The sequence below is a fragment of the Lygodium microphyllum genome, unplaced genomic scaffold, assembly GCF_053477565.2.
Source record: "Lygodium microphyllum isolate KBCC unplaced genomic scaffold, Lygodium_microphyllum_v1.1.10 scaffold_310, whole genome shotgun sequence".
NCBI classification, from domain to species: domain Eukaryota; kingdom Viridiplantae; phylum Streptophyta; class Polypodiopsida; order Schizaeales; family Lygodiaceae; genus Lygodium; species Lygodium microphyllum.
The window spans coordinates 1254-73342 of record NW_028229788.1 but is presented as its reverse complement, the minus strand read 5'-3'; the positions used below and the strand labels follow the sequence as shown (position 1 = coordinate 73342).

General features: G+C 39.9%; 1 protein-coding gene and 1 pseudogene across 2 annotated transcripts; both read left to right on the top strand.

The window, feature by feature from the left end:
• Positions 1–50731: 50731 nt before the first annotated feature.
• On the top strand, positions 50732–67145 carry LOC148008146 (prolycopene isomerase 1, chloroplastic-like). Of its 2 annotated transcripts, none has more exons than XM_087674451.1 (5): positions 50732–51401; positions 64488–64817; positions 64944–65017; positions 65596–66217; positions 66597–67145. In XM_087674451.1, exons 1-5 carry the CDS (start codon positions 50913–50915, stop codon positions 66909–66911), a joined length of 1830 nt encoding a protein of 609 aa, XP_087530577.1. In that variant the 5' UTR covers positions 50732–50912; the 3' UTR covers positions 66912–67145. The 2 variants fall into 2 exon arrangements, with proteins under 2 accessions (XP_087530577.1, XP_087530578.1); XM_087674452.1 differs by having other exon boundaries at positions 51135–51363.
• On the top strand, positions 61227–64479 carry LOC148008147 (peroxisomal fatty acid beta-oxidation multifunctional protein AIM1 pseudogene; annotated as a pseudogene).
• Positions 67146–72089: the final 4944 nt, after the last annotated feature.

Genomic DNA, 72089 nt, shown 5'->3' with positions numbered 1-72089 from the left:
TTCTTCCTGATGTTCCCAATCAACAGCAAATGCAGGCATTTAAAGCATGGCATGAGAGAGCCAGGAAAGTTATGTACTGGCTGTCTATCAGCATTTTAGACTCTATGATTGTGCATATTCAGGATGCAAGTACGCCAAAGGAGGCATGGGATACTTTGTCAAAAATCTATAGCACAAATACGCAAGCCAGGAAAATGCAGCTCAAGCAAGAGTTGCATAATGTGCAAAGAGAAAATATGAGCATCAATGACTACCACATGAAGGTGAAGAAGATTGCAGATGCACTTGCTTCCATTGGGTCGCCAGTGGAAGATGATGATTTAGTTTCTGTGACCTTGAATGGTCTAGGAAAGGATTATGCACAGTTCCGAACATCCATTTCCGTCCATGAAAGATTTCCTGATTTTGAGGAGTTGATTGCTCTTCTAATTTCTGAGGAGCAGAGAAATGGTGGTGCATCTTCTTCAGGAGGAACTTCAAAAGAAGCTGTCTTCTACTCGAATGCTGGAAGAGGTAGAGGCAGAGGTAGAGGAGGCCGTGGTAGAAATCAGAATATGCAGCAAACTCAAGAAAACCAGTCCTATGGAGGAGAACGTGGTAACTCTAGAGGCAGGGGGAGCCAAAGAGGTCGTGGTGGATGGCAAAGAGGCCAAAATGCAAACAGTAATGTTGAATGCTACTACTGTGGTAAAATGGGTCATGTGGCTAAAAACTGCTATAAAAAGCACAATGACATCATGAATGGAAAACTGCAACAAGGGAATTATGCATCTTCTAGTAGACAGGGTGATGACAGAAATGAGCATTTGTTTATGGTGCAGCACATGAACAATTCTGTGACAAGTGCAGAAGAAAGCAATGATGTATGGTATGTTGACTCAGGTGTATCAAACCACATGACAGGTCATGCAGAATGGATGGAGGATGCAAGGAAAATGGAAAAACCAGGATTTTGGAGACTGGTGATGATACTGCACATCCTATTGTGCAGATTGGAAAAATTCCTTTGTCTATGCAGGATGGGAAAAAAAAATACATGTCCGATGTATTTCATGTCCCGAATATCACCAAGAATCTGGTTTCTGTTGGTCAAATGGTTGAGCAGGGCTTGCAGGTCAGATTTAATCCTCATGGATGCTTTGTTGAGGATATGAAAAATAAAGGTCGCTTGATAGTAAAAGGAAAGAAGAAGGGCAGAATGTTTACATTGGATGCAGACATGTCTGAATTAAGTGCAGCAATGTTTGCACATGGGACCGGTGTAGTTGCAGATATTGATATCTGGCATAAACGCATTGGTCATGTTAATGTACAGCGACTTAAATCAATGCAGGCCCAAAATATTGTTGCAAGATTGCCTAAATTCAAGGTTGCAGAAATGCATAAGGTATGTGAAGCCTGTCAATTTGGAAAACAGGCAAGGAAACCATTTCCTAGACATGTTCAAGAGGGTGAGAAGCCATTGGAATTAATCCACTCTGATGTGTGGACTACTAAAGCTGCATCTCTTGGAGGCTATCATTATTTTGTCAGTTTTATTGATGACTATAGCAGAAAAGTTTGGGTGTATTTTATGAAAAAGAAAAGTGAAGTTTTTGGGCATTTCAAAACTCTTAAAGCTATGGTTGAAAAAGAAACAGGCCTGCAAATAAAATGCCTAAGGTCAGATGGAGGGGGAGAGTACCTCTCAAATGATTTTGCAAGGTTCCTGCAGGAGCATGGCATAAAGCAGCAATATTCATGCAGTCATACCCCACAACAAAATGGAATTGCAGAAAGGAAAAACAAGTATATTGGAGAGGTATCTCGTGCCATGCTCAATGAAAAAGACCTGCCAGATTTTTATTGGGCTGAAGCAGTTGCTACAGTAGTCTATATAATGAACAGGACTCCCACTGCAGCAATACATGGGATGACTCCAGAGGAGAGGTATACTGGTAGGAAACCAGATATTTCTCATTTGAAAATTTTTGGTTGCATTGCCTATGTACATGTGCCAGATGAGTTGAGATCCAAGTTGGATCCAAAAGCTGAGAAGTGCATCTTTATTGGTTACTCTCTGCAGCAAAAAGGGTATAGATGCTATAACCCTTCTACTCGTAAGTTTACAGTGAGCAGAGATGTTGTTTTTGATGAGATGAGTAGCTGGTATAAACCAGTAAATGTGATAGATGATGTAGATGCACAAAATGGTAATGCTACACAGAATTCTCAACAACAGTCACAAGATATTAGTGGACCTGGAGCATCCTCTAGTAGTGGTTCACATTCTTCGCCATGGACAGGCAGATTGAGATCAGGAGAATCTTCTCAAGGCAGTGCAAATAGTGGTATGCAGGTGTCACGAAAAGGAAAAGAGAAGGTAGATCAGCCCATGGTTGATGTGAATGCAGGTCACTCTTATGTGGATGGTGAATCCAGTGGCTCAGAACAGAGCATTGATGATGAGTTGGGTATTCCTTCTATTGTTACACCTGGAGTAAGGAAGACCAGGGATGTTTTGAGAGCACCTGGGAGTGAACCTACTTTGCGTAGGTCAACCAGAGTTAGGTATCCTATGGATAGGCTGAAATATGATGGATTTACAGCCATTCACTATGCATATATGGTCAAAGTGATACAGGAACCAGAAACTCTTCTTTTGAGCAAGCCATGGGAAAAGAAAAATGGGAGAAAGCCATGGATGAAGAAATGGATGCCTTGGAAGCAAATGCTACATGGGAATTGGTACCTTTGCCTAAAGGTAAGAATGCAATTGGCTGTAAGTGGGTTTATAAGATAAAGCACAATGCAGATGGTTCTGTGAACAGATACAAGGCAAGATTAGTAGTCAAGGGGTATGCACAAACATATGGCATTGACTATGAAGAAACATTCAGTCCGGTTGCAAGGATGGCAACCGTAAGAGCAGTCATTGCTATGGTTGCATCAAAGGAATGGTCTTTACATCAGATGGATGTAAAGAATGCCTTCTTGCATGGTGATTTGCAAGAAGAGGTATATATGGAGGGTTATGTGCATGCTGTTCATCCTGAGTTTGTTTGCAGGTTGAAGAAAGCCTTGTATGGCTTGAAGCAAGCACCTAGAGCATGGTCTGACAAGATAAGACAGTATCTTGTCACTATTGGCTTTCAGATTTCCAAGGCAGATTTCTCACTTTATGTGAGAAAAATAGAGAAAGGTATTATGCTACTTGTCATTTATGTTGATGATTTGATTATGACAGGTGACAGTGATGAAGATATCCTTCATGTGAAAATGCTATTGAAGCAGAAGTTTGAGATGAAGGATTTGGGAGAGCTGCGTTATTTCTTGGGCATTGAGGTGATTAGATCACCAAGTGGGATACAGCTCTTGCAGAGGCAGTATGGATTGGACATGCTGTCCAAATATGGGATGACAGGCTGTAAGCCTATTTCAGTTCCTTTGGAGCAGAATGTGAAGCTGAGCGCAAATGCAGGTGAGCTTCTGGAAGACCCTACTATGTACAGACGCATAGTAGGAAGCTTGATTTATATGACTATTACCAGGCCAGATTTGAGCTATGTTGTTGGATTGGTAAGTCAATTTATGCAGGCTCCAAGCAAACTGCATTTGGATGCGACTAGACGCATACTCAGGTATGTGAAGTCCACATTGCAGTACGGACTATTTTATGACACTGGGGTTCAGATACAGTTGCATGGATACACTGATGCTGATTGGGCTGGTAACATTTCTGATAGACGATCTACCAGTGGATATGTGTTCTCTTTTGGGAGTGCTGCAGTCACTTGGAGCAGCAAGAAACAGCCTACAGTTGCCTTGTCCAGCACAAAGGCTGACTACAGGGGTGCAGCAATGGCTGCATGTGAGGTAGCTTGGTTGCATAAGCTACTTTATGATATGCATCAGCCTACAGATGGGCCAGTTGTCATTTATTGTGACAACATGAGTAGTATACACTTGGCAAATAACCCAGTCTATCATGCTAGAACAAAGCACATTGAAGTGCATTATCACTATGTGCGGGAGAGGGTTTTACTAGGTCTTATTGATCTAGTTTATGTCAGCACAGAGGATCAGGTAGCTGACATATTCACGAAGGCATTGGACGCAGAGAAGCTACGCAAGTTCAGAGACCTGCTTGGTGTGCAGGAATTGGGATTGAGCTCGAGGGGGAGTGTTGAGATATCGAGCTTCACTCGTGATACGCCAGGGTGACCGTTGTGTATTTATGTCACCGACTTGTCAGTTGCAGATGCGGTTGGTACACCGCCCATGAATAATAGCTAGATGATAGCTATCCTTATCTACTCTAGTTCATGGCTCAGTTAGTATGCCACCTTAGTTAGTGGAGTTTGGTTTGAGACCCATATATAGGGTTCTTCTATTTCTATGTATGTGAGTTCTTTTTGGCTTACACAACTAAGAAGAGGAAAATTGTTTTCAGCCTCCATCTCTGTGTGTATTCCCCCATTGTACAAGCAAGAAAGCTTCAAGTGAGACTCCTTCCTTCTCTCCCACAATCTTGACAATGTGAATACCTAGCAGTCTTCAGCTAAATAAATCAATTGGTTAGAAATTAATCCTAACCTTAATTTATCACGAGTGCGCACTCTAAACTCATAAAAATTTATTAATTTAAATATGTATTTTGTAGAATCACCTACTATGGAATCACCCATGTACACACTAAATTAACAAAATGCCCGAAAAGGATAGGCGTCCCCATCGACTTCTCGCACAAAGAATCCACTTTGTGTATGAGCCCCAGTAATAAAAGTTTACAAAATTCACCGTAAAACCTCACAGAATCCACCGTGGCACGGAATCCACCGTGTAATATGCCTCCTGGCATCATATCTCTGGGGTGGGATAGCAATTCTCCTCAATTTCTATTAGCTCAATGTGGAGCTAACAAAGTGGGGAAAGGATTTAAGTCTCTAGCGTACATCCATTGGGCCTCTTCAACAGGATGGTTTTTAAACTTGACCAAATATCTAGAATATCTACGGCCAGTTCTAGTGGTCATAAAGTCAGTATCTATAATAGCTTCAGGCTCAAGGATTTCAGTCTCTTCATCTAGTAAAGGAGGGTTTTCATAGACAGGGTGTACAGGTAATTGGCCTCTAAAGGGTCGTAATAAACTAATATGAAAGGTGTTGTGAATTTTCCAGTGTTGTCATAGTTCTAATTTAAATGCATTGTCATTGATTTTGTGTATGATTTTGAATGGTCCATAGAATCTAGGTGCTAATTTCACAACTGGGTGTTTATCTACACTTTGTAATCTACGTTTTTCTATACATAACCAAACATAATCATCAACTTTGAAATTCATGGCATGTCTTTTCTTATTTGCTTGCTTTGTATATGATTGTTGGGCTTTGGCAATCATATCTTTAACTTCATCAAAAATAGTAGCGTGCATGTTAGCAATATCATCAGCACTCTGAATTTTATTTGATAATGAGGCAATAGGTGTAGGTAATCTATAAGCATAAATCACTTCAAATGGTGCTTTCTTTGTAGCTGTGTGTGGTGTATTGTTATATGCAAACTGAAGTAAATGTAGATGTGTATCCCATGTGTGTGGTTTTGAAATAGTGTAAGCACGTAAAAGCTCTAAAATAGTACTGTTAGTAGCTTCTATTTGACCATTAGTTTCAAGATGAAATGCAGATGAAAAATCAGTCTTTGTTCCTAAGTTAGCAAACAGAGTAATCCAACAATTATTACAAAATCTAGAATCACGATCAGAAATAATAACTTTTGGTAAATCATGATTAGTAAAAACAGTTTTCAAAAACAATTGAGCTGCTTGAGATGCAGTTAAAGTTTTGCATGGAATGAAATATGCTTGTTTGCTAAACCTGTCTACAATAGTCCAAATCATATCATGGTTAGCTTTAGTTTTAGGTAAACCAGTGATAAAATCCATAGAAATCTGTTCCCGAAAGAATTCACTCTTTTTCGGGTTAGCATATAATTGATTATCTTTTAACAACTTGAAAACTAAAGATAGATGTTCATAATGCTCATTCTCATTTTTACTGAATACCAATATATCATCAAAGAATACTATAACACAATGCTGATATTTCAAAAATATGTGATTCATCATTCGACTAAATGTAGCAAGTGCATTAGTTAAACCAAAAGGCATCACTAGAAACTCATAATATCCAAATTGTGTTCTAAATGCAGTTTTGAATATATTAGATTTATCCAATCTCACTTGATGATAACCAGATTTAAGATCTATCTTACTGAATATGGCAGAACCTTGTAGTTTATCCATAAGATCATCTACCCTAGGAATTGGATATCTATTCTTAACAGTAATTTTATTCAGGGCACGATAATCAATGCACATGCGATAAGTATTATTCTTCTTCTTTACCAATAAAACAGGTGCACCAAATGGAGAACTACTAGGTCTAATTAATCCTCTGTTTAGCAATTCCTCTACTTGATTTTGAATTTCTTTCTGTTCAATTTGGTTATGCCTATATGGTGTTTTACATGGTGGTTGTGTACCAGGAATTAAATCTATTTTGTGATCTTCAGGTCGTGAAGGTGGTAGTCCAGGCGGTAAATCATCAGCAAAACAATCTTTAAATTAAGCAAGAAATTGTTTATGCCTAGGATGCATATGTTTTTCTTTAGCTTGAAGTTCATTCACCCAAATTAAATAAGATTTGGTACATGTTTTTCTTTAGCTTGAGTATGAGTAAGCAGTGAAAATTTATTAGAAGCGTGCATACCATGCAATGTGATTTGTTTTCCTTGAAAATAAATTTTAATTGAATGCGTGGAATAATCTATGTCAGGATTATACTGATGACGCCAAGGCATACCTAGGATAATATCACTAGACTGCAAAGGTACAACTAGGAAATTCCTTTGTTCAGTATATTCACCAATTTTAATTTCTAAGTTATGCACTTCTTGTGTTTCATTATATATTGTGCCTAGGAATGTTGCTTTAATGTGATAATGTGTAGAAACAGTTTGTAAATTCAATTCTTTCACTAACTTTGCAGAAATAAAATCATGTGTGCTACCATCATCATGCAAAATAATCTTTTCTTTACCATGCACTAAACATTTCATTGTCAACAAAGAATGTGGAGTTGGCATACCTGGCAAAGTATCTGAAGGAGTACCAATGTCATCATCATCTTCCGTAAAGTCAGGCATTTCCTCACGTTCTTCTTCTTCCATTGCTCCAAGATAATTGATATGGACAGGTGGCTTTTTTGATTGACAATTGGCTGCTAAATGTCCAGGTTGATGGCATTTGTAACAAGCTATGGGTTTGGCTTTAGATACATTGTTGGCAATGGCAGGAAGTCTAGGAATATTGGGATTTGGCTGTGAGGATGGCTTAGGGTTTGGATTGGTATTTGATGGCAAAGCAGGTGGTCGTGTCCAAGACTTACGGAATGTAGATGGAAGAAAACGACTTTGATTGAATCTTCTAAATTTTGAATTGAATTGCTTGGAACCATAGTTACCATTTGCTTGAAATTTTTGTGGACGCTTGTCTCTTCCGCGAATCTTGTCTTCAGTGTCATGAGCCAAAGAAATTGCATCTTCAAGGGTTGTTGGCTTGAACATTTGACTTCAGCATAGTAATGTCCAAGTAAGCCAGACATAAACTTGCGTTTGTGAGTCGCTTCAGGTACATCTTCGAGCATGCGGAGTTGCAGTAAGGCATTCCAAAAACGTTCAGTGTATTGGGAAATAGGTTCACGATCTCTTTGTTGTAGAAGATCCCATTGCTTAATGGCTTTTTCATGGAATTGAGGAGGAAGGAAATTCTACAAAAACTTTTTTTTGAAAGTCTCCCAGGTAGTGGGACAATCAATGCTCTTACAAACCACAGTCCACCATAGAGATGCTCGATCAATTAAATGATTAGTGACACATTTAATTTTGTCTTTCTCAGCATATGTCTCTTCATGAAAGTAATCATCAAACTGACTGACAAATGCAAGTACAGTCTTTTCATCTCGAGTTCCATTGAAAGTACGAAATTTGAAGTTTCTTTTACTTATCTTTGTTTCTTTGCGGATGGATTGAGCTTCGAGTGTCGCATCGATGGTACGTCGTATAAGATCTTTGGGTTGTGGTCCATCTTTGTCGATGGTAGATCGTTGCAAATTGGCCAATTGAGCTTGCAAAGCTTGTAGGGCTCTCGTTCTTCATCAAGCTGCATCATAATTAAATCCAATTTTTGTTCCATCGTAGGTTCGGGAAGATTACCTTCAGCCATTAAATCGTCCATGTTTTGTTCTGTCATCTGTTGACTGTGAAAAAAAAAAAGATCTTTAAGAAGGAGATGTAGAAGTGGTCCTCCGCCTCCTCAGGCCGGTTGTTCGCGTCAGAGGATGCAAATAGGGGTTCTTGACCGCCAGGAATTTACCCGTATTGACCGTTCGCGATGAAACTGACTGTAGAGCTCGATCGTTCCAAGAGCTCTGCCTTCACGCAAGATGGTAAGCGATTGGAAGCTCTCGATCTCAGCTTCGCTCTGATACCACTGGTGCACAGATCGGATGCCGTAAGTGTGCATAGTGAGCGTCAGAATGTCCCCAAGAACAAAAGAACTCTACTTTTTGCACACAAATCAATGTAAGAATCTTGCACAACATGAACAAGAGACCAATTGGGTGCAATCTCCCCCCATGCCTTGTGTGAGCACTCCACAAAGCATGTATTTTATGTATTAATCATCTTCAAGCTCAAATAATAGCCCAATTACAAAATAGCACGCTTTAGCTTTTGAGTTTGCTTTTGTGCCAAATAGAAATAAAGCTAATGGGCGGGCGCCCAAGAAGTCAGGTGTACCCAAATACAATGTCCAACTACAAATATCTAAATTGTGCACCCATGCACATACAAAAATAATAAATAAATATCAAACGCTTTGATAAATAGGCGCGACAAAATATAGGCGCCATGCCTAAGGTATGCGCCCATCAAAATATAGATGATAACTCGAATACACGCTATCCTCCAATGCTTTCCACCGCCACTGTTGCTATCTCTATACATCAACTAAAGCATTCACAATCGTTAGTAAAATAATACAATTAAACCGACAAAAGTGAATACCTAGCAGTCTTCAGCTAAATAAATCAATTGGTTAGAAATCAATCCTAACCTTAATTTATCACGAGTGCGCACTCTAAACTCATAAATGTTTATTAATTTAAATATGTATTTTGTGGAATCACTTGCTATGGAAACACCCATGTACACACTAAATTAACAAAATGCCCGAAAAGGATAGGCGTCCCCATCGACTTCTCGCACAAAGAATCCACTTTGTGTATGAGCCCCGGTAATAAAAGTTTACGGAATCCACCATAAAACCTCATGAAATCCACCATGGCACGGAATCCACAGTGTAATATGCCTCCTGGCATCATGTTGATCCCCATGTATATACTCATATACATTTGCATGATGCTACCCATCTACACAAGCTTCCCAAATGGCTAGTGCAGTCCAGCGATCCGGTTGTTTCGCGCGTGATGTGTTTGGAAACTGGTTCCTGTTGTTCATGATCAATATGCCCTCCATGATCTCCCGCACCAACTTCTGGAATGGAGCCTTCGGTATCAGGAGGTGAGTGGTCTTCTGGTAGTGGCGGATCTCGCGAAGAGCCACTGTGCCTGGCTTCCATTGACGCTTGCGATGCTGGCGTGGTGGTGGTGGTGGTGGAGCTGGAGGACGTGGCTGCCGTATGGAATTTCCAGGGGGGTATCTCCGGGCCGCTTGCTTGGTGCGTACCATGTCTTCTAGGAGAGAGAACTCAGAACTCAAAAGTGAAATGTGTAAAATGAGGTGAAACTTTAAACTTATAGCCAAACTTTTCAAAAACCCTAAAATTTCAATTAATGAATCCACGCTTAGGAAAAATATCACCAGTGCTCCGATTCACATATGCACAATCATCATATGTATGATGACCATAAGTATGCATATGCTACTCTTTGCTCATTAGACCCATACAAATGGTCATGGTATTCATAATTTCAATGAGAATGCCCATGCTATTGCTCACAATCATCCTAATTTTTCCTTTTAATCGTAGAGCCATTTGAGCAACTTGAGTTGTAAGGGCTACACATTTGTCATTGGTTGCCTTGGCTTGAGTGTTGGTGGTTGAGATTAGTTGTTAGTCCCTGTTTTGTTGAGATATTGGCAATCACACCCAACTTAGCCTCTTTGTATGGATCAATGTGGGCTCAAGATACAGAATCCCATATGCATAGTGGTGGAAAGTGTAGCCTAGTCTATTCCTATAAAGCATTGCACTTGCTCTTATTTTGAATACAATGTTATAGTACTTTTGTACTTCCAGCAAAGTGTTTATGTCATTGTCAACACACAAGATTATGTCTATGAGTCCAAGCTTCTATCTTGGAACCTAATTCACTTATGTGACATTTGGTCCTGATGTCTGTTACCTCATGAGCTCACTCTTCCTCTTTCAACCTCCATAGCCATGCTCTAGATCCAACACTCTTTACATGGTATCAGAGTCTAGTTGGGCATGGCCTAAGCTAAACTCAACTCCTCTCTTTACTCTCTCAATCTCTTTCAACCTCAGTTCAACTCAGTGGGCAACTCAAACCTTCATCTTCAACCTCATCTTCAACTTCCACCTTGTGGCAGCCATAGCTAGCCTCCTGTACCTACCCTACTTGGAGCTTTCATATCTCACTCTACAGGCAATATTTCTTAGTGCTTCCTACTGGAGAATTGTTCCCCTAATTTCAAAGCTTCTTTATGAAACTTCAGTTTTGCTGGCATTGGTGGAGCATATGCCCAGGATTGTTGAAAAATGTGATCGCTACCTTGTTTGCGCTTGTGCCTGGTCGTCACAACAAATCTCCTCATGCACAATGTGATGTTGGCCATGATCATAGAACAATGAAAGCCCATCACCTAAGGCACCCCCAACTCAAATCTTGTCCAAAATGGTTCTCTGTGTGAGCCATACAGAGAGAAAAATCAGGCCCTATCCTGCAAACCCTAAAACTCCGTAGCCAACTTACTTGAAACTTCATCCTTTCTTCATTTTCTCTCTCCTGGCACTCAACCAAACCTCTGCCACTTTGATCCACTGAAGATTGAAGTTTCCAGTAAGCATTTTCCATCAAATCAACAAGGAAGGGAGAAATCCAAGCATCAAAGCATCAAACTCAAGTGCGTGAAAGCATAGTATCTATTGATACTTATTAAGTGTTATTTGACAATACATTCCTTTCTCTTGACACAATTAAATCTTCTACTGCTCAAATCACAGAGTTTTGATGTTGATTTGCTACTCCAGCATGCGGAAAGACTCTCCAACTATTTGGTTCAAAGGGTTTGGGTTCCACACTTGGCAAACCCGCATCAAGCTCATCTTGATGAAGAAGGGTCTTTAGGCCATTACCAATGGCAATGAGAAGAATCCTCGGGATGAGGACCTTGCAGTTACTTGGCAAAAGAATGATGACAAAGCACATGCCATCTCATTAAGCTGGAATTGGATGATAGCTACATCCATCGTGTGGATACTTGTGAAACCTCTAATGATACATGGAAGAGATTAGATACTTTGTTTCGTGCACAACCAAAGTCATCTAAGTATGGATTGCTGATTTAATTTTTCAGGCTAGATATGAAATCAAGCACATCTCTTGCAACTCATTTAAACTACATGGAAATTCTCTTAACTCAGCTTACAGGAATTGATCTCAAGATGGACGAAGATATTTCTATTGGTGTGTTGTTAAAAAGCCTGCCTCCTGACTATAATAATGTGTCAACTACAATAATCAACATGCCTAGTCCTAAACTGGTTGACATTAAGGCCTCCCTGCTAGAAGAAGAAAAGAAGGTAAAATTCAAAGAAGAACCAAGCACCTCTAAAGATGAACAAATGTTATATGTAGGTACCATGTACAAGGGCAAGAAAGATCAACTGATATGTGACTTCTACAAAAGGATTAGGCACACGGAGAAATTTTGTCATGCCAAGAAGAGGTCTCAAAAGGCCTATCTAGTTGTTGTTACAGAAGAAAAAGGCCATGGAGCAAAGGAAGAAGAAGAAGAAGAAGAAGAAGAAGACCCCTAGGAGAAGGACAAACCTCATTAGTCCTTCTATTCTGATAGACTTTTTTAGCCTTGTATTGCCTAGCCCTAATATGTTCGTCTTCGGATGCCAAGAGTGAGCAAAGGAGATGGAATTGGAAGCCATGACTGAGTTTATCTAGTGGTTGCTCACTACTTCTACCACTCCTTGATGTTCTAGTTAGTCTCCATTTTCACAACCATTTAGACAAACGTACAAATCGGAATTTCAAGCTGTCCACACTTGCATGTTCACGTCTCATTCAAATCAAACACTCATTAGTAACAACTATTGTGAGTCAAGTAGCACCTCTACTACAACCAAGTTTCTCCCTTTTGAATACCAAGGATTCCTTAGTGACAATATGTGTCATGTCAAATTTAGCAACATCTAACACGTCTACTTGGGTTTGCATTACCCTCACAAACAATAGTACCAATGGGGCTAATATTGCACTAACACTTGCATCAAAGAAGAAAGTTGATGCAACACTACTCACATCTAAAATACCACGAGGTATGGCACTTCCTACAATTTCAACTTCTTAGTCACAAGCTAGCTAGGTGAGATGTGGTGTAGTGATTAGTTGGGCCATATGAGTTGCTTGTCTATATCTTGTATGGATTGTAGACCAGCAACATTAATTGCCATTCTCTATTTTGATTCTCCAAGCATGTGGAGATGATTGCAAAGTTTTTGTAAAGAGATAGGAGATACACACAATAATAGAGCTTGTGAATAGAATTGGGTTGTAACAATGTTATAAATTGACTATGGTGCTACAACATGGCTAGACATGTTTCCATCAAAAGATAACCATGATTCCACATTCTTGTTGGCATCTTCCACATTGGGATTTATGTGAATGTCTACTCCTCCAATGGACCCAACACCTTTCTATCTCTCTAAGTAGCCTCCTAATATAGCATCAATGTGAGTTATCAGGACCTTACCATCATCAAGAGCTTGATTAAGTGGACCAGTGCAAACTAGTTTAAGTGGACTATCCATGAAATTGCTAGTTTGCAAGTGAACTGTCCTTATACTATTGGACTATACATGGCTCCATTGTAAATTTTCCTTGCAAGTTTTGTTGTTTGCCAAAGGTGTATCTTTTCTATTTAGGCCATGTATCCTCTTGTGATGAGTAGCCAATTCAGGATACCCTCCTTTTGGAGAGAGATGGTCCCTCTTGTATTGATTGTTCAAATGTTGACTGCCCCTTAAGCTTTTGAGACCCGATATCATTAAAGAAATTCCAAGTTTTCCAAGTTTTGGTGCCCGAGACTCACTAATGATCATGTTTGTTGTGATAGCTACATGACTCTAAGTCACAAAATCTAACACATAAGAGATGATTCAATTACACAACCAAGTGGTAGGTTTTGGGATTATGGAACCTTGAATTTAGCCCCATTAAATGTTTGGTAAATATTTGAAGAAGGAGGGAGTCCCTGCTCTTATACTTTTATGCTCACCCTCAAGGTCATGGCTACCCTACCTCTCATCCATGTATGTTTGATGGAATGATTAGCAATGGATCACATTGAGTCCTTTATTCATGTGTTTTTAGACCCGCATGCATTGTTAGTCGCTTCAACTTCTTGGGCACCCACTGCATTGATGGTTGTTGTGATTTAGCACGAATCCAAGTAGCTAGTCATTCTTGCTATAGTAGTGCTAAGATTGGATGATTTGTGACAATGCTTCAAAATGGTTCTTTAGTTTTATGAACATGTGAAGGATTTTCCATTCTTAGTTGTAGAGTGGAATTCACAACTAGACCCCTTTGTTCCTTCTTTCACAACCCAAGCCCATGAAGAAGAGCGATGCTACTTCACCCAAATTGCAATCATCCAAATCACCAAATACCTTGAGATAATTGATATCAATAGCCTAACTAGATGATGTGCACCACTTTGGGCCATCCATAGCTTGTTATGCAAGCAAGCCCCATAAAGCTCACAATCATTTCTAAAAGGAGTCTCTTGGAACATTAGCTTTTAAAAGAATGAGTGTTGCATCTCATTAGGTTTGCAGGTGTAGCAAGAATGGAAGAAGCATGATCTAAAGCTCATACCTATTTTTTAAAAGTGCATGAGAGAGAAGCCCTCCTCCTTCCCTATTTTCATCTCTGAAAAAGTACAAGGCATGTCCCCCCACTCCTTTAGGCTAGTTACACATCTAGTGATGGACAACCAACCCTCCCTTAGAGTATGGGCATGCAATTTTTGAAATTGGGAGTGGACATAGGTGCAGTACCTTTACACACCAGATAGACACAGTTTACCGGAAAAAAAATATTTTGATAGGTTGCAAATGCAAAACGTGCACCCTTGTCCACCACTTTACAAAGTGGGCAGGGGAGACTCCCTATCCAAAAGTGGGCAAGGGGGAGACTCCTTGTCCAAAAGTGGGCAGGGAGTTCACCTATTTAGGAAGTAAACAATAGGTCATGTTCTCTCCAATGTGTAAAGGACTATGGATGTCCAACGCTTAAATAAGTGTTTTGATTGGTTAAAGCTTACAAAGTGGATGTCTACCATTTGTGTGTAATCAGTCTTAGCTACCACAAAAATATTCAACCTTGAACCTATAGAAGCAACTTGTGGTGCTAATCTAGCAAAGTCATTATTGACTACATTTGATCAGTGACATAATCAAACATTATTGCACTTAGCTTCGGCAATAGCATCACTTCTTTACACAATAGTCATGAAGCTCTATGCTACTTGTTTGGAAAGCAAGCACCAAGGTGACATCATATGCCTATAATTGTTTTGATTCTGCATTGAAGAAGGGTCACTCAAAATGCTAGTCCTAGAAAGTAGCATATCTTATTCCTTTCCATGAAACGTGAAGAGGAGCTTGTGGGACACTCCACAAAATGGTGCTTGATCTCCTATTTGGAATGTCTAGAAACCACTGATATCCTGTGTAGACGACCAACTGGGTCCTTGACTTTTAGCATGCAATTTATTTAAAGGGTCCTAAAATACTGCATTAGAATTGGAAATCCAATTATGTGCACAAGATCAATAACTATTTTCAAAAAGCTATCTTAAATTACAAGGGAATAGTGGTTGCCTTCAATGTCCAACAACAAACTCTACTACTCTCTTTGATAGGGTGCAAGTGTTTATGTTATGCGATGTTGCTCGTCTCCACCACCACAAATGTTGCCCTAGAGTTCTTTCAATTTCTTGCTCTCTATCTCTCACATCACTTGCTACTCCAGTGCCAAGGGTTCTCGCTGCTTCTGTTGTTGTTCATAGCTCCCCCCTTGCTATGTCTGTTGTAGCTCCTCCCTATGTCTTCCTAGCTACAAATTTCCATTCTCCACATCCATCTACCTCTTCCTTCTCTCCTCATTCTTGTTGCACAATCCCTCTCTCCTCTTTTTTTTTTGAGCTTCTCACTAGCTATTCAAATGGATCATGACTTGATGTCCTATAGATGCTCGAGTTCTTGCAAAACCTTGATGTTTAGGATGACTCCTAATTGGTAGCTCTTCTTCTTAGGATGTTTGTGTTCTTCTTCTTAATGTACCCAATATTGGTGCAAGCTTCAATTAGTTTATGGTCCTTACTAAAAAATCGGTGGGTGTTCCCAAGGTAGCACATGTTTTGGATGGGTGTCCAACAATTAGTATGGGTCTGTGAGCTTCATGTGCATGATGACCTCTTCTGTAAAAGATTTAGATTTGACCATGCAAGCTTCCATCTCCTTCTACAAGATTTGCAACCACATTGGCGTAGAGAAGGTGACAGTGATTACATTTGTGGTCCAATCGAGTTGAAAAGAGCTTTGAGTTGCACTTTGCTTTGACTTGCTCATAATGACTCCCCCCACCACATTGCTGACACGTTTGGTATTGGTGAATCTACAATGCACAAGTACTACCACATGGTTATGGTGGACATTCTGGCAACAAAGCTTACATCATCCCATATATTAGTCCCCACTAGAGAACACTTGAGGAACATCATCCCAAACTTCTAAACCATCACATTTTTCCCAAATATGTGCAGGAAATAGACAACACACACATAAAACTTGCTCAAAAGCCCGATATGGAGCACATTCTAATGCAGTACTAGTGCATGCACCACTTTCACTTCTTCATGCTACTTCAAGCAGTTTTTGTACACATTTGGGATGTTTATGTGTTGGCACCACCAATGATGCTACACGTTGCAAATCTTTTTCACTATATAGGTGCTTCAAGGGGAAGCACATTCTTCAAGACCCAGCCATCATCCTTTGAGGTGTGTGTGTGTGTATGTGTGCTCCCTTACCTTCTTGTTGATTTGGGCTATGGAGCTTGCAACCACTTGATAAACCCCTTTAAGAAGAGTCACTCGCTAGCTTCAAGAGATTGAAAATTTTTCAATCGACACCTTTCCAAGGGTAGAGTGTGCATTGAGCATGTCTTCGAGATGCTAAAAAATCGATCTTGCACCCTTCGGGATATTGATGTTGATCTTTTTTGAGTGCCAAAATACATTGTGTCATGTTGTGTTTTGCTCAATATGCTTCTACAAAATCCACATGAGGATCATCGAGATGAGGATTTCAATGTGCATCTTCATGATGTAAACATTGTGTGTATGTTACTAGGTCTAAATGTATTGAGGGCTACAATCTAAGACAAGCAGTCTTTGGTGAGTTGTCCCAATGCATTCAAATTTCTTGAAAGCATGTACTCTTTTCATTTGGGTTGTTTGCATGTGGACATGGCATACCCCCCTTCTGATGTGTGTTCCTTTTTCATAGCTCTAACCTTACAAAATAAAATAGTGGACTTCACTCACGTACAATAATGCGCAATTTTCATTGTATTCATGTTTATTGGTCATGCAAGTTTGCTCAAATGACATTTATTACTTGTTCTCTAGTTTGTTATAGTCATTTCTAGCCTATGTTTTAAAATCAAACTTGTACTTCTTTCAAATTAGTCTTGCATATATTGTAACTTTATGGTTGACTAACCTAAAGTTGTCGTTCCTTTTGAATGCAATTGTGAAACAATCATTTCAAACCCTATGATCAATAAACCATAGCAATAGGTGACAAGTGTAAAGAACTTGAGCATGAACATCTAACCATAACAATGGGTGGCAACAATTGCAAATAAGTTGAGGATGACAATAGTATCATAGGATAGTGCCACAAATGGTAAAGTGTAACAAAAAGTGGTGACAATTGCAAAAAACATGATCAAGTAGACATATGAGGATGACAATAATACTGAAGGCTAATGAAAACAAGGCACAACACTACCAAAACCAAAGCATACATGACTCCAACTACATGAGCTCTATTACCAATTGTAATGAAGGAGGTTTAATAAGAGAGAGACTAGGTAGAAGAGAGAAAAATAGAGAAAGAAGAGGAGAGGCAAAGACTAGTAGAAGACAGAGAAACATAAGAAGAAGAGAGACAATGCTAATAAGAGGAGAGAGAAGGTAGGGGAAGCCATGAAAATTGAAGGAGAAAAAGATGAAGATGAAAGGGTATTCACAGTAAATGATTGTGCAAAAATGAAACCCCTTACATCTTATATACATGGCTGTGTGATTGATATTTTTCCCTATTTTCCATGAGCATTCATATTTCCCATTCTTTACATTTCCATGCCTTATCTACTCTATTTTGTTGAGGACCCTTGCTCTTTCATAGAATAAGACCCATATATATGAAGATGTACTACATATTTAAAAATCATTTAGTGTGTATCATAATAGTATTTATGTTTTACAATCTCTTACTTGCTTGAGATATCCCTAAATTTTGTCAATGTATTGTATTTAATTTTTTGACCCATATCAAATCAAACAATTGAATCTATTAGTGATCTAGCAAATCTAGCTATTGAAACTATTAGGGATCTAGGTAAACCAAGTCCCCTTATTATCTTGCATCTATGGCTTTTGTACCATAATGAAGAGAGAGCACGGTAACCTTCAATTGTCAATATCCACATTGTCACATGTATCCACTATTTTATATTGTTTTGCTATGCTCCTTAAGTCCTTTATTGAATCTTCAAAGAGTTGGGCCCTTCAAATCTTTATTTGTCAATGAATTAGTAATCCTCACAAGGTTTTCTTTTTCTGTGATCTATTAGTAGTCCTTTATTGAATCTATTAGTGATCTAGCAAATCTAGCTATTGAAACTATTAGGGATCTAGGTAAACCAAGTCCCCTTATTATCTTGCATCTATGGCTTTTGTACCATAATGAAGAGAGAGCACGGTAACCTTCAATAGTCGATATCCACATTGTCACATGTATCCACTATTTTATCTTGTTTTGTTATGCTCCTTAAGACCTTTATTGAATCTTCAAGAGTTGGGCCCTTCAAATCTGCATTTCTCAATGAATTAGTAATCCTCACAAGGTTTTCTTTATTTGTGGTTCCATTCAAAAGCTTTATTCTCTCTTCATTTCAATGAATACTAATACTTGAAATTTACTACAGAGATCAAGAACATAGTGAATCAGCTTGCCACCATTGGATCTTCAGTGTGTCTGAGGATGACATGATTGCAGTGACTCATTGAATGGACTTGGCAAAGAGTATAAAGCATTTGATACGTCTATTTCTGTGAGAGCTGAATCCCCTAATTGGGATGAGCTAATTGCTTTGTTGATGCATGAGGAAGTTAAGCTTGGGCTGAATACAAGCTCTAGTACGTCTCAAAGCAGAGACATTGTTCTTTACCCTAGCCAATGTGGTAGAGGTAGCAGAGGCCGTGGCTCTTTTCGAGGTCGAGGAGACACTCGAAATGCTTATGGACAGTATCAACAAAATGCCTGGCATGGCACAAATACACAGGGCCAACGTGGATCTGGCGGCTTTAAAGGCAGGGATGAGATCACCCCATGGTAGAGGTGGTGGATCTGGTTCATGGCAGTCAAATGATCAATCAAACAGAGATAAGGACTGTCATTACTACGGCAAATATAGACATATTGCAAAGGATTGTTACAAGAAGCAGGGAGATATGAAGGCAAAGGGAAAACATCATGGGCACTATGCATCTTCTAGTAGTGCTCATGATGAGCGGGTTGATAGAGTGTTTGCCATGCAACATGTGCCTAAGAATGCATCTTGGCAAAACAGAGATGAGAGATGGTACATTGATTTAGGGGCTTCAAATCATATGATGGCCCATGGAGAATGGTTTGATGAGATGGTTGCAAGTTCACATGGTTAGGTGTGTACTAAGGATGACACCCAACATGACAATCAGCATACGGGAATTGTTCCGTTGTTGATGCCTAATGGCAAGAAAAAGAGCTTGCATGATGTACTACATGTACTTACAATAACCAAGAATCTTTTGTCAGTTGGACAAATGGCAGAAAAGAATTTGCAGGTGAGATTTAATAGAGATGGATGCTTTGTTGAAGAATATGGTAATGGCTGCAAATTGATTGCTAGAGGCCGAAGAGATGGCAAAATGTTTACTCTTGATGTGTCAATTCCAAAATTGAAAGCAGCCATGTTTGCACATGATGATGGTACTATACGGGATGTTGAGATATGGCATAAGCATATGGTAATGGCTACAAATTGATTGGCTATACAGGATGTTGAGATATGGCATAAGCATATGGTAATGGTGCTATATGGGATGTTGAGATATGGCATAAGCATATGGTAATGGCTACAAATTGATTGCTAGAGGCCGAAGAGATGGCAGAATGTTTACTCTTGATGCATCAATTCCAAAATTGAAAGCAGCCATGTTTACACATGATGATGGTGCTATACGGGATGATGTTTGCACATGATGATGGTGCTATACGGGATGTTGAGATATGGCATAAGTGGATTGGCCATGTGGTTGGACTACCTAAGTTCAAGTATCATGACTTTGGACATGTATGTGATGCATGTCAGTTTGGAAAGCAAACACGGTTTCCATTTATGAGACATGTACGGAATAGCTCACAACCCTTGCAATTGGTACATTCAGATGTATGGGGTCCATCTCATAATGCTTTGTTCGGTAGTGCTCGTTACTATGTATCCTTCATTGATGATTTTAGCAGGTATACTTGGCTTTACATATTGAAACATAAGGATGATGTATTTGATGCATTCAAGGACTTCAAGAAGCATGCTAAAAATGAGTTGAGCTATAAAATTTCATGTCTTAGATCAGATGGAGGTGGAGAATATGTCTCTAATTACTTTGACATGTACCTTGCTAAACATGGGATCAGAAGACAGTTAACTTGCAGCTATACACTACAACAAAATGGTGTAGCAGAAAGGAAAAATAGGGTATTGATGGAATCGGCAAGAGCTATGTTGAATGAGAAGAGTTTGCCAAATGGTTATTGGACTGAAGCAGTAGTGATTGCTGTCTATGTGTTGAATAGAACCCCTACAGCACGGATTCATGATGTAACTCCATATGAGAGGTTGTATAGTCATAAGCCTGATATTTCACACTTGAAGGTATTTGGCAACATTGCATGTATGCATGTTCTTGATGAAAAGAGGAAGAAATTGGATCCTAACAATGTCAAGAGTGTGTTCCTTGGTTATGCACAAGACCGGAAGGCTTACAAGTGTTAACTATCTACTAGAAGATGCATAATTCCCTTATTGCAATTTTCGATTCATGATGTCATTCTGCTTTTTATAGTAGTCTTTAGCCATATGACCCATTTTACCACAGTAGTAGCATTCAACATTGATGTTTGCATTTTGGCCTCTTTGTCATCCACCACGACCTCTTTGGCTCCCCCTGCCTCTAGAGTTACCACGTCCTCCTCCATAGGACAGGCTTTCTTGAGTTTGTTGCATATTCTGATTTCTACCACGGCCTTCAGATCGGCCTTCTCTACCTCTGCCTCTACCTCTTCTAGCATTTGAGTAGTAAAAGACGGTTTCTTTTGAAGTTCCTCTTAAAGAAGATGCACCACCATTTCTCTGCTCCTCAGAAATTAGAAGAGCAATCAACTCCTCAAAATCAGGAAATCTTTCACGGATGGAAATGGATATTCGAAACTGTGCATAATCCTTTCCTAGACCATTCAAGGTCACGGAAACTAAATCATCATCTTCCACTGGTGACCCAATGGAAGCAAGTGCATTTGCAATCTTCTTCACCTTCATGTGGTAGTCATTGATGCTCATACTTTCTCTTTGCACATTGTGCAACTCTTGCTTGAGCTGCATTTTCCTGGCTTGCGTATTTGTGCTATAGATTTTTGACAAAGTATCCCATGCCTCCTTTGGCGTACTTGCATCCTGAATATGCACAATCATAGAGTCTGAAATACTGATAGATAGCCAGTACATAACTTTTCTGGCTCTCTCATGCCATGCTTTAAATGCTTGCATTTGCTGTTGATTAGGAATATTAGGAAGAACTGGTTCTTCTTCATTTCCTGCAACAAATTTCTAATATCCTTTTCCCATAAGGAAATTCGTCATTCTAAACTTCCATGCTTGGAAGTTGTTCTTGTCAAGCTTTTCAGTGACAATCTGTGATAGAGAATCAGATGCCATTACAGAACACTACAAAAAATTATGTCACTGCAAAAAACACACCTTCAGCCTCACAAGGGCAAATCTGCAAAAGTGACGAAAGTAGTATTTGACCACACAGTCACTTCCTAGTGACGATTTTGCATCAACAGGCAACAAGGATGATTCTGTCTCTGCGCACAGGCATACAATGCAATTTCTACAGTAACTTTTCACCGACCTGTAGAACAGTGGTCGCACAGTAAAAACAAGGCATTTTCCTGAGTGCATGCGAAAAACTTCCACCTCCAAAACAGGCCTTGAAATGGCCTCAAATCAAAAAAACAGAGCAACCGAGGGCTAAAGCCCATGCCCGCAGCATATACTACCCTCTTGCTACACCGCGAAAGGCGTCTCAATCTAAGACAATGCACTCTTGCACTTTCTGGCTATGCTACCTGCAGAGACTTGCTCCCAAAACAAAAAAATGAAAGCAACACTGGTCCTCTTACCAGAACACCGCAAACTTGTTTTGCTTTCTTGAGCTCCTTACCACGAACAAGGCTCTGATACCATGTCAAGATTGTGGGAGAGAAGGAAGGAGTCTCACTTGTAGCTTTCTTGCTTGCACAATGGGGGAATACACACAAAGGTGGAGGCTGAAAACAGTTTTCCTCTTCTTAGTTGTGTAAGCCAAAAAGAACTCTCATACAAAGAAATAGAAGAACCCTATATATGGGTCTCAAAACAAACTCAACTAACTAAGGTGGCATACTAACTGAACCACGAACTAGAGTAGATAAGGATAGCTGTCATCTAGCTATTATTCATGAACAGTATACCAACCGCATCTGCACAACTAACAAGTCGGTGACATAAATGCACAACAGTCACCCTAGCATATCACGAGTGGAGCTCGATATCTCAACACATTGATTAGCAGAGATGTTGTTTTTAATAAGCTGGCATTGTGGTATGGTAATCCGATTGCAGTTGCTACTGATGGATCAGCCAGTACTAGTAATGCTAAAAATACACCTACAATGAGTACATCTATGAGTGGTCCTACAAGTGATGGGTCACCTACAGTTTGTCCTTGGTCAGAACGCTTGCGGAGTCGTACTCCTACATCCATTGACATGGATATGTCAGTGAGGGGAAGATTGGATAAGGGAAAAGAAAAGATGCTTGAGGATGTGATCGGTCCACTTACATCAGGTTATGAGTCATCCAACAGTGATAGTTTGGATAGTGAGTTGGGCATTTCGTCTATTATGATGCTTGGAATAAGAAGGCAGAGTCATTATGTACCTCCTAATGAGAGGCAAGCTAAGAGTCAGCCCCACAGGTATGGAGATCTAAGAGAGTTAGAAAACCAGTTAACAGGTTTACATACACTAGTTATTCAGCCTGCCATTATGTATATACGGCTAGTGTGACAGGTTACAAAGAACCTACAAAGTTTGATGATGCAGCTACTACAGATGATAACTAGTGTGCTGCCATGGATGAGGAATATGCAGCCCTGGCTGAAAATGAGACATGGAAATTGGTTGAGTTGCCTAAAGGAAAATTCCACATTGGTTGCAAATGGATGTACAAGATTAAGTGCAAATCAGATGGTTCGTTAGAATGCTATAAGGCCAGGCTAGTTGCAAAAGGGTATGCACAGCAATATGGCCTTGACTATGAGGAGACTTTCAATCCAGTGGCTAAAATGGCAATAGTCAGAACTGTCATTGCTTTGGCAGCATGCAAAGGCTGGAAATTATGGCAAATGGACATCAAGAATGCTTTCTTAAATGGTGATTTGGTTGAGGAAGTATATGGAGTAGCTTGAAGGCTATGTTCACTCGGACTTTCCTGCACATGTATGTAAGCTGAAAAAGGCTTTACATGGACTAAAACAGGCACCTAGAGCATGGAATGCTTCGATCAGCAGTTATTTACAACAACATGGATTTAGATTGGGTGATGCAGATCATAGTCTGTTCACGAAGAAGACAGATCATGGATATGTGTTTCTAGTGGTTTATGTAGAATATCTTATCATCACTGGAGATGATGAAGAGAGCATTGCTGAAATTAAATCATGTTTACAGGCTGAATTTAGAATCAAAGACCTTGGTGAACTAAAGTATTTTCTTAGGATTGAGGTAGTCTCTATGCCTCAAGGTATATAGCTACTACAAAAGCAATATGCTCATGATATGTTACAGAAGTATGGTATGGCTGAATGCAAACCTATGGAGACACCTCTTGATCAAAATGTCAAGCTGTAGATTGATGTTGGGAATGACATAGAGAATGTGACCATGTATCGACAAATGGTGGGCACCTTGATATACTTGACTATTACCTGTCCTGACTTATGTTATGTAGCCTCACAAACCACATTTAGATACACTCAGGAGGATCATGAGATATGTAAAGGGTACTACAGGTTATGGGATGTTTTATGCATATGGAAAATCCCTTGACTTAACAGGGTTTACTGATGCTGATTGGGCTAGTTGTGCCTATGAGACAGGAGGTCAACTAGTGGTTATACATTTGGATTGGGCAGCAGTATGATCAGTTGGTAGAGTAAGAAACATCCTACTGTTGCATTGTCTAATATAGAAGCTGAGTATAGAGGAGTTTCCTTAGCGGCTTGCGAAGCCGTTTGGTTGATGAAATTGCTAAAAGACTTGGGAATATACCTAGAAAGTAGAGTGAGACTACATTATGATAACCTCAATAGTGGTATGTTGGCCAGCAATCCTGTCTACCATGCTAGGTCCAAACATATTGAGGTTCACTATCATTTCATCATAGAAATGGTTCTTACAAGGCAGATTGACTTGATTCATGTGAAGATTGAAGACCATGTAGCAAACATATTTATCAAGTCTCTTGGTAAAGAAAAGCTCATATATTTCAGACAGCTACTTGGAGTTTATCAGATGGTTTGAGCTTGAGCTTGAGGGGGAGTGTTAGAATATCAAGCTCCCATTACTCTTCAATCAGTCTATCTTTATCTGTGTGACCAACATTAGCTGGATACAGCTATACATGTGTGTGACATTCAATAAGTCGGTGTAGTCAGTGACTTAACCATAGTTAGTCTTGGTTAGTCATAGCTATGTGTGTAAGTCTCTTTCAGTTAGTATGATGGATGAAGAATGGAAGAAGAACAACAATGAGCTGAGGCTCATCTTCTGCTCCACTCTGTCTCTCTCCCTCTCTTCCAATAAAGCATCATGGTTTCTTTGCCATGTTTCTCCCTTTTTCCAACTTAACACTGAGTGATATCCTAGAAAAGAGAAAGTGTGTTAAACACTGATTACACCATGTACTCTCAATGAGTTTGACACTTGCCCTATGTCCTCTCAATTGGGCCTCATGCAACTGAAATTATATGACTTCATACAATTTTAGTGTAAAAATAACTACAGTTGAGTCCAATTTCCCTTTTAACCCATCATTTACAAGTTTCTAATCAAATGTTAAAAATCCTTTCAAAGCATAGTCTACTAATGCCATAATGAAACTTTCCCAAATCATAATGTCTTGAAAAAAAACTTTAAATATATATCTAGCATCAACCAAGTTCCCATGGGCCAAGCTCTAATATTAGATAATACCACCACTTCATGAGGTTCCATAATGCTTGCAACAAGGCTGTTAATAATTCCAAAATACTCGACACCTCATAGAGCACCATGAAAGTTTGAGTAGCTTCCTTATGAGGACTAAAAACAATCTGAAAGATAATAACATCGACAAACATCTCACAATGACATGATGGTACTCCATTTAAGAAATAAATCCATGTCAACTTAAAAACAACCATAAGACTTAGAGAATCATAAATTGCCTTATGAGGCAAAACCCCACTGCCTAATACTGTATGAAGCAACACTACAAAAGGTTGAACCAAATTAACTACAATTGTGGGCTTCTTGTGAACTTCTTGACTTGAATCATCATTATCTAGTTGTACCAACCTCCTTAATCTAAACCCATTTATTGCTGGCTTAATTATCTCACCCTACAATGTAGCCAACACAAAAGTTCCTTGATCCACATTTTTGGCAACCTCATATAGACTAATATACCACAACTTCAACTTTCCAGATGCTTTCCAAGCTTTGAATTATATACCATGACAAGATCTCCCTCCTTAAATATCTTCTTCTTAATGTGTCAGTTTACCCATGCCTATCTTCTTGATGACACCACCGCTGAAAGATAATGAGCTATAATCTGATCCTCTTCAAGTTGCATTAATTACTGCAACCTATCATGCATTGAATCCTCATGACATACTCTATGGGTCACGGCCACTCTCTGGCTAGGAACTAAAAACTCCATTGAGACCACTACTTCAAGTCCATAAACTAACAGAGTCAAACAAGTCCATAAACTAACTTAAACAAAGTCAAACATGTTAAAAACTTATATACTATAAGAAAAGACCACAATGTTGAATCTAATTTAGTGTTCCAATCCTTATGATTATCAATGACTATCTTCTTAAGAATCCACATCAAGATCTTGTTAGAACTCTCAGCTTGCCCATTTGCTTGAGGGTGATAAGGTGTGGATTTATTATGCAAAATCATATGTTTAGAATTCAACTCCTTAATCACTTCATTCAAAAAATGCTTACCACAGTCACTTACCAACTCTATCGGGCAACCAAACCAAGTCATTATATTAGAATGGAGAAACTATGCCACACTTGCTGCCTTATTGTCCCTCAAAGCTTTAGATTTAACCCACTTAGTGCAATGATCCGTACATACCAAAATATACTTTTTTTGCTCTGACGGGAAGCTGGCTTGATAGGGCCCACAAAATCAATACCCCACTTTTGGAAAGGCTCTAGAGGCAAAACTAGATGATCTTGCATCCTATCTCTAGGCTAAGGTTGACCTTCTTGCATATAGATAATGCACTCCTTCGCATATTGATGAGCATATTTAAGCACCATTGGCCACCACAAACCAACTTGAAGAATCTTCTTGCCCGTAATCTCACTCAAGAAATGACCTCCTATCAATCCCTTATGTGCCTCATGCAGCACAGTGGGCTATTCTTCAATAGTTACACATCTTCTCAACACATTGTCAATACCCCTCCTATACAACACTCCCATAATAACTTGAAAGTGTCTACTCTGCAATGCCAACCTTCTGTGGTGATCTCTTGACAATTTTGCATGCATCACTCCATCAAGCAGAGAATTCAAAATTTGATCATTAAAAGAATTGAATCGATTCACTTGAACATTGAATAGCTCTCCATCAGGCAATTGATTATTTACCCCTAATGTAGGGTCTGCTGACTCTATTCTACTCAGAAAATCAGCTACTACTGCATGCTCTTTCCCTTGTGTATGCATTATTTTATAATCAAACTCTTGCAAAAGAAGCATCCACCTTGCCAATCTTCTTGTAAGCTATGGTTTATTGATGAGATACAATAAAGCTTGATGATCCACATGAAAATTTACTTGATTCCCCAACAAAAATGTCTAAACTTCTATAATGCAAATATCATTCCAAGAGCTTCCCTTTCAGTCATTGTATAATTCTTCTCAGCATATGGTAAGCCTTCTACTTACATAGTACACAGGTCTAAACCAGCCTACAACTCTTTCCTACATCAGAACTACATCAACCACAATGTTAGATGCATCAAAAAATACATGGAATGGAATATCCCACTGTGGAGGTTATAAAATTGGTGCTGCTAGCAACATCTTCTTCAATATACCAAAATTTTTATCTTGGTCATGCTTCCAGACAAACTAAAGTCCCTTCTTAGTAAGCAATGTAAGTGAAGCACAAATATGAGCTAAATACCGCAAATACCTACTTTGCCATTTCACTTGCCCCATGAAGCACATCACTTCTTGAACTATTATTGGTACAACATCCTTTTGAACATCCTAAATTTTCCTTAGATCAATAGCCATACCTTCCTTTGGAATAATATGACCTAATAGAATCCCTCTTTTAGCAACAAAAACATGTTCAAATGGGTTAAATGACATCCCGAATTGATGGCATCTTTCAATACACAATCTAAGATGCTGTAGGTGATCTGCTTTTTTGCCAAACACACAGAAATCATCTATGAAAACCCTCATAAAAGAAGTGAGATATGGATCAAAAGTTTTATGAGCTGCACCTTTTGAAATCATGGTGGTTTGTTCTTTAGACCAAAGTTCATAATAGTACTTACAAATGCTCCCCACTCTGTTATAAAAGCGGTCTTATCCATATCATCCGGATGCATTCAGATCTGATTATATCCAGAGAAACCATCCAGAAAACTATAAATCTCATGACTTGCTACATTATCCAATAAAGAATATGTAAATGGAAGAGGAAATGGATCTGTTATTGTTGCTACATTCAATTTTCTATAATCCACGTGAAACTGTGTCTTGCCATTCTTCTTGGGCACCACTACAATAGGTGACAACCAAGTCACTTCATTCACAAGCTTGGTAAATCCAACTCTAAGAAGTTTTTCAATCTCTTCTTTCACCTATTTTGCATAGTTCGGATTCATATGATACTCTCTTGAATGATAGGTTTAGCATCTACCTTCAAGTTAATTCTATGCTGACACACCCTTAGATCAAAACCCTTCATGTCAGTATACTCCCAAGCAAAAATATCCTAAAATTATTTGCATAGATTAATCAACTACTGCTTAAAATCTTCCTTAACAAAAATACTCATCTTTATTGGTTTAAGACGGCACTCGGCATCCAAATACACTTCTTGAACATCATCTTCAAACACTCTAGCTGACTTACTCATATTGTGTTCATATTTCAACTCTGCATCAATAATAGCTTGTTGACTTGCCCTATCAAAATCCTCCTCTATTTCTGATGAAGGCTTTTACTACTCCTTAAGTGTCTCCATATTAGTTCCCTTACTCCCCTTAGTGTTACCATTGCTTTCTGCAACCAATGTAATATCCCACTGTATCAAGTCATTGTATTTCTGTATGGGGTCCATGTCTTGCTGTATGGGGTCACTATTTACTAACAATAGTAAAGCTACTGCTTGCAGTAAGCTTCCGGCAAAGGTACTCTTGAAAACACATTATATTAAGATAGAATCTTTTCAACATCTACATCAAAGACTGGTACAATAGTAGTATTAGCCTATAAAAAGAGTTCCTCTTCATCATCTTCCTCAATCTTAGGTGCAATATTTATTGTATGAGCAACATGTTATATGAATCCCCTCAACCTTTCATGCGGAGAATGAAAAAGCTTACCTTGAACTTCAGCTTGCTACTCAAATAAGTTGATTCTTTAGTAACCCCAAGGGCTGAAGTCTCCACTAGTTTGCCTTTTTTAACTTGAAACGGTGCTACCACCAATCCCTATAGTTTGTGTGCCAAATACAACTCTTCAAGTAATATATTAACTCATGAACCTCTGTCTAATAATACATAATCAAATTTAGTACCCAAGTATTCCACTTGAACAGTTGGAACCTTATAATCCACCACGTCTAACTGTGTGGGGATAACTACTTGACATTCTGACATCTACCTACTATTAATAGCATAGTGTTTCCACACTTTTTCTTGATTTAGCATAATCTTTGCTATGAGCTTTTCCTTAAATCCTAGAATCAAATCAAGGATCTATTCCAAAGTTAACTCCAATGAGAAACTAGCTAATGCAACAAATAATTCATGAGAACCATGAAACTGATCTGGTGATGGTCTAAATTGCATTCTCGTTAGTGGCATATCTTGTTGTTTTTCCTCATACAACAATTGACTCTCATGGACCTCATGCGGTGATTCTATGGAATCAAACTATTTTAACTGCTTCTTCTTCTGCAACTTCAAAATTTTGGAGGCCACTTCCCTAGCCTTTTCCTAGTCCTCCTAGTTACCTGGCATTATCCCTAGTGATGGCTAAAACTATTGTCTCTTCTAAACAATCTTCCACAACTATACAGTTTGAGCAATCACAGCCTACATGTGGCTCTAACCCATGCTTAGTTACATTTAAAACACCTTTACTTGGCACCTCTTTCTGAAAAACTTATTTAACTTGCTACTCCAGCTATTGTTGGCCCTTCATGACTTCTACAAGTATCTCAACAAGAATGACTACTATGGGTGCTGGTGGTTGCTGTCCATGAGGTAGTCCTTCTCTGATTGCATTCCTTGCTACTCTATGGTTTGCATTCCCCTTTTAGCCATATGGCATACCCATAACTCATAATTAGGTATTGATGTATGTTCTTGCTTGCCACAATAATAGCAAGGCTCTCATTGCCTCTATTGGGCATTATTCCACAGCCTTGGTTGGTCATTGCCCCATTGCTTAGGTTGTTTACCCTTCCTACCAAAACCTCTAAATCCTCACTACTGTGCCATCTCAACTACAATTTGGTTTATTGATTCCATTGGCGGTGCTATTTATTGTCTTGCATTCCATACCACTAGGTTATATCAGCATTCTCTAGCCTCATGGCTCACCTTCTGACATCTGCTACATGACTTCACATTCTGAGAAGTATTCATAACTCCCATATCCAACAATTGTTTCTTTATTTCCTTATCCAACCTTTTTTCCAAGGTTGTCCTTTCCTCTTTTTCTTTCCCCTTCTTATTATCCTTAGAATAATTCTTATCATTCCTGGATTTCCTTTTATACCTCTTCTGATGCTGTCTACTCCAGTCATCATCTGAATTGCTTGATTTGGTATTTAACTCGGAACCTAATGAGGCATCCTCTTCATCACTACTATCCCCTTAATTAGAATCATCAAAATTAGAGTCTGAGGAGTCTTGCTTACTCTTCTTCTTAGATTTACTCATGTCAAGTTTTTTTTCAACTCATTGTGCAACTTCAGCCAATGCATCTATGGTGTTATTATTTCTAACTTCTACATTAGCAATTGCTCTTGCAATAGCTTTATCCAACCCCTTAACAAAGTATGAATATTGTAAATCCAAAGAAGGCCTATCTTGTTGATTCGACATGTTCACAAGGTTCTTAAATTTTTGTACATAGTCTTGGACCACCAACATGGTCTTTTGCTTGATTTGCTTCAGCTTCTTTAACACATCTGTAGCTGTCTTATATTTTCTAAATTTACTTAGAAAAGAGTTTTAAGGCCATCATATATAGTGAAGTGTCCAGCATCATAGGTACTATACCATTCCATGGCCTTACCTTTAAAGGTTGGTGCAAACTACTTTAATTATTTGACTTGATCCCCAAACATATTGTTAAAACCTCTGGCAACCCACCTTGTCTAAAAGTGCGCCACATGACAGTCTGGGTCCTCTTTCTTCTTACCTGAAAACTTAGATACCCTAACCGTAGGATTGAATGGTGGGTTGATATTCATGGCAATCAATTTTTTCTTCTTCAATGGAGACAATGGATCAAAACTAAGAGACTTCTTCGTAGTGATTACTTTACTCCTTAACAACACTATACTTCCCAAGCACCAGATGATGTAATATTTTTGCTACATAGTCTAGAGAAGTTGAGGTATCATCCAAATTAGGCACTTCATTTTCACCTTTAGGAGTACTTGGAGGAGATTCAGTAGATGTATCATGGGAATGAACACTGTAACAGTACCAGCTGAGGTACTGACATCCCGAAATTTCCCTTCAAAATGTGGAAACTCATCTTGATCCAGGATGCCAATTCCTCCTACTTCTGTAATATTTCCGCTACAAAATATTGAAGACCCATAATGCACGCAAAAAGCAGTTTAAAATAATCTCCCCGCGACAAAAGACCTTTGGCTAAGTGCTTACTCTGCGTGCACTAGCAAAAACCCCAACTCTGTGATGTGCATAAGAGGCCAAGGCTCAAAACCCGTAGCCCGCATGGGAACACCTCTTCAAGGGGGAAAAAGGGGGATAATGGTTAAAATTTGGCAAATTTTTTTAATAATAACCCCTCCCCTTCAGCCGATGCATGGAGGGGAGAGGGAGAGTGAGAAGAACTTGAGTGTGGTGTAGGAGAGCATTGGGGGGGAGGGGGGGGGGGGGGGGGGGAGGCATGCTATTGGCCACATGTGTGGCCATTCCCTCCCCCCTCTACCTATATGGCCTCCCCCTCTCAAGCTTGAGGGAGAGGGAGGACCTGACGTGCTGCTGTTGCCGTGGAAGACGCCGCCACGCCGCTTGGGAGCTACCGCCATCATCACCTACTGCGCCATGCCCCTGCCATCATCATCATCATCATCACTCCCACCATCAACACCATCCTCATCATCATCATCATTTTCATCATCCTCATCTTCTTCTCTCTCCACGTCATCTCTGGTTATTCCAGAGGCTTGGAAGCTTCTTTGGAAGCTTCTATAAAAGCTTCCCATAGGCCCTATTCACCCATGGCTCCCCCGAGGTTTTAAAACCAAGTCTGCAAAGGCCGTGCCCTACGCTGAGGAGAAGATCTCGGTCAGGGAGGATTCGTAACGTGTAAGAGGCCCAAGAGGAAGTTGCTGAACTGAGATTTAATGGCCCCCAAGCAAAAGATGCGAGATGCACACGCGGGAGCTTCCAACCCGAGTACACGTGTGGACAACACCCTGAGTCCTAATGGCTAAGTTATGTTAATAGTCTCGCATGAAAAGAATGCATTTAAGCATGCCTTTAATTCACGTAGTCAAGTTAAAATACATTGGAAAATTTATTTCCTTGCCCGATTTACAAGATTTAGCTGCATGTCGCGCATTTGAAATTATTTGCACTCCATGGACAAGTTGCAATCGTCTTGAACGTATAATGCATAACTTAGAAGATGATATTGTGCTAAGAAGGATAGAGCTTATGTCACATGATGCACTTATGAAGTAAATTCATGGTCGTGGTTCATATAGAGAATAATCTTAGACGCCCAATTGAATGATGTCCAAATCATCGCAATGCATGGAAAGGATTTATGAACTTGCAAATTGCATGCAAGGATGGTTACATTTTAGGACGGTTAAGTGCTAAAGGACGGGTTAAATCATTAATGGTCTCATGGCATTCGCTCATGCATGGAGTTCTTTTATCGAATTCTGTATTTAGGAAAGGATGCATTTTCATATTAAAGCTTGAATTCAATGCATTAAACGAAGGATTTATAGGCATAGTTCTTGATGTAAATCAATGTAGGGTTTATACGAGTTAGCTCTAAATTGTCAACCGCTATAGTTTAGGCAAGGAAAAGTAACGATCATTGTAGAACTTTTAGTTGCATAGAAGGAAAAAGTCTATGAATCGCATATTTGCATGGAATATTATATCTTGAAATTATTTACATCTTTTAGGAAAAGTATTTGCATCTCTAAGGAAAGGTCACCTCTTGTCGCAAGACAATTAGATCAATTAGGTAAATCGCTTGTAATGGTGTAACTCAAATGATGATCACCTCAATGCACTAAGTAGAGCTAAGCCACGATAAAATTTTGCCTAGTATCGCACTCGGGAAACTGACTTAATATTTTCGGCCTCAAAGGTCAGGTGGAAGCAATGGTGCATAGACCAAGGGATCTCGGAAGGGTCAGTTACGTGGGAAAACCTTAAAAGAGCTGTGCGAGGGAGATATTTACCACCTTCCTACTGCATGTAGAAGATGAACGAGTTCTATGAACTGAAGCAGCTTGGACTATCTCTTGATGCTTACTATTCAAAGTTCGTCTCTCTTTTGAAGTACGCGCCACAAATGGATATAACACAACAAGTGTCAAAGTTTTGTGCTAGATTAAACCCACCCATAAACACCTGCCTCGAATCAATGCGCCCAACAGACCTACGGGACGCACTCATTCGGGCTGCATCCATAATATAGGAGGTGCAGACCAAGCCAAGAAATAACAGGACTTGGTCATACAAGGTTCAGAACAAGGGAGTGTATAGGTCCTAGGCTAAGAGAACACATGGACAGAATCAAGCACAAAGGAAGAAAGCCATGGCCAACACTGTCAATAATTTCGTTCCTACCCAAGGTAATGACCGTAGTCTCCGTTGCTTCCATTGCAACGAGCCTGGTCACTTTAAAAGGCAGTATCCCAAGCTTAGTAGAGGACAACGTCAAGGGCCATCCCAAGGAACAGCCCGTGGACAAGGTGCCACCGTCAGGGCTAGAGGGAGAACCTCCAGTGTTGCCAACAAGGAGCTGTGTGATGAGAGAAGACCCATCCATGGAAGCAGACATTGAGAGGGCAACGATCCATGCCGCTCTTCACAAGAAAGGTCCGAATCGCCAATTCTCAATGATTCAAACACCATCGGATTATCAAGGTAAAAGCTTCAAAACCCTGATTGATTGTGGCAGTACACATTCCTTTATCTCACCAGTCTGTGCAAGAAGATTAGGAATAACCACAAAAGATGCACCTATCTTACTTGTGGAATTAGCAAATGATCGTGAGGTCACTTGTACCAGGCAAATTGCTAAGGTGGAATTCCTTCTAGGAGAAAAGTCGACTTTGGTCAGATTCAGGGTTATGAACCTAGGTGTCCACGAGTGTTTACTCGGAATGGATTGGCTAATACCCAATGACGCCGACATTCACTGTGGAAAGGGCCAAATCTCCTTCCGAAATTCTGGAGGGGAACTAGTTACAACTCAAGGAGAGGCTGGTATGCCAAAAATTCAACTGGTCAAAGCATCTCGAATAATAAAATGAGTTAGAAAGGGGCTACCTGTCTATTTGATTAAGCTAAATAAGCTTGATCAGAATCAGGAGTCTAGGGAAAAACCTTCATGGCTAAAGGAGTACGTAGATGTATTTTCTGAAGAGCTGACAGAGCTTCCTCCTCAAAGGGAAGTCGATCACGAAATCAAGCTAGTGCCAGGAGCTGCACCAATCGCAAAGAGGCCATATAGAATGTCCATCCCGGAAGCAATTGAGCTGAAGAAGAAAGACGGAACACTTCGGCTATGCATTGACTACAGAGGGTTGAATCAATCAACCATTAAGAACAAATATCCTATTCCAAGAATAGATGAACTTCTTGATCATCTTCAAGGTGCGAAGATCTTCTCCAAGATTGATCTCAGGTCTGGATATTATCAGATAAGGATCAAGGAAGAAGATATCCCAAAGACGGCATTCAACACAAGATATGGACACTTTGAATTCCTAGTCATGTCATTCGGGCTAACAAATGCTCCTGTTACCTTCAACAGGTTAATGCAGGATATCTTTAGGCCCTATCTTGATGACTTTGTGCTCATCTTGTTTGACGGTACCTTAGTCTACTCTAAACAGGAAGAAGATCATGAACCCCAGCTTCGCATTGTTCTTGAAACAATGAGGGCACACAAGCTTTATGCCAAGAAGAAGAAGTGCACATTTTTCAAGCGATAGATTGAATATCTGGGATTCATTGTATCAGTGGAAGGAATTTCAGTAGATCCGACCAAGGTCAGAGACGTTCTAGAATGGCCAACACCAACTATTGTCAAAGAAATACGTAGTTTTGTTGGATTGACAGGATGGTACATGGTCTTTATCAAAAACTATGCTTTGATTTTAGCTCCTCTGACCGATCTACTGAAGAAGCAAGTATCAATTGTATGGTCACCTGCTGAACAGTCCAGCTTTGACAAACTAAAGCAAAGCTTGGTATCAGCGCCCATCCTGAAACTCTCGGACCTTAGTAAGGAGTTTGAAGTAATAACTGATGCTAGCACACTTGCCTTAGGATGTGTGCTTATGCAAGAAGGTCATCCTGTAGCATACTCTTCAAGGAAATTGAAGAGTCATGAAAGGAACTATGCTACCCACGATCTGAAACTATTAGCTATCATCCATGCTCTCAAGCTTTGGAGACACTACTTGCTGGGTAACAAATTTACTCTAGTGACGGATCATAAAATTCTTAAATGGATTTTTACCCAGAATGACCTCAATATGAGGCAACGTCGATGGATTGAAGTGCTGGAGGAATATGATTTTGAAATCAAATACTGGCCTGGAAAGGAGAATGTAGTTGCCGATGCACTCAGTCGCAAGGCATTTCTGAATTCTCTAATCTTGCAAAATCCATCAACAGCTAGATCTCTAGCCACAAAGGTATCCATGCCAAACAACCCAATTCTTGAGCTAGCTAAAGAAGAGGCATGCCATGACCCAACCTATCAGAAATTACTAAGGGAGATCCCTATCAAGGATCAAGACCCGAAGCTACAAACAAAGTATCAAGAATTCTCTACCAATAATGGACTTGTCTACTATAGAATGAGATTATGTATATCGGCAAGTCAATCACTCAAGCAGAAGATACTTTGGGAAGCTCATGACTCCCCTTTCTCAGGACATCCTGGCTATGCCAAGACCCTTAATGTAGTCAGGAAGAGCTATTATTGGGAGAGGCTCAAAGGTGACGTTCTCAAATATGTCATGGAATGTTTGTCTTGTCAATGCATTAAGGCCAAACATGTCGAAATGCCAGGGAAATTGCAACCACTTGACCTTCCCCAAATGAAATGGGAATTCATTAGTATGGCTTTTGTTGTTGGCCTGCCCCAAGTTCAGGGAGGATACAACTCCATTATGGTCGTGGTGGATATGCTCACCAAGGTTGCACATCTTATCCCTGTTAAGACAAACTATAAAGCCTTAGACATTGCAAGGTTATTCATCAAGGAGATATTCAAACTGCATGGGTTACCTAGAAGAATCATCAATGATCATGACTCTCTCTTCACATCACACTTCTGGAGGGCCATCTTTGAGGCCATTGGGACTCAACTCTGTTTCAGTACAACTTACCATCCCAAAACCAATGGTCAAACGGAGCGAGTCAACCAAGTCATTGAGGATATGCTAAGGGCACACTACTATCGCAAACCCAAAAAGTGGATTCAATATTTGCCGCTGGTTGAGTTTGCCTACAATGCTTTCCACCAACAAAGCATCCAGATGATCCCTTTTCAAGCATTGTATGGGCACGACTGTCGCAGTCCTTTAAACTTTTCAGATCCAACCTTGAGGGTTGAAGCTTCAAAGCAGATGCTGGAAGACATGGATGACCAAATTAAGTCAATAAGACAAGACATCCAAGCTTCCAAGGACAGACAGAAGACTTACACGGACTTGAAACGGCAAGATAGATCCTTCGTTGAAGGTGATATGGTCTTCATTCGCGTACGTCCAAAGAAGAGTTCCCTATCCTTGGGTGAATGCAAAAAGCTAAGTCCAAGGTATTGTATGTGCTAACCCTAGTCATGTGCTTGATGATCAACAAGTTGTAATGCCTAGCCAAGGAGTCCTTGAGCTACGACAGGATCTTAGATGTTAGGGAGAGGCATTTGAGATCCAGAACCTTGAGAGAATACCTCGTCCAGTGGAAAGATTATCCCGAAGAGGATGCCACTTGGATGGATGAAAGTACTCTCAACCAACAATACCCCCAACTCTTCTCGAGATGAGAACATCTCGATTCCTCTAAGGGGGAGAGAATGTAATATTTCCGTTATGAAATATTGAAGACCCATAATCCGCACAAAAAGTAGTTTAAAATAATCTCCCCGTGACAAAAGACCTTTGGCTAAGTGCTTACTATGCGTGCACTAGTAAAAACCCCAGCTCCGTGACGTGCATAAGAGGCCGAGGCTCAAAACCCGTAGCTCGCACGGGAACACCTCTTCAAGGGGGAAAAAGGGAGATAATGGTTAAAATTTTGGAATTTTTTAAAAATAATAACCCCTCCCCTTCAGCCGATGCATGGCGGGGAGAGGGAGAGTGAGAAGAACTTGAATGTGGTGTAGGAGAGCATGGGGGGAGGAGGCATGCTACTGGCCACGTGTGTGGCCATTCCCTCTCCTCTCTACCTATTCCTCTCAAGCTTGAGGGAGAGGGAGGACCTGACGTGCTGTTGCTGCCCTAGAAGACGCCGCCACGCCACCTGGGAGCTGCCGCCATCATCGCCTACTGCGCCACACCCCTGCCATCGTCATCATCATCATCACTCCCACCATCAACACCATCCTCATCATCATCGTCATTTTCGTCATCCTCATCTTATTTTCTCTCCACGTCATCTCTAGTTATTCCAGAGGCTTGGAAGCTTCTTTGGAAGCTTCTATAAAAGCTTTCCATAGGCCCTATTCACCTGTGGCTTCCCCGGGGTTTTAAAACCAAGTTTGCAAAGGCTGTGCCCTGCGTGGAGGGGAATATCTCAGTCAGGGAGGATTCATAACGCGTAAGAGGCCCAAGAGGAAGTTGCTGAACCGAGATTTAATGGCCCCCAAGCAAAAGACGTGAGGCGCACACGCGGGAGCTTCCAACCCAAGTACACATGTGGACAATGCCCCGAGTCCTAATGCCCAGGTTCCGTTAATAGTCTCGCATGAAAAGAATGCATTTAAGCATGTCTTTAAATCACGTAGTCAAGTTAAAATACATCGGGAAATTTATTTCCTTGCCCGATTTACAAGATTTAGCTGCATGTCGTGCATTTGAAATTCTTTGCACTCCATGGACAAGCTGCAATCGTCTTGAACGTATAATGCAGAACTTAGAAGATGATATCGTGCTAAGAAGGATAGAGCTTATGTCGCATGATGCACTTATGAAGTAAATTCATGGTCGTGGTTCATATAGAGAATAATCTTAGACGCCCAATTGAATTATATCCAAATCATCGCAATGCATGGAAAGGAATTATGAACTTGCAAATTGCATGCGAGGATGGTTACATTTTAGGACGGTTAAGTGCTAAAGGATGGGTTAAATCATTAATGGTCTCATGGCATTCGCTCATGCATGGAGTTCTTTTATCGAAGTTTGTATTTAAAAAAGGATGCATTTTCATATTTAAGCTTGAATTCAATGCATTAAATGAAGGATTTATAGGCATAGTTCTTGATGTAAATCAACGTAGGGTTTAACGAGTTAGCTCTAAATTGTCAACCATTATAGTTTAGGCAAGGAAAAGTAACGATCATTGTAGAACTTTTAGTTGCATAGAAGGAAAAAGTCTATGAATCGCATATTTGCATGGAATGTTATATCTTGAAATTATTTACATCTTTTAGGAAAAGTATTTGCATCTCTAAGGAAAGGTCACCTCTTGTCACAAGACAATTAGATCAATTAAGTAAATCGCTTGTAATGGTGTAAATCAAATGATGATCACCTCAATGCGCTAAGTAGAGCTAAGCCGCGATAAAATTCTGCCTAGTATCGCACTCGGGAAACCAACTTAATATTTCCGACTTCGAAGGTCCTACCCACATTCACGGAATGATAGGGTTAGCTAAACGCCCATGCAAGAACGATCTAGGGTCCTCACCCTAAAGATCAATTGGCCAATTACTAGACTTCCAAAACCCTAGGGCCAAACGTTGTCGGCCTAGTAGGGTTAAGGGTTGGGTTGGGTCAAGGGGACTCCCAAACCCTACATCTTGTCCAAAAGTATTCTTGACCTAGGAATACCGTGTGACGGGAGAAATAATCCCACAAGTTAGGTGCGATGCTTATCTCGTGCAACAAGTTGCAACGTCGCATGATTTTGTGACTAAATCACAAAATAGTATTGACACTCCTTAGAACAAGGTTGGTAGGTTCTAAGTACAAGTTTAATTTGCAAGAGGATGAGTAGTAATCCTCCTTCATCACCCTTCTTTGAGGCTGATTTGCCAAGTTAGGGTAGTTATGAATTGCCTAGCAAGCAATTGATCAATCAAGTGAGGACAACGGGTTTGTCTAGGATTTATTGACCTTAATGTAAGGAAACCTAAGGTATTGATAAATTGCGTTAACAGGGTATAAACCCTAACCCAAGGAAAAAGGGTAAACTAGCAACACAGCTTACAAAACCCTTGGGATCTTGCCAAGTCACAATTGATCCGGAATCGAATACTAGATGCATTCAGAAGGAAGGATTCACACCTTAGCAGTTGGCCGAACAAACGACCACTGGATTGATTGTGTTTGTACAGTTAGCAGCACTGTTTGTACTTCTTTGCTCAAGGAACTAAAGCTGGAAAAATAATTAATGCTTCAGGTTGAAGGCCTGGAGGGAGAGGCAGCATCAGTTACACCCGACTATCTGCTTGGCCCTATCCAAGGGGGTTGTTAGCCGCACCGGGTATGTGGACCGAACCTATTGCGAAAGGTCTCTCCGTGGGTGCTACTTGGAGCAAGAGGATGCTTGGGTGCCAAAGGGGGTCTCTGGCTATAAATCCCTTGCCTCCGAGTCTTGCACAAGAGGCCGACATGACTCGAGATGGGATCTCGAGGCCCGCATACTAGTCTACGGGCGGAAACTTGGAATAGCAATCCCTGAGGATTGTTGGAATTGCCTTTGGGCGGATTATGGATTAGCCTTCGGGCTGGATTATATGATGTATTCCAAAGACAGATAAATAAGATCAAATGTTGTTGCTTGACATTGTTTTTCTATGTCAGTGCTTCAGCTACGTGAAGGAACCGATGATTAATTGGCTAATTAAGGAAGCTACTTTTTTTCTTGTCAAACTAAATGTGATAGGTAATTAGATAACTAAAGCAATTGAGGAAAGTGCGGTGGATGTGACCATGGGTCCATCCTACAGAAGGGAGGTCCGGTTGGCCGTGAACTTTTCTGAACGGAATTAACAGCAAGGTAATGATTACCTAGAATCTATAGAGCTAGAGTCCCGATTTATACTATTTTAGGGGAACGGAATGGGACTATGCCTTACGGGTAGAGAGGTCGAGCTTCGCATCCCTCTCGTTTCCCATTCTCCTTGAACCAAGTGCAGTATAAATCTGCTTCGACCCTAATGTTTCTGCATAAAGTAGTTTGTCTGGGGCTTGATGCTAGTTACCTCCGAGGAACTTGACCATTAGGGAAACCCTAATTCAGGTCGATCCTAAGTGGGAACAGCCGGAATGCTTCCACTTCGTGGCGGACTCGGGAAGACCTAGATCGCAAACCTCGTGACATTTCGTGGGAGTGCTGGGCGGCACTTTCTGGACCCTCTTCCCGATGGGCTGCTAAGACGTGGCCTACCAGCGGACAGGTGGACACGTTACAACTTCACTGCCATCATTTTGCAACAACCCCTGCTGTTGTCTTGTCAATAACTCTCTTAATTCTCTAGATCTGCTTTAGGTCAGGATAACATTCAATGGATGCGGGCAATTCTCTGACATAAATGCAGAAATACAAAATTAAACCTTTAAATTGCAACATCCTACTTCAGACAGTCTGCCACCACTGCTTAAGGTCTTCACAAATAGTTTAGATTTTCGACATCAAATAAGCATATTTTGCTTAATCTTTAAATCCAAAAATAAAGAATAGCATAAGGAGGGTTGTATCATCCTACTTCTAGCAATGTATTACTACTTCATACAATACATTATGCTTCATACATGAATTTTTCTTTAGATAGGAACTACTGCTTTATACATGAAATTTTCTTCATGTAGAAACATCAACTTCATGCAGAAAAATCGAATTGATGGCCTCAACCTTTTCCATTTTTAATGGTGTTTTAACGCAAAGATACAAGGATACAATGGTAGGGTATACAAATAGAAAACCCTTCAAACTCCATATAGCAAATTCATTTTTTGTCCATAAAACCAAGTCATTTTTCATAAATCTCGGTTACTGCACAAATTCTGCACCCACAAAACCTTTCAAACTACATACAAGAAATTAGGTTTTCTTCCCCAAAACAATGTCTTTTTTTACAAAGCATCAAATTTAGAGCATCAATTGAAGTCATTTTGCTATTAAACTTCCACACTAGAGATTCAAAAAAGCCTAGCAGGATCACCAAAGTGTTGTTGACCTAATCTATATAGAATGCATAGTAGGGCGGCAGATAGTGTCTCATTGGGAAAATACCTAACCTTATATCAAGCAACTCATAGAAACTCAAAGATAATCACATAGAGACATAATAACACATACATTAGCACTAATAATCAAAGAATGAGAGGTAGAACACAGAGAAGATGTTGGGAATAGAACAGGAACACAATGAATGATGGCACCAACTGTTAGATCTACTATATAATAATGAGAATCCATCATACACAAGTCATGAACATCAGAGATAATCCCAAAAACAAGAATAACACCAGTTTGCATCATCAAGCCATGCTGAAAATTGTTTATCATAACCATAACTTCATGATGCATCCACTTCATGAGGCATCTAAGGGTTGCCTCACATATAGAACTAACATGACTAAGGTAAAACCATGCTAAGGGCATAATACATGAAGTGTGAAACCATGGCTAACAGAGTTGATCAATATAAAGCAAGATCTTTGTGAGCTTTGGCATTATAGTACATTCTTAATAGTGAAGGTGGAGCTATTATGGAATCAAAATTGTACATCTCTTGCACTGACTGTATCACACACAGTCATTTCCCAAATGGACAGATCCACACTGACTACTATCATATGAATAGAACTAGTACCTATGAGGAGTTACATAAAAAGAAGCACCAGAATCAAATATCTAATCTTGGTTCAAGTGTCAATCTAATGCAACCACCACAGTTGCACGAAGACTAAAAGTAAACAATACTTCACCATCATCTTTATGTGCAATTATTGAATTCACTTCCTCAATCTTCACTTTGCCTTTGCCTTCTTTCTTGCTAGAATCCTTTTTGTCCTTCTTCTTGTCCTTCTACTCTCACTTCCATTTATAATATTCCTTCTTGATATGACTTGTTTTACCTCAATGGAAGCATTCAATATCTTTCTTGGACTTGGATTTGCTACATGACTTGCCATGGTCTTCGTTCTCTTCTTTATATTGTTTTTTGCCTCTTTCTTCTTGAATTGCCAATGCTTGACCATTTTTTCCTTGGTGAGCCACAACTCCCATTACAAATGCTATGTCAAGTCTAGTGGTGGCTATCATGGCATACATCAAGCTGCCCACCACGGATGCATATAGGGTCTTGGCCTGGACTAGGGACAATCTACCTTGACTAACCTTCACATGAGAAGGTAGTGGGAAGCTAATAGGCTTACCACCATGCATATGGAACCGCTCAAGGACTTTATGAATATACTCCTTCTGTGACAGGTAGAGAAGTCCTTTAGAGCAATTGCACATAGTGCACATACCAAATATGTGACATGCATACCCCATGTCCTTCATATTAAAGATCTTCTCTTGAGCTAAGTCTACAAAGTATCTAGTTCATCATGAGCACTCCCAGCAACCAATATGTCATCTATATATAGCACCAAAATGCTAGGGCTATCTTCATGGGCATTCTTCGTGGAAAGACATGGATCCATATCACTATAGGAGTAACCCTATGAATGCATAAAGTCATCACACTTATGATACCATTCCCTAGGTGCATGCTTAAGTCTATAAAGACTCTTCCTTAACTTGCACATTAGGTGTTACCTTCCCTTTCCCTCAAAGCCCTTAGACTATTGCATATAGATATCCTCATGCAAGTCCCCATGAAGAAAAGTCATTTTCACATCCATCTAATACAAGTCTAGATCCATCTACAGAACCAAGGCAAATACCAAGCATAGGGTAGTCATATTAACTATGGGAGAGAATATCTCATCAAAATCAACTTTCTTTTCCTACCTAAAACCCTTAGAAACTAATCTAGCCTTATATGCTAGCTTAGGGTGACTAGGGGTACTCTTCAACTTGTACATCCACTTGCATGGCAGGCAATGTTTCCCATTGGGTAAAGGTACCAAATCATTACTACCACCTCTGTACATAGCCTCTTGATAAGGGAGAGACTCACTAGCATCTGTCACCATGACACAATGCATAGATGGCTCAAAATGATTAGGAGGATAAGAGGCTCTAGGCTATCGAGCATGTATGGCATGTCCTCTTTGTCCAACATCAGGGCTTTGCTTATCATAGAGATCACAAATCTTTTTCCATAATGCATCACCACTACCCTCAGTCTCAATGGCATTGAAGTATACTTGCTTTGATAATGACAAAATGACAGTAGACTTACATAGCTCATCAAGCTCTTCCCATTCCTTTGCATGATAATGTTTTGGCTTTATGCCCTCTAATTTCAATGACTTGACTTGCTTCTTTTACACCAATACTTTCAAGATCTAAGTTTTTCAATAGAAGACGTTATTGCCATCCAAGTTCTCTATGTTGAAGATAGAACTACTAGTGGAAGCATTTGAAGCACCTGCCATTATGTCTGCCAAAAAAGAGAGTACAAGCTGCTATAATAATAGTAAATCAACCCCAAAACCAAGCCAAAAAGGGGTGTAGTAGGAGAAAATCTAAGCCAATATACTATTGTCCACAAGTTGGAAGTACTAGAGTACTTAATACAAGTGTTATAGGGAAACATGCAAAAGAGTAAGCTCCCATTACCAAGAAAATTCAGGTAGCACAACCGAGATATACAATGCAAGTAGCAGTGTAGCATAAACCACTAAGTATCAAAGACTATCAAAACATCCAAGGTGTTAGGTATATACATGCATTCCACAATGCATACCAAGCATGTATCCACCATTGAAAACCCACTAACAATAACATGTACGAGGTGTCCAAATAAAAGACAAATCAGCCCACAGTCATAAATCTCTGCAGTGATAGTGTATACATAAACCAATAAATCATAAAAGAGTCTCCATCTAACTCAAATGAACCAAGCTTTGCATAAAAAATATCAAATTACTCCCATTGGAAAGAAATCCATAGTATGAAAGTTGCAAAGGAAGTTTAATGCATAGAACTCATAGCATTCAAATGCCCAAAATACATCATGTGTATATCTAGGAGCATCAATAAGTTTTCAAGCTTACAAGTTAGAAATCATTGAAACAAATAGCCACTGCCCAAGTGCAACCAATCAAGCTCAAAGCCAAGATGTAGAGCTCAACATAAACATATACATGCATAAACAACAATGTCAAGCATCAACATAACCATGTAGCATACTCGAATAGTATGTAGGTATTCAATACATGGACATTAACTGTGGATGCTTATTATCCAAACCACATCTATTTTGTTTTGTGTAAAATAGAGAATTGAAAACTATGTAGAATTAACTCTATGATTACTCATAATTGTAGTTCTCGTCATGCTCTTTGTTTTGAGCTATAGGACACCTCAATCCTATACTGTGTGCAAAAGTTATGGGCAAAATATGAAAGTGATGTCAAACTACCATAACTGACCAAGACTTTTATAGCATGCTCTATATCCACTCAAAAATGGATAGAATATCTCCAAACTGAATTCTTGAAAGATAAATTTACTTTCTCCTCTAATGTGTATACATAAGAGAGAGAAAACGGAAGAGAATGCTGATTTCTCTTCTCTTGAAAGACTTCAACATTACTCAATCTCTTTGAGCATCTAAAACCTCTTTCTGAATATCCAAAGCCAAGTTGTCATTTCCATCCACTAATGACTACCCAAATCAATACCAAAATGGCCAAATTAAGTCTCAATGGCTTGAGCACTTTCTTGATTTAGATCTAGATCATGGCTATGAGAATGATACCTCTATCAATGTGTGGATAGCAAGCATCAATGTCAAAGAAGAAGCTCGAATCCTCAACCTTTGCAATAAAGCTTCACCCCTCATGCTCTTTGCTCCAAAAATAAGCTCTCACAAACACCAAATGCCACTCTAATAGTAGTTAAAAGGTGAAGCAACAATGGAAGCATGAAGCATGAGGAGAAGCAAGAGAGATGTAAAAGTTATGAAGGTTCAAGCAAGAGAGAGCAAGACAGTATGTGGAAACTCCAATAGTCACAATGTGTGAGATGTCTTTTCTTATTATATTTTTATGTAAATAATAAAAAATAAAGTGACAGTGATGGGTGGTTGCCACCTATAGTATACAAGTTGTGAAAAAAACTGTGGAATAGCTCCTAGGGTTTGTGCTAAAGGAAACATAGAGTGTATGACCATGACAGAAACACAATAATACAGACACATATGTGCAAAACTCAAAACACAAAAGCACAAACACGAATAAAGAGAGAGAGAGAGAGGGAGAACTATAAAGTAAATGAATCAATGCAATAAATGAATGTAAGAGTGTATACAATGCTCAAGGGCATAGTGGTGAGTGACATCCATCGAAGACAAATCTTGAATGTTATAACCATAACTCGAAGATGAGAGACTACTTAATAATGAAGGGTAGTATACTCTCACCAAAACATAGTAGTTAGAGGTTGAGATCTGATAAATGTAACAATCTACCACTAGACAAGGTTGAAAACTAATCATCCGAGGTAGAGAACTATTAGGCAACAAAAATAGGAGAGGTGTTACTAATGTAGGTAGCCTTCTAGATAGGAATAACACATGTATTGTAGCAATCACAAATTTTTGGACAATAGTTTTTCATCTTTCATTAAATAAGCATGTTTCAGGTTATTTAAGAGGCTAATCAATATGTAATGCATTTCTTACTCAACATCCCCTCTTTGACCCAAAATAGAGCTAAAAAGGAAGGCCAACCTATGTTTTTTGCCCAAGGTGTCCCACCCCAAAGCAGCCAGGGCATCGATCACAAGGGTGCACAATGATTTCCCTATGGCCTAGCAAGGCTATAGTATACAATGGTTATCTTACCAAGGGAGTCCAAGTAGTCACCCTAGAGAGGACATGGCAATGGACAAAGTGTACTCATCAACTTCTCAATGGACTACATCCTGCAAAGGAAAATGGAACCACAATGAATTTTGTTTGTGGATTTTTTAAAGGGGGGAGGGGGTGTTAAAAGGTCTTTAGAGAGATGGTTTGCAGTTTATTAAGTAGCTGTACCATATAAGAGAATAAGAAGGGCTAGTTAAATCAAGATGGTCAAGCTACCTATCCACTCACGGGTGTCAATGATAAGCAAAGGGTGATGAAGTAATGCTGGTGTGGTGTAGAAGCCGTCAATGTGGACACAACCTAGGATCTATCCAGTGGTGCTCTCAAAACAACGAGTATGCTACATGATGTGAAATGCTCATGTAACAAGTGCCACTTGGATAGTGTCCCTCGTGGGGAAATTGTTCACTTGCTCAAGTACCCTTTACAAAGATGATGAAATCATGCAATGCAAAAAGAGGAGGTACAACAAGGGGGGAAAGGCCAATATTGAAGACAAGTGCTTAGACCTGTAGAATACCAAAAGGGTAGTAAGCCCCTCTCAACCTTAGATGTCAATGCCGAAGGAGGAAGAGGAGCTAGATGTTGGTCTTCATGTGGTGTCGAGAACCATGATGTGAGGAAGCATCCCAACTAGAAGAACAATATAAAAGTTACCATCCTGATAGCATCAAGAGAGATGCTACACAATTTGGTCTCAAGAGTGAAAGCCTCCATGCTGGTAGAAGAGCAAAACTCCTAGGATGATGAAATCTTGAAGGGAATAATGCACACTCCAAGTATCTAGCCTAGGTGGGACTAGTACATATGAGCCCAATATTGAAAACAAAACCTTGCAAAAGAGATGAAGAGTTGCAAGCTCAGAGGTCAATAGTGAGATGCTCCAAAAAACAAAACTGAAATGAGAAGCTCACTAAATGAAAAATGTAGTGATGAAATTGTGTATGTGTGTGGGAGGAAATGCAGGGAAGACTTGAGAAGGAAAATCTAAGGACCAAATCCTATGGGCCTGATTCAATAGCCTAAAGACCTAAGAGTGCAAATATGGAGCTAAAATAAGGATGTAAGTGCAATGGGATCAGTACTTGAGACCAATCAGACAACCCCTCAAGAGTAGAGAAGGATGGTTGTTGAGGCTGGTTTGTGGGGCACATGTCTAGTGGGGTTATTGGGGTTGAAGGAGTAGATTGGACAGTAGTGGGAGTCATAGCCCTACTAGATTGGCCAATTGAAGTGGAGGCAATTGCATTAGCCTACTGAGGTTTCTTAGGTGGAAGACTCTAGGCCTTGGTATGTCACTCCTTGTCCACATGGTCCAATCTCTAGCAGTGTGTGTAAAACCAAATTTTCTTAGGGAGTCATTGCTAGATGGGTTTTAATTCTTTGGTTCCATTTGAAGAAGGGGAGTCACCCTTGGTTTGGCTTGCCTTTTCATCTTGCAAGTTCTTGCCACTATTGATTTTACTTTGTGAAGAAGAGGCAACCAACCACCTCTCTAAATAAGTATGTGTGGAGGCTTTCTTGTGGACTTGGTCATGCAACCTTGCATAATGCAAGAACTGGCACTCAAAATTGTAGAAGGTTGGCAATCTAGGTAGTGAGATAATTTGTTGGATAAAATGAGAGTATTTGTTGAACAACTTGTTCAAGAAGAATGTGACTTGATCATTGTTTGACATTGGGGAGCCAATAGTGGCAAACTCCTTGAGTAGTCACCAATATTCAACCAACTTGACCTTCAAATCATCCCCTTTCTTAATGGAAGACTCTTGAAGCTCAAAATCGAGATTGATATATCGAGTGCCATCCCTTACCACATAGTAGTCAATGAGATGACTCGAATGCTCAAAAGCCAAGGGAAAACACTGTAATTGAGAGTGGAACTTAGGAAGCAACCCTTTCATTAATGCAATATTGGATGTGGTTTGCAAGTTCTCTATTGCCAGAGATGATACTACCCACAAGAAGAATGATATGTAGCATTGTAAGCCACAACCATAATGAGAGAACAACATCAATATGTTAAACTTTACATTCCACTAGAAGATCAATATGTAGCATAGTGAAGCACACCCATAATGAGAGAAAAACACCATTATCTTAAACCTACTACCCATGATTATCATCATAAGCCATCATTGATAGATTAAATATTCCCCATCTTGATACAATCCACAAGAAGATTCATATGTAGCATTGCGAGCCACACCCATAATGAGAGAACAACATTAGTATTTTAAACTCACTACCCACCATAAGCATCATAACATACATTGACATCTTAAATAATCACAATCATCTTGATAGTACTGACAAGAAGGTTATGTATGGTAGACTAGTTTGAGTGCAAAGAAGACTCATATGTAGCATTGAGAGTCAAACTCGTAATGAGAGAATGACATCAATATTTTAAACTCACTATCCACAAGAAGATTCATATATATAATTGTGAGAGACACCTATAATGATAGAACAACATCAATATCTTAACCTTACTACTTGTCAAAAGCATCATAGCTTGCATTGACAACTTATATAGTTGCATATGACAAGAAGTAAAACATTGAGTTTCATTAATCTCCAAGGATCCAATTTAATGCTCATTGTATTCAACAAATTCAATGCACATTTTGGCTTAGCTATAGCTTAATTTTAATAGTAGAAACTCTGATGAGCATATCCACAAATTAATTGAAGAGCCATGTATATATATATAGATTGTCTAGTTGAAAGCACAAATCATTCTACAATAGAAGCTTCTTGTGTAGAAAAGAAATTATACAAATCAATCATGAAGATCAAGCATTTATATTATTATCCACATGCAAACATTCAAAGATATAGAGTTGCACATGATAAACTTCAAGTTTAGCCATTTAAAGTTGCTTGTGACAATAGAAGCCAAGTAGAGGTGCATGTGACAAGAAGTAAAACTTCAATTAAACTTCAAGCATCCAATTGAAAGCTCATTGCATGCAAGAAATTCCATGCACATCTCAGCCTAGCTACAACTTGGTTCTAAGTAGAATTAAGTCTCATTATTATTTGCACACAATAGAAGCCTTGTAGAGTTGCACGTGACAAAAAGGGAAGCTTGAAGGCTCAATAATCTCCTAGCAACCAATTGCAAACTCCTTGCAATCAAGAAATTCAATTCAAATTTCAACTTAGCTATGGACTAGTTCTAATAACAAAAACCATATAGAGTATAATTGTAGAGCTATATATGTGAATGCATAGTCTACTTCAAAATGCAACTCATTCTAGAATAGAGGTTGGTTGTATGGGAAAAAAAAAAGAAGAAGACAAATGAATGATGAAAATCAAGCATTTGTTTTATTATCCAAATGCTCCTATCAACCAATTGCAAGCCCATTGAAATCAAGAAAATCAATTCAAGTTTCAACATATCTAAGTGCAACTCATTCCATAATAGAAATTCATAGTATGAAAAAAGAAGAAGAAGACAAATCAATCATAAATATCAAGCATTTATTTTATTATCCACATGTAAACATTTGCAAATAATGGTCAAGCTTCAAACAATTTTGTAAGGTACTATCGATACCAAAACCAATGCACCAATCATGGGAAATACACACACCTCCATATATGGAAAAAAATAGAAGAGGTGAAGCTTATCTGCTACAACACAAGGAAGAGGAAAATTCAACCATCAAATTGCATTTTTTGATCCAATTACATGAAGAAACAACACATGGCAACCATGCTATAGTTGACTAAGAAGAAGAGCATGGAATAAAACTCTCCTACAATATGCAAATGAGGGTAAAGGAAGGCATGAGTAAGCATATTTACAAACTATTCTATGTTGCTTATAAACATGTCCATTAAGTGGCTACTAGTGGAAATAGAAGGGTTTCGTATACAAACAAAGCCAAATGATGACAAACAAGGTCTCTGCATACGTGTCTTCTTAAAGTTCATTTGCAAGGTTATTAGTCATCATCACCTACTGTTAATAGGAAATAATGAGGTTTTTATAATCGAAAAGTATAACAATTTGAAACCGATAACAAGTATAGGCTATCAAACAAGGGCCTTAATTATAAACTTTAAAGTTTAGTGGAGGGACTTCTTTTCTGCAGAAGATAGAGAGTATGCTCAAAAGATATGTGTGAATGTAAAAATTACTGCATAAACTCATTAACGAAGCTTGGTGCGAAATCCTTCATAGCCTCGTAAAAGGGTATGATTGTCGAGGAGCTTAATCTCTGATCTTTGAGTGGTTCGACAATCAAATGAACGTGTCAATGAGCCATATTCACAAAGCTACATATGAACATGTCAATGAGCCATATTCACAAAGCTACATATGAACAATCAAATGAATATGTCAATGAGCCATATTCACAAAGCTACATATGAACATGTCAATGAGCCATATTCACAATCAAGTGAACATGTCAATGAGCCATATTCACAAAGCTACATATAAACATGCCAATGAGCCATATTCACAAAGCTACATATGTGTGTTCCATAAGAGTGAAGTTTAAGTAAGGTGCCTGGAATATTCCAAGGCCATGTCAGCTATGGACGAACCATGCTCATCCGGCAGAGCATGGTCATGTCATTTCCACGAGACGTGAGTAATCTGTCAGCCACACACGAGCACGGGGCCATCGCTTCGCATGGATGCAGGGCGGTGAACCAAGTTAGCACACAGAAAAATGGCAGCCCTAATTGCACTGCCATCATCCGAGAGCATTCTCGCAACTGCCGCCTCGGCCAGTCGCTCTCTGCAGCACTCAGTCTCCCTCGATGGCCGGCTATCACTCGGGCGCCGATACCCCTCCCGGCGCCATAGCCACGCTCGCAGCGAGAAAGATGCCCGGACCTGCGCCGCGCAGGTCTCCTCTTTCTCCACGACTTCTAGAGATGTATCATCATCATCTTCCTCGGGCGAGGACGAGGCGCATCTGTGGAACGACAACGGCGGCCACGAGGAGGTCGACGTGGTGGTGATTGGGGCAGGCATCGGCGGGCTGTGCTGTGCGGCGATGCTGGCAATGTATGGAATGAAGGTTCTCGTGTGCGAGAGCCATGACACAGCAGGTGGTGCTGGACATGGCTTCGTCAGGCAGGGTTACCATTTTGATTCGGGCCCCTCTTTCCACGCAGGTCTTTCAACCAAGCCCTCGATTAATCCTCTAAAGCAGGTTTACATTTCGCTAATATCTTTTGTTTCGTTGTGGTTTATGCATAGCTCTGTTTAGGCCGATTCTTTTGTTTCCCTATAGTGGGTTTTGATCGCTTTCCCCTGGTGTTTGAGGTGCTTAAGCACCTTGTTCATCCCTCGAGACGTTTCTTGAAGAAGTTGCCATTGTGTTTTAACTCCTTTCCTCAAGCATGTGACATTTGATGGCTATATGCAACAACTATTACATCAGTCCACATTGGATCTCCCGTCTAAAGGGGCTGTCTCCCTCAATCTATTGGTCTCTAGTGTGCAAATGGTGGCTAGGAAATATGGTATGTATCATGCTACTCTTTATATTAGACAAAGATTGCAGGGCTGTGGAGTAGCTTCTAGCCTTGGCACATTCTCCTCTGAAGGACTTGTTGTAGGACTTCTTGCTTTCTGCCTCTATGAGTCTGGCACAACTAGCTGATACTTCTCAAATGTGTTCTTACAGGTAGGCTAAAATTGTTGCGTTATCAGAGGGATTGCAAGATAATAAGTCCCAGTCCCATAAATTCAATCGTGGTTTACATGCTTCCTTTGACAGGGAAAATGAGGTCAGGCTGAGCACTTTTATAGGTGAAATGGTTACAAACCCTCAAGCCATTGTGCATACTTGCCGGGATTATTTTATGAACTTGTTTGGGTTGCAATCATGTGTTTCAGAGACCATCTTGGCAGCCCGTTCCTTGTTTTATGATCTGGTCAAAGATCAAATTTTGCCAGATATAGCTGAACTCCCAGATGCGGACATAACACAAAATGAGGTGATGGATGTTTTTGTTGCATTTGCCCAAAGACAAGAGTCATGGGTGGGATGGTCTTACAAATGAGTTCTTTGAGACATATGCAACTCAATTGGCCGCGCCTTTGACTGCCCTCTGTTAGTAGGTTTGGATGACAGGGAAATTGCTGGCCTCTTTGAATGGGGGTGTCATTAAACAGATTCCCAAAGTGCCGTCCCCTTCTACTCTGAAGCATTGGAGATCAATTTCCTTGATGGGGGCGGAGTGTACAAGATTTGTACAAATGTTTTGGCTAAAAGACTACATGACCACCTCCTTGCCATTGTGCATCCTGTGCAATTATATGGATTTATCAGAGGAAGGAATATTTTTCATAATATCTTGAATGTCCAAACAGGGATAGATTATGCACATTGCACAAATTAGGAACTAGTGATGGTTCAATTGGATCTAGAAAAAGCTTTTGACCATCCAATCCTTCTTGGCTTAGCTAATGCAATGTATGGGATTTGGTTCGAGAATGTCCAGATTGATCTATACTCTCAGTTTGGACTCTTCTTTCACGGATTTTTCTTAGTGGTGGAATCACTAAACCTTTTCTTGTTCACTGTTCTATTAGGTAGGGCTGCCCTTTGAGCCCTTTGTTCTTAGCTCTAGCCACTCATCTCATTTTGACGATGTTGTCTAGCCTAGTGGCTAATGAGTTGGTTGGTTGGTTTCTCTCTTCCTTCAATAGAACAACTGGTTGGAGAAGCTTTGGCTGATGACACCTTTATGTTCCTAAAGGCTCACTGAGATAATGTTCATAAAGTGATGGAAACATGTGACTTGTTTGCCCTTGCTTTGGGGGTTTGAATTAATTCCTCCAAATCAGCCCTTACTAACTGCACAGAGTGTTTGGTGAGTTTATCATGTTCCTAGAGGCTATCAACTTTATGGGTCACCATTTCAATCTCCCTATGGACAGTTGAGTATATCTTACTGTTTTTGGTGTGGAGACATACTTATTTCAATATGGTTTCTTCATTGACTTTAGCTACCATGAGCAATTTCCAGAGGCACTAGAAGAGCTGAAGGTTGTTACATTGGCATACATGGTCTATGAAGACATCTGCTAAAAATTAGAGGTTTGGACTGCAATGCTTACACGATGAGTAAGCTTTCACTGTCTAGGTAAGCTTCAACAACAAGGAGAAGATCTGTGCTTTGATATTATGATGGAATTGAGATGTAGATACAACAATGAAGAAAAGGACAATGTAACACTTTGTAGGCCAAGTAAAATGCTTGGGGCCAAAATTGCAGCCAAGAAAAGAGGCCCTACAATGTCCCGAATTGGAGCTAGAACAAATACTCTCAATTGGCTGCATTATTAGTCTCCATTATAATGGGTTGTCTATGCCATTGGATGAAAATGTGAGAGTGCGCAATGGAAGAGAACCACGAACATGGAGAGAAAGAGAGAGAAAGACAGCAAGAGACGAAAGAAAGCAATCTGCACTGGCTGAAGAAGAATGCTGAATACAAAGGAGTGGATTGATCAGTCCTTGCACATAGCCCAAGGCATCAGTGAGGGCATCGGATCAGGCTGAAATGATGACAGCAACATTGACGGTGACGGTGATGGAGATGGAGGCTACGCAGCCACAAACAAAGAAGACCAAAGGAAAGAAGAAAGGCAAGCAGCCAGGCTACGAATTGCAGTCTGACATAGAATCTGCAACCGATCTCAAACGAGTCCCAGAAGAACGAATTCTGGGAAGCAAAATTGAATTCACCTTAGGCGAAATTCTTGGAATTGCCAAACGTGAATTCCATGATGTAATTATTAATGTAATCAAAAGGAAAAGACAATATGTTGGTGATGAAGCTGAAGAAACAGTGCATGCTTTTTTGCAAGTTTTTCAAGTTTTTGTGCAGAATGAAGAGAAGCTGACTGCACAAGGAATTCAGCTTGAAGCAGTTAAAGAGTTAATTGTAGCAATTGAAGCTGAAGATAAAGAAAGCATGAATGCAAAAATTAAAGAAGTGAAGCCTGAAAATGCAATGATCGGCTGGTCCAAACCAGTTGGGCAGCCCACCTCTCAAAAAGAAGGTCGTCTACAGCACATGCATGATGAGGAAGAAGCTCGATTCATTCCAAGTAGTCACTACTCCCGTACACATTGGACAAGAGCAACAACGGAGACAGTCGTCAAAATTGGAGAAAAAGAAACACCATGTATTGTACTCTTAGACCATGGTTCTGAGATAAACGTCATGGCAAGGAGTCTCTATGAAAGTGGCGGGTGGCCCATAGATGTTCTAGGTTAGCGAATGAGAGCTGCAAACAACTCTTCTGGAGAGTTATATGCTGCATGTCCTAATGTGTAAGTAACTATTGAAGACGTAAAATACAATTTCACTTTTTTGTTCAAGACTCTTGTAGTTACCCTATCATTCTTGAGCAACCTTACATTTCTGAAGCCCGCTTGGAAACAAAAGCTATTGATGATGGTTTTTCTTATGCTTGAATCCAAAGCAAGGATAATGAACGAGCTGTCCAATTTCTTACTGTGTGTGTTAACCATCATCGAAATAGAGATTGGCTGCATGATTATCTTGTGTCTCCTAATGCCTGAGAATTCAAGGGTTTTCGAGTTGCACTGCTATAAAAGGAGGCTATGGCAGTGTCTTATGTAAAAAGATTGAACCTTCTTATGCTACAGAAACTCTCTCTCTAGCTAATCTATATATATGTACAGCCAATAGTATGGGCTGTTATAAGTCTCTTCCAGCCATGACTAAAGCTGAAAGAAAATATTTATGTCATATAAAAAGGGAGCTGAAAACTTATGACATGATGAACTGAAAATAAAGATATTTTGAGCATTTTTTTTAAATTGATTACTACTGACACATTGGTTGAAATATATACAGCTGCTCATACAGAAAATCAAGCTGAAAATCAGTCCATAGAAGTATGTACATTGGATTTTTATCAAACAATTCACGAATTTGTTGAGCAGGAAGACATTGGTTTACTTAACAAGGTTGAAGTGCAAGTGGAGACAAAATACAAGACGGTGGATAAGAAAGTCAAGCCTGTGGTAGTCCCACTGCCTCTTGAAAGTGAAGGGCTGGCTAATAGGACAGCAAAAACCAAGTCTTCGTGATTCTTCCAACATTGACCACAAGTTCACATCTGAAAGTATAAAAGAGCTCAAAATAGGTAAAAATTCTTTCCTTTCGCCGATTAAAAAACACTCTTTTATGCAAATGCTAATGAAATATGAAAAAGCTTTTGCATTTCAACCAAGTGAAATAGGTCGTGTGGATCCAAATATTGTGGCTCCTATGGTCATTTTTACGGTCCCACATGTGCCTTGGAACCTCAAGCCTATTTCCGTTCCAAGGGCACATTTGCCCAAATTATTGAAACTTCTAAATGAGAAGACCGGAATGAAGATTTTAGAATCTTCTTTAGCATCTTACTCAAATCGATGGTTTACCGTGCCCAAGAAAAATGGATCTTTACGATTCATTCAAGATCTGCAACCTGTTAATCGTGTCACAATCCGAAATGTTGGTTCGGGTCCAATTGTTGACGAGTTTGCTGAAGCTTTTGCAGGTAGAGCAATTTATTCTATGGGCGACCTATATTCAGGATATGACCAATTTCAACTTTCATTAGAAAGCTGAGACATTACTACAATGAAGACACCTCTTGGATTGATCCGTATGTGCACTCTATCACAAGGTGCAACAAACTCTGTAGTCCATATGATGAATGCCATGCACAATGTCTTAAGGGACTTTATTCCACAACTTACTCTTCCATTTCTTGATGATATATCTATCAAGGGATGTGAAGTCAATGAAAAGAATGAGGAGCTTGACGAAGATGGCTGCAGGACATTTGTAGTTAACCATATTCATGATTGTGATAGGATTTTGACAAGGCTAGAAGAGGTACATCTTACCCTTTCTGGAGCTAAGTCGATTTTTGGAGTAGAAGAAGTCCTAGTGGTTGGACATTTGTGTGGCCTCTACGGATGTAAACCTTCACCAATCAAGATAGATGCCATCAATAGAATGCAAGAAAAATGCACAAATATTTCAGAGGTGAGAAGTTTTCTTGGCGCATGTGTATTCTATCTCATATGGATACCACATTTTGCTCATGTCGCCGAAAATCTTTATCAATTATTAAGAAAAGGCCAAAGATTCTCTTGGAGGGAAGAGCATACTCTCACTGTACGCAAACTAAAGAAGTTAATTTCGGCCTCCACTCTCAAAAGGGCTGATTATTCAAATGATCAACCCATCATCCTTATTGTGGATACAAGTCCCATTGGGATAGAATGGGCTGTTAAGGTAATAGGTATGCAATTCGTTTTGGAGCAAAGGTTCTCAATGAACGTCAAAGAAGGTATGCACAAGTAAAAAGGGAATTGTGGGGAGTTGTAACAGCATTAAAGTGTGATCGTGAATACTTTATAGGTGCTTCCGTAGTGGTAGAAACTGATTGTCTTCCACTCTTGGGCATGATTGTCAATTGCTCTACACCCGACATTGCTATGCTAAGATGGATTGCATATATTCAATCTCTCAATTCCGAATTAAAGCATATTGCAGGAAAGGCGAATCCAGTTGTTGACATGCTATCACCTGCAAGATATAACAATGAAGAAGAGTTGATGGAATAAGATGAAGCTGAAGAATCTATACTTCTTGAATTTCATTCCTTGGTTGTTGAAAGTACCTTTTCAGTTGCTACATATACAAACCCAAAGCTGAATTTTGCAAGTGAAGTTGATATTTTTAATGGTATAGCATTAAGTACAATAAGAACGGGAAAAGGTACTGCTATAAATCAGCCTACAGCAACAAAGATCAAAGATTTATCTATGGAAGAAGGATGGTCAACTAGTAGCCAGCATGCTCATTGCATTGCTCAAGTTCTAGTTCATTTCCTTGAAGAAGATTATGAAGAAGATTAGCTGAAGATCAGCCAATATTTGAGCACAATGAAGAAGGAGGAGTCTTGGACTGATAAAGAGTTCAAGCATATTAAGAGGAAAGATTATGGTTTTTTTCTTAAAGAATGGTATCTATGGAAGCACGCAAAGAAGAAGAAATGAGCGCCTGTTCGAGTTTTAGGTAACAAAAGATTGCAGCAACAGGTAATGAAGGAATTTCATGAAAGCATATGGGCTGGCCATAGAGGCATATGGGGAATCTTTAGTAAAGTCAAAGAAAAATATTGGTGGCAAAACATGTATCGAGACATAGCACATTTTGTTGAAACCTATTATGTGTGCCAGATGTATTCTATGGTCAAGCATCGAGATGGGTTACAACCAACTTATCCTTTGTCTATACATTATAGATGGGTTATTGATCTTATAACTATTTCTATAGGAATATGGAATATGTGATATTTAGTGCTTGCAAGAGAGGATCTAACCAATCAAGTTGAAGGCAAAGCCTTAACAACCAAGACCACTTAAGCTGTTTGTCGTTTTTTACTTGAAGAAGTGTTTTGTAGATATGGTTGCGTAGGTAAAGTAATTGCAAATAGAGGAGAGTTGGATGCTGATGAGGCACGTAACTTCTTTGCTTAATTGGGTATTAAGTTGACTTTAACATCAGCTTACAACCCTGAAGACAATGGGAAAAGTGAGAGAGGCCACTAGCCTATTCTCAAAGCTCTAGCAAAGTCTTGTAGAGGCTAGCAAAGTCTTGTAGAGGAAAGATCAAAGAATGGCTTAAAATGCTACCTTTTGCATTATGGGTTGACCAGACTACTCACAGTACAGTGACTGTCTATATGCCAGCTGAACTTATGCATGGACAACAACCAATTATGCCAATTGAAGAATCTATTCTCATATGGAGTCTTCTACCTTGGGAGGAAGGTATCACTAGAGAAGACTTGCTGACTTTGCGCATATGGCAGCTAGAAAGAAGGCCTGAAGATGTTCAAGCAGCTATTGAGAAGCTAAAGATAGCAAGACTAAAGAACAAAAGAAAATTTGATAAGCGACATCGACTTCGGCCAAGAGCAATTCAAGAAAATGACTAGGTGCTTGTCTATGACAGCAGTTTAGACAATCAATATAGTACTTCTAGGAAGATGGTAAAGTGTTGGTTTGGCCCGTATGTGGTAAAGGTCATTCATGACAATGTCACATATTCATTGGCTGAATTGGATGGAACAAGCATGAAGATACCCATAGCTGGAAAAAGAATCAAGCTCTTCAAACAAAGAGAAACTTTAACATATGAGTTAGAAGACTTGGATATAATTCAAGAGCATGAATACATAGAGGAAGAAGAAGAGGCAGAAGATGAAGACATTGATATGGCAGAAGATACTTCTTCTAACACTGCAAATCCGTAAAGACTTTGGCACATGCCAGAGGATGTGCAGGTTAGCAGGGGGTGGATGTCGTGTCACTACGCGCACACCGTGTAAAAAAAAAACTAAAGTGTGGCTTTCTTATTGATTTAGAGAGCCAATGTCATTTTAGACATTAGTGTTAGTGTCCATGGTTCAAAAATATTAGATTTATTGACAAGTTTTAGCCAATTTTTGATATTTTAGATATTATATCTTGTAAAAATCCATAAAACTATAGACAACTTCTAGATTAGGATGACATGTAAAAGAAAGCATGTAGGTTTCAGCCAATTTGAGAGGATTTTATGTAAAAAGAAAGAATAGAGAAATTGCGGGACGCGTAATTGTTGTTTTCAGGGAGTGAACAGCACTCCGAAGTGGGAGATGAAGAAGGAGTGATCAGGTAGAATTCTGGCCAGGTGTAATGGTATTTTACCTCCCCTTTCGGAGCCAATGGAAGCATCAGATTGGCGATCTGAGCAGCATAGAAGAAGGTATTATTTTATACACTTTTTTGTCTATTAGAGTTATATCTTCTCATAATGCTGAAAGAAACTGACATGCTTCATCTCTGTTAGTATTCTTCTACATTTTCTAATTCTTTTTGGGAGTATTCTTCTAGGTCTTCAATTTCTTCGAACCCCTTCTCTTCCGTCTACTCCGCTCCCTGAATTTACCTTCACCTTGCTGTCTCCTATCCTTGTGGTGGACTCTCGACACCAAACGCTCCGACACCGTGTTAGGGGAAGTTTATGCTATTATCAGAGGTGAATTCCGAAAGATATTTGGGTTGATTTGGGGCTGATATCTTCAGCCATATTCAGAGAATTAGCTATAGCATTGTTCTTTTAATTCATTTCTTACTCTACAGAAAACATCTTATCAAAATATGCAAGTATTATGTGTTCCTATGGCAGGGCAATGTTTGTAGATCATTTATAGATGATTTGAGTTGAATTAAGATGATCTTTTTCTCTTATTTCTTGGATGTGGTAACTTATCCTTATCAGGAACTCAATTTGAAGCTCTTTTGAAGCAAGTCTCTTCGCCCTACAAGCCTTGTAATTGACTCATAAGCTTTTGTTCCTAACAATCTACATTGAATGTAATCATGCAAAGTTGATTCATGCTATGGCATCATGTATGAATGATAGGATGCAGAGTTGTTTATGATACATGACAGTATATTGTACTAGATTTTATAATTTGTGATTGCTCTTACAGTCAAGAAAACAAGCTTGATTTAAGTTAGAACTTATGAGATAATACTCTTGTGATCTTTGCTAAGAACATTCAGTTGGAAGCTCTATCAACATCTTCAAGAACTTGGCTTGAAACCTTTAACCCTTCTCTTATCTCTACCATCTCCGGAGTCTAAGCTCTTGAACCCCCATACATTCTTCTCTCTCAAACCCCTATGATTGACCGTGAAGTACCTCTTGAACCTTTAAACATTCACTGTAATCTACTTATCTCTTGAAGACACATCTCCATCTATCTTGTCCAGTTTTCTTGCCAAACCCCTGTGGTGACCTTTAACCCTATGCGTTGCGACACCGCTGTCGTAGAGTTTCGTGTAAGAGCTGCTGAACACGGAGTTCAAGTTGCAGCAAGGAAAGAGACTAACAAGAAGAAATCGAATTTTTGATGCCAAAGTTCACTATATTCCTTGTCAAGTAAATTACATGAGGTCCATGTTCAGAAAAATCTGTAGTATCTCATAACCAGCTTTGCATTCAGGTGTTCAAAGACAGTTCTACCATTGGCACATAGGCTTGATGAGTTTTGTTGGGCAGCAATCCCTGTGAACAATTCTCAGAAATCCATACAATGCCAATACAATGAAGTTCTGTGGGCAGCAATTCTGAGCCTTTTCTCGATCTAATCGTTTGAGCAATCAACCCATAAGTCTACCCAACATTCAGCACCAGTTCAAGGCTGTTCTCAGCATTCAAATTTCAGCAAGAGATTGCCACAGGAGAAGACAATAGCAGTGGACAGCTGGCTTTTTGAGAGCAACCCTGTCTGTCTGTGGTTAGCAACACCTCCTGTTTGGATTTGTCTACCGCAGCAGCCATTCCCTGTTTGTATTTGTCTAAATCCTTCGGCTATGTGTTGGAGAGGAAATCCAGAACTCCTCTTCAGCCCAGGAAATCTGCCATCTTTGAGCTTTGGAGAGAGTTAGGGGATAGCCTCCTCATCAATGTATATTCCAATTACTGTGAACTTAATAAACTTCCCATTGATCTCAAGGCCTCTAGCTCCTGAAGAAAAGTTCCCGTCCTAATTACTCGCACTTAAAAAAATAAATAGCTGTACACTCATTGTATCATCACCCAAATTGTGAGGAACCACTTATCCATATCTCCAAGCAGACGTAATACAATGTCCATATGATGAATTCCTGCTCCTCCGAGTACCAAGGACTTGGAACATCCAGGTGGGACAATGGAAGTAGAGAAGGGAACACCTTCAACCTCCAGGGCATCAAATACAGCAACCATGTTGTTTTAGGCTGGAGGGGACTCTGAAGGCAGAAAAATGATACATTTGAACTGATGAATTCAGGGATCTGTGCAGGAGTACAGCTCGTTTGTAAAGGCTAACATACGGAATTGAAACTGAAGAGGGAACTGGGTTAAGGTTATATATCTCTGTGCAGACGATGATAATGGCGCTTGGTGGAGACTTAGAGTTAGCCATGTCCTGCCATGGGCGAATTGCAGCTCCCAAGTCACAGCTTGCCTTGCCTGAACTTCAACTTGGGGTCATTCCAGGTGCTGGAGGCACTCAACGTCTACCCCGATTAGTTGATTTGTCAAAAGCCATGGATATGATCCTGACATCAAAGTCTATCTCTGCTGAAGAGGCACTTGAATTGGGCCTTATCGATGCCATTGTGCCATCAGAAGAGCTCCTTGACGTAGTTGTCATCTTCATCTGGAGGTTGATTCCCCTCGACTTCGGCTCCTTGAACTTCTTCGCTACTAATCTTCAATCGCCTCCATGTCGGAGAGCTCGCCCTTCATCGTCAGCTTGCAGAGCTTCATCTGTCTCCTTCCGGAACGCAGGAATGTACAAAGGGGAGAATGGGTGAGGGAGCGAATAGAATTCGATGAATTAAACTTCTCAGAGAAACCAGAGATATGCCCTGGAATGGAAAATTCCCTGTAGTTTGCCAGAATTCCCATGATTCAGGATCAAGAGGTTCCCAGTAAAGGCGATGGCGAAGTTTCCCCCCAAATCACTCAGAACCTCTAGTCGTCTTTCTCCAGATTGCATGACATCAGCAGAATTGCGCTAGTCGATGGTGAACAGTAAGCTGGCTTGTAAGATAATTGATCATGCTTGCACTAACAACAGGATCCTTCAGAACCCTCTCGGAGACCTGCGCCTTCATGATCCTTCCCTTCGGTGTACCAGCAGAGTCGGCCCCTTTTCTCTTCAACTGTACAGTATTACCCTTTGAATTTTGAGCGCCCCAATCTCAACATAGCATCGGTAAGGCTATTTTGAGGATGCAAAGCTTTTGATCTTTCCCTCCAACTTTTGAAACAGCTTACACTTGTTCTAGACACTTGTCTCTTATCTTCCCCAAGATTGTTTTGACAGAGAGAACAGAACCAATCTCCCTCCGGTATGCAGGATAGACCAGCACATTCTATGTGATATGCTCCTGGGCATCCATCACAGAGAACAAGATCTCCCCCATCACCACATTCTGCACAAATGTCATCATTATCATTGGGCTTATACCAGCAGCTCTATCCTGTCTCTTCACTGAAAGAGCTACTGCAACCTCATGTAGTGACTGCCCATCTGATAGAAATATACTCAAATACGGATTTCGTCGAGAACCCCAACTAGCATGAGCTTCAAATGATGAACAGCTAATCACTTCATTGCAGCATCCACAGCGAATTCTCAAGCCTTCCTTCGATGCCACGGTATCCTGCACTTTTCTTGGAGTTCATCATTGAAATCAACAGCTTAATAATGTCCTTTGGCATCAGTTTCTCATATTTTTCTGACATACACATAACATGCACACAAACAGAAACACACACAAACACAAACACACAAGTGGAGTATGTACATTGGATGCGGGTACTGAAAAGGACGGAAAGATAATGCAGCAATCAAACACAATGAAACACACACGAAAAGATAACACAGATGCACAACAAAAATGGAGGTGTTTACGGCTCGGATGCGCAGCAGCACGACACCGCGAAGAGATCTGGCCTCCTCCTTGTTGGGCACGAAACACACTTTGTGATTTAGGGATGGAGGGAGTCCCTGAGGAGTAGTAGTCACAGGATGGTATGCGATGGTCTCAAAGGAACCAGGCACATGAAAGAGCCTCATCAATTGTAGTAGGCTCATGGTCTTGAAGAATCTGACATAAGGGCATAGTTCACACAAAGTGAACTATCCCATTGGGCTTGAATCTTGGCTGATTTGCATGGGCTAGAGAAAGAGAGAGAACAACAGCAGGAGATGAAGGAAAGTAATCTGCACTCACTGATGAAGAATGCTGAATACAAAGGAGTGGACCGATCAGACCCTGCATGCATCAGTGAGGGCATCGGATCAGGCTGAAACGATGATAGTAACAGCAACGGTAACGGTGATGGAGACGCAGGTCATGCAGCCTGCTGTCCATGCCAGAGACGGAGAAGACTGCAGCCACTTGACGGACCACCTGTGAAGCAAAGGAAGGAGTGATCTGCCCAGCCACTAACTCAGCTATAAATAGTTGAAAACAATCAAAACTGGCCAACCAGCTGTTTGGGGGCATAAAAAATCTGGCCGACCTGCATTAAATGCAGTCGGCAGCAGTTGAACAGTACGTGAATGCTGACATGGCAGCAATCAGGCTGATGTGACACTCCTAGGGCAGTCGGATGGTGGCAGAGGCTGGAAACTCACCGACAAAGCTAAGAAAAACACAGTGAAAGCTCCTATGGCAAATAGAAAATTGAGTCTCTTCTACATGATTGGTCTCTTCATCGTAATGGGTAATTCAGCATTGTATTTCAGCATCTTTAATATATGGATTGTTTAGATAGACCCATTGATTGTTACAACTGTCTCTTGGATTAGTGTTGGAAGTTGTGTCTTATTTCCAATTGAAAGTCTAGATTAACTTTAAAGAAGCAAGTTTTCCTATGAGGGCTTTGAGATGATTGGGGTGCTATGTGTTGGGATCACATAGGTGGCTAGAGTGATGTCTTCACCAACGTGGACAAATGAGACAGCTCCTCATTTGCTGTGGTGATGCGACCACTCTGCTTCCTTTTTGGAAATAAATTTGAAAGTCTACTTCTAAAGTAGAGATGTTTCCTGTGCCAGCGTCTAACTGGGCTGTTATGTCAACATGCTGGCATTACATTGGTGTCTGGTGTGATTTCTTCACCAACATGTGCACCAACGAGATAGTTTTTTTTGTGGGCACTGTCACTCTACTTTCTTTTCGAAAATTCTTTAAGGTCTGATCAGACATACTTTTGGGTGTTATCTCTGAAATTTTAGTTTGTTGGGTTTTGTGTTATGCCCTCATGGTTTGACTCTTTTGCAGCTGGTGTAAGTATTGAGATCTCCATAGTGTATAATATTCTGTGATGCAGTTTTTTCCAGGAGCCTCTAGTTGGGATGCTGCCCTTTTTGACCTTTTTTGTTCAAGAATATCTCTATAATTGTGTGTGAATTTTAATCATCTCTGAGACACAGCTGCTTTTGTACAGCTGTACTTTCATATGTGACGTGGAGGTTAGCTCACATTGGCACACTGTACTTTGTATATTGTTGTAATATATACTCAGGCTGTTACAAAGGATTGTGAGTTTTTGGAGTAATGTTCTTGTGCAGGGGTTGGCATTTTTGGTCAATGTCAGATATATTCATGCATAAAAGCATGCTGTTCTTGCAGGTCTTGGATGCAATTGGGGAGGAAGTGAGGTGTGTGCAATATGATAGCTGGGTGGGGTATTTACCAGAAGGAATATTCAGGTTCACAGCCAATGCAGTTGCTTATGCGGCAGAAATTCAGAAAGTTGGTGGGTTTAGGGCAGCTGAGGAATGGAGAGAGCTTGAGAAACGGATGGAGCCACTTGCTAAAGCAGCAATTTCTCTTCCAGCTGCAGCCTTAAGGCAAGATCTTGGTGTATTGTTAACAGTTGGACGGTTTCTACCTCGTTTGCTGCCAAGCATAGCTCATACAGGCAGTCTCCTTGCACCATTCTCTGTCATGGTTGACAAGGTCAGTTCTCAGATAGCTTGATGAATCGTGTGTTGCAAAATTGATGAATCAACAATGATAAGAAAGAGACCTAGTTGTAGGACCAAAAATCAGCAGGTTGTTATTTATATAAGTGGGCCATTGCAGGTTGTAAAGGATCCTTTTTTAAGAAGACTTATTGATCTAGAATGCTTTGTTCTTAGTGGACTTCTTGCTGATGGGTAAGTCCCCAGAGGCAAAGAAATACTTCTTTTTCTGTAAGTTCATTTTCTTTTTACTTTGAATTGGAAAGTTAAAGTGAGTGTATAACAAAGAAAAGGTGGTCATACAGAGCACAACGTTTTGTTGATGGTTGTATTCATCTGTTTTAGGTTACTGTGTATCATCTTGAAACTTGGTATGCTATGTAGAGGTGAGGATGAAATGTTGCAAATTGCCAGTGCAAGACCAAGGACCTTTACCCTTCCCTCCCTTCCCTTCTCTTTTCTGTTCTCCTTTTATCTCCCTGATGATTGCAAATTGACTATAAAGGAGGTCACTTACATAACAAAACTGTGGTTCCAATGATTATGATTTGATTGGTTACATTTATGCTTGTCTCCCAAGTGCTACCACTGTGCTGATGGAAGCATTCCCTTGGAAATGGAAAATGAGGGATGGTTACTGAACATTGATATAGGATGCTTTTGGAGCCATTAATGTCCTGAATGTCCATGAGATTCATATCAAATCATTAGACTTGTGTAAACATTTATGCCTGTTAAATAAGAAAAAAGTATGTGAGACCTCTCTGGTGCAGGACCATTACGGCTGAGATGGTTACGATGTTTACAGAGAGGCATCGTGTTGATGGGACAATTGACTATCCTCTAGGTGGTGGCCAGGCTATTATAGATGCTCTTGTTCGAGGGCTCAAGAAGTATGGTGGAGAGCTTCTTTTATCTTCACATGTTGATGGTGTGCTGATAGAAGGTGGATGTGCGGTGGGTATAAGATATCAGAAGTCAAGGGGCCCCAAAAAGGGTCTTAAAATGACCATTCGGAGTCGTAAAGCAGTAATATCCAATGCATCAATTTGGGATACTGCTCGTCTTATTCCCCAGGATGAAGCAATGTGTAGGCAAGCCAAGTCAACACCAAAGGCGAACAGTTTCATGCATTTACACCTTGGTATTGATGCATCAGGGCTACCTAGAGACCTGGAATGCCATCACCTTGTTCTGAATGATTGGGATGTGGGGATTGATGCACCACAAAATGTGTGCATTGTATCTATCCCGACAGTATTTGATCCATCATTGGCTCCACCTGGTCATCACGTGATACATGCATACACAGCAGGAAATGAACCCTATGATATTTGGAAGGGAATAGACCGTCAAAGTCCTCAATATGCTGCTCTTAAAGATGAACGTTCAGAGGTATGTAGACATGCTTCAGCTCCAAGCTAAAGTGTCTTTCTTCCATTCCAAACCATAACCATTTTTTCTTAAATCCACATGCTCATCAGAGTAGCTTCAACTTGGGCAAAACATAGATACTTATCATGTTTTGATGGCTAATTTATGTGGATTTCATGTGCACATGTTCATAAGCTGCTTTGCCAGCCTGAGCATTTTAAAGATTAGCTTATTGGGCAATGCTCTTAAAACTTGTTAAAGAATCAAGATAGGACAAATAGTCAGCTAGAGGATTGAACGTTCTTTTTGGAACCGAAGGATCGGCACTCTATGTTTTGCGTTAAAAGTATTTTGTGGATGTCTCAAACAAGAAACAATTGATGTTCTGTAAATGCCATAGGTCTTATGGAAAGCATTGGAGAAGGTCATTCCAGATATCCGAGCAAGGGTGAAGCTTAAGCTTGTAGGAAGTCCTCTCACTCATGAGCGTTACCTTTGTCGGACGGAAGGCACATATGGGCCAGCTATCAAAGCAGGTGAGGCAACTTTCCCAGGGCCCCAAACCAATATACCAGGACTGCTTTGCTGTGGTGACAGTACCATGCCAGGAATTGGAGTCCCTGCAGTTGCTGCTTCTGGGCTTATAACAGCTCATTCACTGGTCCCTCTTTGGGACCATTTGAACCTCCTTAATGTGCTTCAAGAATCCCTGTAGGCAAAAACGTGTAACTTAATAGTCTGTATAGGATGAAGGATTCACAGGTACGGGACAATCATGTGGATTTGAATGTCACATTAATCAAAATTATTTTGTAGTTAGTTCCATTTGAGGCCATTATAGTGAGATGAGAAGGGCAGAAGGAGGTCCATAACAGGGCATTGCTTTATTCTTGAAGAGTTTTGAACATCTGTAGGCTACCACTACCAGTCTACTATTTCAAATTCATAGCTCATTTTCAACTTAGTTTTTGTCATTACTTCTGCTTTTTCCTTTGGCACAGTGATAAAGTGTCCTAATCTCAAAAATTGGTTTTATGCAAGTTTTGGTGTACATGTTATATATTTATGATAGCCATATTAATCTTTCTGAAGTAGATTCTGAAGCATGGAGGGCTGGTTTTCCGCCCAACAGATGGGATGCCTACAAAGCTACTCCCATGTCATCTTATGGCCTTATAACAGCTCATTCACTAGTGCCTGTGACTTGCCTTAATATAGCTTCAAGAATTTCCCATCAATGGATATCAAAACTGATCAAGTGTGATAATCTCAGGAAGAGCTTTGCAAAGCCTTATTCTTATTGGGGTCTTGGAAACTGGTATACCCAAAAATACCAGGAAAAATTTAAAATTGTTAGTATGTACAGTGCATATGTGTGTGTGGATGGGTCTAAAAGCTGTGTGAAGTTTACTGTGTGATGCAAACCCCGATGGGGTCTCCCTAGGCTTTTTAAGAATGGAGCCCCTCCCGGCTTAATCAAAAGCTCTTGGGTTTACAACTGATATATTTGATGCTTTGAAGGCTAGTCCTTTGGAGTGTGCACCCCAATTAGGGTGGTATAGATCACTTTAATGGATGAAACCTAAATAATGCTTGTGTGCGTAGGGTTGGGTTATCAATTCACTGTGGAGTAAGAGGCAATGCAATTCTTGATCATATGCCATTGTCAATATTTTGTTTTGCTCGGCGCTTGGAATGGGGTGAAACGTCATGGTACATGGGTGATTTGTCCTACGTGGATGCCCTCTTCATGGGATTAAGAATATGTTTACAGTTAGTATTTATTGGGCTTATGTCCATTGATAAGCAAAGCTAATTCATGTTTATTTCTGTCGCAGATGAAGTCCGATTCTATGACGCCCTAATATATATGGGTAATGTATTGTTAGAGAATGCAGGAGCCTATCAAAACAGCTTCCTATCCTACATGGTACTTAATCCATGCACTCGAACAAAGATGCAGAGAGAGAGAGAGAGAGAGAGAGAGAGAGAGAGAGAGAGCTTGAGTATTTACGATAAAAAAAAGAGATCACTTGAGTTCATGTATAGTCCGCCCCGATCCCTTATCTAAGGCTTTGTTCACACACACACGGCCCCGAGTCTCTTCATTCTTTATTACCAGCTCCCCCTATGCCACAAGGGTAGCACCTAGGGGAGAGAGCTAGACTTCAGCTCTTGTCTTAATAGCGAGATGTTTTCAAAGACACTCCCAATCAATGGAGGGCTAGATTTGAGCTTTTGCCTTAATAGCGAGATGTTTCCAAAGACTTTCTCAATAGTTTTGGTAGCACTACTCAATAGCCAATCCTATGAGAAGAATAACTAAGTTGGAAAGTTTGCAACTTAAAAACACATAATATAGTCAAAGAACAAGTGTGCTTAGCAAAGCTAGAGGAAAAGTATAATATTTTCACACAATAAAAGTTAGTTGGTTAGTTCGAAAGTTAGTTAGTCAATTAATAAGTTAGTAAGGTTACTAACTAAAGACTAATTAAGATAAAAACTAACTAAAATTAATAATTAAGATTTTTTATTTAATTAAGAACATTATATTTAAAAAAATCGAGTCGTAAATTTGATATTTTTCTCGGATTGATAAGGACCGTAGTCACTCTTCATATAAGTTACAACGTGAATGAGATTTATGAGCTATATTAATCACTAGTATTAATGTGTATAGTTTAGATGGTCCAAAAATATTAGATTTTAGGTAAAACTAGTTTATTTTAGATATTATATTTAAAAAAAAGATATGGAGATTTTTAAAATTGGATGTCATTTAAAAGAAAAGACAAGTGATGTTTTAATTAGATTTTGAGATTTTTTTTTAAAAAAAGAAAAGTGACTGGCGAAATCGCGCGTCTCGCGATCGTATCCACAGACAGAAAACAACACTTCGAACAGAGAAAATGAGTGAACTAAGAGCTTTCTAATCAAGTGTCTTGGAGTTTTACATCTCTTTCGAAGCCAATGAAACCATCAGATTTATGATCTGAGCATCAGATCACTGATCTTTCCAAGATCCCCCTCCACAAAGAGCTCCACTTCTCAACCACAAGCCCTCTTTTCTAATTCACTATAAATATGAGGCATGGGGAGGCACAAGGGAGCATAAGAAGACCATGAGAGATTGCAAGAGAGAGGTAGAGAGAAGGATACTCTCCAAGAGATTGAGAGAGAGAGAGAGAGAGAGAGAGAGAGAGAGGAGTCATCTCAAGAGGTTGCACAATTCCCTCTATCTTGATCCTCGACTTAATAATCTTTTCTTACGCTCTCCCATCTTGAATCTATTCCACCTTCTTAATCTCTTGAGTCTACTTGCGGACGATGGTCCCTAAGCGAAGAATGTCACGTGCGGATGGCAATTCCATAGCCAACAACGAAGCTTCGGGCGAAGGCATCATTATCAATCCAACTGCGGTACCAGTCGTAAGTAATGTATTTCCAAATTGATAGATACATGTTTTGATTCTCGTATGAAATACATTAGGTTCCATACTATGATGCATGAGTATAGGCCATCATAAAGGATAAATTTCATCTCACCCACTCGAAAGATGGAGTTTGTGAAGTGCATATATCAAGGGAAGTTAATTGCACCTGTTGCATATGGCTTATTTACTGGTAGAGTAATTACAAGGAAGAATTAGTCAAGGGTTATGAATGGTATAGTTGTTAAAAGAACGATATTAAAAGATTGTGCATACAAGTGTTAGGTTAAAGCATAGTCAAGGTTTATAAATAGCATAATTACTAAAAGAATATGACATTAAGAATCATGAATAGAGAGTACTAGTTTAAAGTTTAGATACTTCAAAAGTACTTAGCTTAAGAGCCCAAATATTAAGAAGAACTAGATTTTAGCTCAAGGCAAGGCTTGTTGGAGTCTAATTACTTGAGATCATCTCGCACTTATCTTATCAAGTATTTACACGTTATGTCTATAATATGTTTTGATATATGAGAATAATTTCATGTTTACCTCATGACTTGACTAAGAGCTAGTACAAGAAATTAATAATAAGGATTAAAACTAATATATTTTGAGATCCGTTGGATAACTATAATCCAATTCAGGGTTGGGTCATCGATCAATGTAAGTGACCTATAGAACTTACGTCATGAATAGTGTTTGAACCCTTAACATATTCCTTAGCCGAAGGAAGGAAGTGTTAAGAAACATTTTGCATAGTATCGCTCTTAGATTCCAAGGGAAAGAGCGAATATGCAATGGAAATGCTATATCTACTCTTGCATTATTTGAAAAGAATACAAATTTTTTTTTTTTGGTTGATCGGAAAACATCCGAAATGCTTTTACATTCAACTGGTTGTTGGTTTGTTGTTTGGATGATTATTCCAAGTGCTTGTGATTTATGGTAAATGCATGGCAAGGATCTGCGATAACAAGTTGCCATGGAAATAAAGGAATGTTTTCTTGGAAAAGGATATTAGGGCTGAATGCCTTGTTTGTGCTTGATTCTTAAAGAATTTAATTAAGGAAGGATCGTGCTAGGCTACCCGCAAGCTAATGGCGAGAGCCTACTCCAAGGGGTTCATGATTATCACTATGAGAGGCTTAGATCGGCTCCGTAGGCAAAAGGTCTGTCAGTAGGGATAGTCTCGGGCAGTAGGAAATGTGGGTGCTAGAGGGGGCTCTGGCTATAAATCCTGCATTGTTCCCAAAATCTGACGAGCCCCTTCGTGACCCAGGATGGGATCCTGGAATCCTAAATACTAGTTATAAGGGTGGAATCTTGGTGGGCAGAATACTCTCAACACCATATTGGGGAATATAGGAATTTCCCATAAGTTTGGGACATGTGGTCAAATCTTTGAATTTTTCATAACTTGAACACTATAACTCCAAATCGAGTGCTCTATAGCTCAATAGATTCCATTTTTCAAGCGCTTTCCAATGATACGTCACATCATATGGTTTTGAGAAACTTATGGGTATGTTATTTGGGTGTCACCTTTTTAGCATTCAAAAAATGGGAATTGGGAGATTCCCAAACTCACTAATATTGTGTTCATCGTGGAATTCTGTGTATCTTCCATTGGGTCGGAAAGATATGAAATTCGTGGTGTCATGTGATTTGGACCAGTTACTTCTATTGGACAGAAGTGATATATAATTTCTCATGTATGGGCGGGAGACAAAGATCAACTTGAAGATAAGTTAAGGAACTTGTTTGAACTTGTTTACCAAATGATTGCTTGCTTTGTTTTCGTGTATGTGTTGTAAGTTACACGAATAAACCCTGTTCTTAAAATGCTTAATTAATGAAGCTGGTTTTAAATGTCGCACATAAATGTGGTGGGACCTAATTAGAAAACTAAAGCTATCAAGGGAAGCGGGTGGGCAGACCCCCGACGGGTCTGTTCTATGGTAGGGTGGTCCCAGAGAATTGGGAGGCTTCTCACAACGTCCGACGACCCTTAGGAATTGTTAGATTAGAACCCTGATTCATATCGTTTTAGGGGACTGGAATGGGACAATGCCCTACGGGCAGAGAGGTTGAGCAGTGCATCCCTCTCGTTTCCCATTCTCTTTGAACCAAGTGCGACATGGGTTTGCTTTGGCATGGGTATCTCTGCGTAAAGTAGGATGCCCAGGATTCAACGCTAGAATGCTATTAGGAGACCTTGGCCACTAGAAACCCAAATTTCAGGTCGATCCTAGTGGGTTTGACCGTGAACGTTCCGTTGCAAGGCGGATTCGAGAAATCCTAGGTGACAAAACTCGAAACATTCCATGGGAGTGCTGGGCAATGACACTTAGAATAATTTCTCGATAGACCGCTAAAAGCATGCCTAGACAGCCGATGGGTGGGCACCTTACAAAAAGTTGACAATGGAGGTGGCTACAACCAATGGGAATGTTGAAGACG

Coding starts and splice junctions, on each gene's coding strand:
- LOC148008146 (XM_087674451.1), top strand. CDS start 50,913: ATGGCAGCCCTAATTGCACTGCCATCATCCGAGAGCATTCTCGCAACT. Junction 64,818..64,943: donor TCTCTGTCATGGTTGACAAG/GTCAGTTCTCAG, acceptor GGGCCATTGCAG/GTTGTAAAGGATCCTTTTTT. Junction 66,218..66,596: donor TTAAAGATGAACGTTCAGAG/GTATGTAGACAT, acceptor TAAATGCCATAG/GTCTTATGGAAAGCATTGGA.